The sequence below is a fragment of the Urocitellus parryii genome, chromosome 15 (genome assembly GCF_045843805.1).
Source record: "Urocitellus parryii isolate mUroPar1 chromosome 15, mUroPar1.hap1, whole genome shotgun sequence".
Classification (NCBI taxonomy): Eukaryota; Metazoa; Chordata; class Mammalia; order Rodentia; family Sciuridae; genus Urocitellus; species Urocitellus parryii.
In genome coordinates, this window is record NC_135545.1 from 9,143,925 (window position 1) to 9,198,662 (window position 54,738).

Below are 54,738 nucleotides of genomic sequence, written 5' to 3' on the forward strand. Positions count from 1 at the left end.
ATGCCTCTAAAATATTGTCATTTCAACATTTATTATCTATAAAAACCTACTCAATTTACATTGTTTTTGTGTTCAGTCTTACCAGTTCAAGTTGTATTTTACCCTCATAGCATGTCTCCATTGAGGCCAGTCACATTCAGGTGCCTCCTGGCCTCATAGGATTAGTGGCTGTTATAGTAGACAGTGCAGCTCCGGGCTTCCTACCTGGGTCTGAGTTCTCCTTGGGCTAACCTCTGGCTTCGAGTTTTCTTCTTGTTGGCATTGGGTTTTTACTTAACTGTCTTTTGAGCTTGGCTATGCCTTTAAAATTGTCTTTTATCAATTTCTATGGGCTTATAGCTGGAGGAAGAGGTCCATTCAGTTCACCTTGTAGTAGAAACCTTTTCTTTGCCTCATTTACACATAAGGAAACAGAAGCTCCCAGAGCTCCGGTGACTTGCCTAAGGTCAGGTGGCTATTAGGTGACTGAAAACAGACTTGTTTCGCCTGTTCCTGTTTAAATTCCAAGTTTGTGCTCTACCCACCATGCTGTATTGCCACCTCTTAATTTTGGTTCTTCCTTCTTCATTTTCAGGATTATCATTATCATTATCAAGGGCTCTGTCCTTTCTCTTTACACGGCCTTGCTCCTCTGGAGAGTGATTCTTGGCCAAGAACTGGGAGCGAAGAACCATGGACCAGTACAGCCTTGGGGATGAGGGTGCCCTTCCATCAGAAATGCACCTGTCTTCATTTTCAGAGAGCCAAGGGCTCAACTGCAGTGATACCCTCAACCGGGATCTAGGACCCAGCACACGAGACCTGCTCTATGCTGGCCTGAGTGGTTTAGACCTGGACCCCAGTCTCCCAGCATCCGACATGCCCAGTGAGGTGCTGGAGGACAACTTAGATGCCCTGTCCCTGTACTCAGGGAAGGACAGTGATTCTGTGAAGCTTCTGGAGGAATATGCAGATCCGGAATCTCAGACTTCCTTACAAGGTGAGGCTGTCCACTTGGGCGGAAGGGCCTGGCGGGATAGTTGACAGTTCCTGCAACCAGCTAGGGATTGAATCTGCATGGATTGGTCGAGAAAAATTTCCTCTTTACAAGTGACTTAGGGAAAGGTTTCTTTATTTCCCCTATTTTGGAATTGTTACCAACTTCCTAGTAAAGGAAACAGAACACTAATCCAAAGGAATAATATTGAGAACACGGATGTTTGGAGATACCCTAATCTTTTGCTGGTATGTGGGAAGACCTTAAGGTTTACAACTTTCCTATCATCACCATATCTCAAGGGCTCTTTTCATTTTTCCAGATTGAACTTGGGTCCTGTCCATTCTGCTTCTTGGTTGTCTAACTTTCTTAGGCTTCACTGACTTCATCCATAAAATAGGGGGACAGTAATATTCCCCCTGCTTCCCTGCAGAATAAGAACAGTAAGAAGCAAAAGAAGAAACAGTTGTAAAAAGCACTTTTTTCACCATATAGCACTAGACAGAGATTGTTTTTTTGTTTGCTTGTTCATTTATTTTGGTTTTTTAAAAATATTTTTTAGTTGTAGTTAGACATAGCATGTGCTAGGCGAGCACTCTATTGCTGAGCCGCAGCCCCAGCCCCCATTTGCTTTGTTTTTTAAGGGAGTCTTTTTAAAATTACTTTTAGCTGTAGATGGACATAATATCTTTTTTTTTTTTTTTTTAATGTGGTGCTGAGAATTGAAGCCAGTGCCTCACACATGCTAGGTAAGCGCTCTACCATTGAGCCATAACCCCAGCCCCAAAATAAAGAGTCTTGCTGTGTTGCCCAACGCTCCCAGACTCAAGCAATACTCCTGCCCCAGCCTCCTGAGTAGCTGAGACTCTTCCTGTGTCACCAAGCCTGGAGATGCATACCTGTGTATACACATGTCCACATGTACATACGTATACGTACACACCAATACAGTGATATTTAATTGTAAATAGACCCTTGATTTAGTTCTAAACCTTTCTCTTCAGTAATGGAGGAACAAAAGGAGGGCTAATGGAATAATTAAATAACTTGGTTTGCCTTTAGGCTTCCCTTACAAGATAAATTCATTTTGTTTTTTTGTTTTTGTCTCTCTTCATCATTTCCTGGGTAAGTTGTTTAAATGAGTTGACTGAGCTAGAGTTTTGGGACATTTATAATTACACCTTGTGTATCTGAAATGTCCTGCAAAGCAAATGTTAATCTTAACTGGGATAAATAGCTCAAGAAGTGCTCTTGCGAAATGAAAGCTTCTGAGGGCTCTGCCTCCACAGAAGATGTAGTAGACAGATGATACCCTTGCCACTTTGTGGGCACAGTGACAGAGTCATGAGGAATCATACAGGACAGGGCAGCTGCAGAACTGCAGGCACTGGGCCTGGCAGGAGCCAGTGGTTAGGATTCTCAGCCTGGGTCACCTGGATATTACGTGAAAAATGCTGGAGCATAGCATATGTTTGTATTTTGCTGGGAAGACATACTAACGTTTGTCAGATATTCACAAGGTCTATATAAATGATTAATCTAATTCAACCTTCCCTGAATTTTCTTTTTTTTTTTTTTTAAATATTTATTTATTTATTTATTTTTAGTTCTGGGCAGACACAACATCTTTGTTTGTATGTGGTGCTGAGGATCGAACCCGGGCCGCACGCATGCCAGGCGAGCGCGCTACCGCTTGAGCCACATCCCCAGCCCCCTGAATTTTCTTTACATGTGAACTTTTTTTTAACTTTATAGAAAAGGAATCCACTGAATATTAAACTTCAAGTATTTTTTTTAAACTATTTTTATTTTTATTTTTTTTTAGAGAGAGAGAGAGAATTTTTTAATATTTATTTTTTAGTTTGCAGCATCTTTGTTTGTGGTGCTGAGGATCGAACCCAGGCCGCACGCATGCCAGGCGAGCACGCTACCACTTGAGCCACATCCCCAGCCCCTACTTCAAGTCCTTATACTTCTCTTCCATAAATTCAGGTTCCTATAAATGCATAGGCTTATTTTAATTTCTTCTCGCTCTCTCACACTCTCTTTTGGTACCAGGGATTGAATGCACTTTACCCACTAAACCACATCCCCAGCCTTTTTTTGTGTTTTATTTAGCAGAGGGTCTCACTGAGTTGCTTAGCACCTTGGGTGTGGAGGCTGACTTTGAACTTGTGATCCTCCTGCCTCAGCTTCCTGAGTCACTGGGATTACAGGTGTGCACCACCGTTATGGGCCCCTCTCTTTCTTTTTTGAGATGGGATTTCACTATGTTTGTTGCCCAGGCTGGCCTTAAACTCCTGTCTCAGCCTCCTAGGCATTAACCAGAATATATTAATTGAGACCAGAATACAATAATTATTTTAATTAGAAAAATAATATGTATTTATTAGAGAAGACTTAGAAAACAAAGAAAAGAAGTGAGCAAGAAATCTCCACCCTGGCTCCCATACATACCCCTTTAAGTTTCTCGGGTGAAATTGCTCAGCCATACATCGATTTTTGGTTTGGGTTGTTGTTGGTGGTGGTGGGGGTGGTGGTGGTGGTGGTGGTTTATCTGATTTTTGCAGTACTGGGGATGGAATCCAGGGCCTCACACGCGTTAGGCAAGCACTCTACCACTAAGCCACACCCCAACCCTATATACATAGTTTTATAGTGTTAATATTAAGTTCCTAGAGGGAAGAGGATTAAGCTCAGTAGGAGAGTGCTTAGTCCCTGGTTTCCATTCCCAGTGCTGAAAAAACATGTAGTTTTGTTTGAAGCTTTAAAACAAACTTAAGGGCTGGGGCTGTAGCCCAGTGGTAGAGTATTTGGCCTAGCACAAGTGAAGGTTTAATCTTCAGCACCACATAAAAATATAAGTAAATAAATTTATTTAAAAAGTTGTTAATAGATGATTAAAAATATTTCTAAAAATATTTTTTAGTTGTAGTTAGACATAAAAAAAAACTCAAGCGTATTTGTTTTCATATGTGAAAGTAGACAGTACAACTTATTGTAACTATTCCATTGAATTATTAGACCACATTCTTGTTACACTGTTAAAGTCTTTGAACAACTTTGTACATATTGGATTTTCTGTTGGATTAGTTCTTTGAACATTTTTCTCAGATAGAGCATATGAATGATTTTGAGCTTTATAACACTGCTTTCTAGAAAGTTCAAGTGGCTTCTCAGGCCAGTGACTCTGTTTGCCTAATTTTCAACATCCTTCCAATTTTTTACAACATTTTGTTTTTTTGTTTAACATTTGCTTTAAGGAGCATTTAAACTAACTCACCAAGGCTGAATGAAGACTATATCCAAAGGGAGTCTGATTTGTCCTTATTTAAACTGGTGGAATTATTCAGCTACTCAGCACAGTATTCCTTTATTTCTTTTATTTAATGTCAGGAAATGAAGGTAACTGAATACAATTTTGTTTCTTTTTCTTTATTTCTTTGTTCTTGATACTGGCAATTGAACTCAGGGGTGTTTAGCCACTGAACCACATCCCCAGCCTTTATTTTATTCTGAGATAGGGTCTCGCTAAGTTGCCAAAACTGGTCTCAAATTTGCAACCCTTCTATCTCGGCCTCCCCAGTTGTTGGGATTACAGGTGTGTGCCACTGTGCCTGACTTCACACAGTATTTTCTCATATGAAGAAGATGAAGGCCAGGCAAATTAAGAGACAGATGTTCTAAGGCCACAAGCAGAGCTGGAACAAGAGTCCAGTTTCCTTTCTGTATGTCTGCCAGCCACAGACATTCTGCATTTTGGATTCTTTAGTGCAACTCTCTTCCTTCACCAATCACTGTGCTGAAGTCGCTGAGATTCTTGGATCTCGTCTCTGTAACCTCCCAAATAAATGGATGTTTCTAAACTTTCCATCTTGTAGGATGGTGTAATCAATCCATTTTGTAGGACAATCTAATGGATAGAAACATCTTCCATTATCTATTCATCTAACATTTATTGAGTGTTTGCTAGTGCTAGGATGCTAATTCCAGGATCTGGGAACAAAGCAATGAGCTGGACAGTCCTTGTATCCATGGCCCATTGTTTGTACTGGTCTATAATCATCTTACTTTTAATTTTCATTCACTAAGCCTAGTTCTGTCCCTCAGAACAAGACAGAAGCTCCCTCCTTCCCTCCTCCATAAACTGGCCTTTCCTATACTTGACACCTCTCCTACTTGAGTATTCCCAGTTCCTTCAGCTTTTCTTTAGGTGACATGATTAATAAAAGTACCTTCTTTCATTTTACTCCAAAGATACAGAAAACATGGGAAATCCAGGCACACAAACAGAGGAAATAGAACTGACCCATCCTGGGCTGGGTCAGTTGGTAGGGTGCTTTCGCTGCATGCATAAGGCCCTGGTTTCAATCCCTAGCACCACAACAAACAAACAAAAAACCCTGACCCATCCCAACAGTCTATTCTCTCAGTCTTATTTCTCTTCAAATTTATTTTTGTTTTAATAGCCAGGGCAATTTTGTTTTGCAGTAGGATGCTTTTTTTTTTTTTTTTTTTTTTAGTAGTGTAGCACAAACAACCTTGCCATCAGATTTTTCTAAATTTTATTGGAAAAGCTTTTTTCACACAGCATTAAAACCATAAAACAGTCATCTACGTACCCTCTTGTCAATTATCGTTTTTTTTTTTTTTAAACAGTTTTCCAGGAAAAGCAGTGGTTCAGTTAATTCCCTTACAGCTAGATCTTTGCAGAAAGCTATGTTTAAAGTTAAAAACCCAGCTGTGTATGGTGGCACCACACCTGTAATTCCAGAGATTTGGGAGGCTGAGGTGGGAGTTCCCAGCTAGCATCAGCAACTTAGTGAGACCCTGTCTCCCCCCAAAAAGGGGCGTAGTTCTGGGGATGTAGTTCACTGGTAGAGTACCTTTGAGTTCAATCCCCAGTCCTTCCAAAGAGAAAATTAAAAACCCAGAAGCAGAATTGGCTGAGTGCAAAATTTTGTACTTTCCCAAGATTTTGGATCGAATGTTTCTAGGTTGCCCTTCTGTGAATACCAGGTGATGATATAATCCTCAAGCCAGGCTTTCATGGTCACACTGTCCCTGAGGGTTTCATCCTGTCACTATCCCTGTCCCTCCACATGTGCACCAAAACTGGGCAAGTCCTGCAAGTGTGGCCTGACCAGGGGCCCTGCTCCCCTCACCTGATCCTGAGCCTTGTTTTCTGCACACACAAAGCTGATGACATTGGAGTGAGCATCTTAGGGGACTTTCGAGGCCAGCAAGGCTGAGTGTTAGAGTGCTTTAGTGGTGCTCTCTGATTTCCCCAGCTGTGTATAACCTGTGCTTTCTCCCTCTGTCTAGACCTGGGGCTAGGCGCACTTAAGGTGCCCAGAGAGGCTGACGAAGGAGGCAGGGCCACCTCGGGGAGTGCAAGGAAAGGAAAGCGACAGCACAGTTCCCCTCAAAATCCGCTTCTGGACTGCAGCCTCTGTGGGAAGGTGTTCAGCAGCGCCAGTTCTCTTAGCAAGCACTACCTGACGCACAGCCAGGAAAGGAAACACGTTTGCAAAATCTGCAGCAAGGCCTTTAAGCGTCAGGACCACCTGTATGTAGGAGTCTGGTCAGGAAATGCTGTTCAGGGGTGCGGGGGTGGGCTTGCTCCTGCCTTTTTTCCTTCCCTCCCAGATCAACCTACCAGTCCTCTATTGGGTTTTCCCACTTCCTGATTCTCCAGATGTGTATCACCTGTGCTGTGGTGGGCATGGACTCGTCCTCCTCACACTTCCAGTGTCCCAGGGCAGGCCTGGCTCTGCCCCAGACAGGTTGCTTTTCTGAGCTTTCAGATTACACCAGTGAGGAAATCATTGCCTTGAGTTGTAGATGGGACCCTAATGGTTTAAAAATGCTCCCTCCCAAAGCAATTGTCTTGGAAGAGTTTGGCTAACTTACTAGAGAAATGTCCTGGCTCCCTGGTAGGTGTCTGAGGACAGTGTTCAATTCTGAAGATGATAAAGGAGCATTAACCTCTGTTTTTCTTACTTTTAAAAACTCTTGATTTGAAAAAAAAATGTTTTAAAAAAGAAAACCCAACTTAAGAGTTAGATGCAGAATTCACTGTTTTTAACATTATAGGAATAATAAACTTTTCTTGCCTATAAGGAAGGAAAAGAGACTGTTTTCAAACTAAGAGGATTGCAAGTGGGAGAGGACAACACATTGCATTTTTACAGTGCAGAGGGCTTCGGTGAATCTAACTTCCATTTTGTCCTCTGGCCCAGCCCCGCCCAAGGGAATGGAAGTAATTTGATCATACCACAAGTTGGTTACAGGGCTACAACTTAGGTTTTCTGATTACTTCTCTGTTGCTTTCCTCAGAAGGCTAACTAACCTCTGGGGAAGAAGTTTAGTCACTGGACATACCCCGTGTTCATGTGCACTAGGGCTGTTTAGAGCAGCACTATCTGGACCCCAGAGGGTGATCTACTCATTTGTTTGTAAAATATTAATAGAGATGTACGTATGAGGTAAATATAATACATATTTGTATGCATTCACACTTGGAGACATAGGCACATTTGGTTGGTTTGCGCTAGAGAATTTTTATTGATTGGGTATCTGCAAATTGATTTCTTTGCTGTGGGGTATTCTAAGTATCTGTCTCTACAGATAATCTTATGGTAAGGAGCAGACTCCTTTGTTGCAGTAAGGATAATCCCTTGGCATCTCCTCAAAAGTATTCTGTGGAATTCTGCTGCTCAGGAGTGTTAATAGGCTATTTGAATAACAAAGTTTCTGTGGGCAAATAAGAGATGCTGAAAGTTAAACAGTGCCTCCCTTTAAATTTGGCCCTGTGCCTATGAACCTTCAAAGAATGAATAGTTGTTCTCCTACCCCCAAATTGCCAAATGTGTCCAAGCCCTCAGGGGTCATTTCTGAAGGACTAATGTTCCTTGAGAACCCCCTTTGGGGATGTCTGATCTGGCTCCAAAGAACTTTTTTTCTCAGATAAGGGACTTCCTTAAAGGTGAGGGTGAGGTGAGCCCTTTCCAGATTGCTTTGACAGAGCAGGGAGGCTTTGTGGTCTTTCCTCAAGTGCCAAGTACCTTTTCTGAGTTGTGGTGCAGATGCACCAAGGACACTCAGGGCTGCTGGGGTCCTGCAGAGGTAGGCTGGATCCCAGGCACCCACTGACCTCCCTTTTTATGTCTGACTCCAGGACTGGGCACATGCTCACTCATCAGAAGACCAAGCCCTTTGTGTGCATCGAACAGGGCTGTAGCAAGAGCTACTGTGACTATCGCTCCCTGCGTCGACACTATGAGGTCCAGCATGGCCTGTGCATCCTGAAGGAGGCCCCCCCAGAAGAGGAAGCCTATGGGGACTCCCCACATGCCCATGACACGGCCAGCCAGCCTCCTCCCAGTGGCCTGCGGTCCCTGGGGCCCCCAGAAGCCAGATCCCCTGGCTCTGTCTTGCCTAACCGAGACCTCCTACGCTGTATTGTGAGCAGCATTGTCCACCAGAAGATCCCTTCTCCTGGCCCAGCCCCAGCGGGACCTTTGGATGGTGAAGGGAGGCACTCGGCTTGTCCCTGCCCCACCTCATCCGGGTCCTCCTGTACCCCAGCCAGCACCTCAGCAGCCTCAGGGACTCTGGGCACCGAGGTTCCCGAGGAACCTCATCCCCCACAAAAGGAGTCAGCTCCTGAAATATTCACAGCCATCCATTCAAGAGCTACAGAAAATGGTGCCCCTGATCCACCGGAGTTGGAGTCACCCCTGCTTCAGCTCCCATCTTCCCTGGAGGGCTGGCCTGAGGGCGGCTCCCTGCCTGCCTGCCTGCCTCTCTTCAGAGGCCAGCCTGTCCCTGCCAGTTCCCAGTCATCAAGCCACAACTTCCAGTGGCTCCGGAACCTACCTGGCTGCCCTAAGAGCAAAAACAACAATGTGTTTGTGGTCCACAAGCCCCCTGCAGCACCATCCCGAGAAGGTTCTGAGTCTGGCCCCAGACCTGGTAGCACCTCTACCCCAGTGGAACCCGCCCCCAGCATGGGCACCAGCCAAGAGGACACACCACCCTTTGCTCCTGCACTCCTGAAGGCACCCAGCGAGGCCCCAGGTGACCCCAGGTTTGGAGGTGGAGAAGAGGACAACTGGGCTTCGAAGAAGAGCAAGATTGACTGTGAGTCCTTCTCATGGCAAAGCCCCGGGGAGCCTACTCTCCAGGATGTGCAGAACCCAGGTGGGCTCCCGTCAGATGCCACACCACTCTTCCGGCAGCTGTTCCTGAAGTCACAGGAGTCTCTGGTAAGCCATGAGCAGATGCAGGTGTTCCAGATGATCACCAAGTCCCAGCGGATCTTCTCCCATGCCCAGGTAGCAGCAGCCTCCTCCCAGCACCCAGGACCTGAGGGCAAGCAGGCTGCCCTGAAGTCACTGCAGGGGCCATGGCCACAGCAGCCCCCGCTACCAGCACCCACTGTGGACTCTCTCCAGGTGGGCCTTGGAAACCTGGAGCCAGAAGGATCCCCAGCCCGCAGGCGAAAGACCATGCCCTCAGTACCCAGAGAGGCCTCCCCTGGCAGCACAAGACGAGACACAAAGGGAGGACCAAAAATGGTCTCAGCTCCACCATCCCTCACAGCACAGTCTCTGGATCCTTCCCGGAATCCAGACATCTCTTCCAAGCAATTACGATCTTCCAAAGGGACCTTGGACCTGGGGGACATCTTTCCCACCACAGGCCCTCGGCAGACCCCTTTAGGTGGGGAGGAGCTGTCTGGAGTCCAGCTGTCTGGGAAGCAGGCCCATGCTGAGAATGGCGTGGCTTCAGGGGCTGTGAGAGGTGAGAAGGGCCCAGCCTGCTCCCGGGGCGGAGGCTACAGGCTCTTCTCAGGCAACCCCAGGGCCCAGCGCTTCTCAGGCTTCCGAAAGGAGAAGGTGAAGATGGATGTGTGCTGTGCAGCTTCCCCAAGCCAGGTGGCCATGGCCTCCTTCTCGTCAACTGGGCCTCCTGTGGATCCCACCAGGGATGCAAAGTCCAAGCTGACAATATTCAACAGAATCCAGGTACACGATGCCTCTTTTGGGTAGGGGTACTGATCACAGTACAGGCAGAGTTTTGTTGAGTGCTTTAGCATTTGCTAGTTTCCAGCCATTTTTTTTCATTTCAGTGAATCCTTAGATGTGATTTTACAGTAAATTCTTAGATGTGAGGAAGTTAAGGTTCAGAGAAATTGTGCTCACCCACAAAAGAAGACCAGGACGAGGAAAGTGCAGAATTTGTCCAAGGTCCTTTTTGTCATTTTGTGATTTCACTAAGCCTTTTTTGCTTCCTTTCTTCTGCCTCACATTTTCTTTTGGATTTGCCTCCTTAAATTCTTCAGAGAGATAAAGGTAGAGACCCCTTGCCTTAAATACTTCGCATGGGATGCTAGGGTGGCCCAGTGCTGGAACCCTTGCCCAGCATGCGTGAGGCCCTGGGTCCATCCCCAGCACCAATAAAATAAAATAAAATAAAATAAAATAAAACAAAATAAAACAAAACCCCCAAAAAAGAAACCACAAAAATTATTCTGGAATGGATGTATATTTTCTGACTGTGAATCATGGTTCCATCAAATACAAGCAGAATAAACCTAGCTCCTCTGTGCATGGCAACAAGGAGATCCTGCTCTGAGGCACTCAGCCACTTCTCTTAGTGACACCAGCATCCATCCCATCATCCTACAGCTGCGCCTTGTTTTTTACATCTTTATTTATCTAACTACCATACAATTTCCATTTTAAAGCATGCGTTTTGTAGTTTTTAGTACATTTGTAAGGTTATGCAACCATCACCACTATTTGAAAAGAAATCATGACCCCCCCCAAAAGAAATCCTGCAGTCCTTAATCATCACCCCTCATCTTTCCAGCCCCCAGGCCCCAACAACCACAAATCTACTTTCTGTCTCTATGGACTTACATATTCTGGACATTTCCTATAAGTGGAGTCATGCACTGTTAAGTATGGCCCTTTGTAACTGTCTTCTTTGTGTTTCAAGGCTGTTCAGTTGTGTTTTCAAGGCTCATCCATGTTGTAGCATGTTGTAGTGCTTCATTCCTTTTTATGACTAAGCAATATCCCATTATCTAGACTGACTAGATTTTGTGTAGTTATTCCTGAGTAGGTTGTTTGCACTTTTTGACTTTTGTGAATAAGCTGCTATGTAAAATTTTGTGTGTGGATACATGTTCTCATTTCTCTTGGGTAAACACCTACTGGTGGAATTGCCAGGTCATATGGCAACTCCATGTTTAATGTTTGACTATTTTCCAAAGCAGCTATACATTTTACGCCCAATGGGGGCGTAATGCTTCCTTGCAGTCCATGAGAATTGCAGTTTTTCCATGTGCTCACCAACACTTGCTTTTGTCCTTTATGATGATGATCATCAACATCGTTGTGAGTGTGAAGTGGTATATTATGGTTTTGATTTGCATTTCCCCGATGGCTAATGGTGTTGAGTATTGCCTGCTTGTATATATTCTTAGAAGAAATATCTACTCAGATTCTTTGCTCATTCAAAATTGAATTACTATCTTATTATTAAATCCTAAGAGTTATTTATGTATTCTGGATGTAAGCCCTTTATCAGATACATGAGTTGCAAATATTTGCCCCCATTTTGCAAATTAACTTTTTTTTTGTGACATTGTTTGAAGGACAGAAGTTTTCAGTTTTAGTGAAGTCCAGTTTGTATGTTTGGTCTTTTGTTTTACTTTGGTATCATACCTAAAATCATTGCATAATCCAGTGTCACAGAGACTCACACCAGCATTGTCCTCTGAGGGTCTCACAGTTTCCACTCTTTTATTCCTGCTTATCTCTGCTGTGTTGGCTCATACGCATTTTCATTCTCAGGGTGGAAACATCTATAGGCTCCCCCAGCCCATGAAGGAAGAGAGCGCAGCAGGTGGATGGTAAGTTGCCAAGCCTCCAGCCCTGCCTGGCGCTGCCCCTTGGGGGAGTCCCCTGTGGTTTTCTGTACTGGCTCTGTTGAATGAGCTGGATGCCTTTGTCCTGAGAAGGATGCTTCAGCCCATGGAGAATACGAATATCACCTCCTTTTTAGGGTTTATCGAGTGTTGTCAGTGGATTAGTTAAAAACAAAACAAAACAAACAAAAAAATCTGTGACCAAGAATGGAGTCCCATTCCCCTGTTCTTCCTTCCTGCCTTGTCTACCCACAGTAACCAGCAAAATGGAGGTCCCACAGACTGGACAGAGCCAAGGAGCACTTACATCTGCAAGAACTGCAGCCAGATGTTTTATACCGAGAAAGGGCTGAGCAGCCACATGTGTTTCCACAGTGATCAGTGGCCTTCACCTCGGGGGAAGCAGGAGCAGCAGGTGAAGAGGCATGATCAGCGGCACCTGTGATTTCAGGGTCTGACAGGCTTCAGGGTGTGTTTTTCTCAGGTTGAAGGCTGCCCCTGGGAAACGTGGGTCAGGTCCAGCCATTCTGGACACACCGTCACAGTAGGACAGCACGTCTCCTCAGCCTGGTCCTTACCCCTAGCCTCACTGCCTGGAATTCTGCGGCAGCATTCTAGCTGTCCTCAGGAGCAGCTCTCAGTCTCCTGCTTGCTCTTTCTCTTAAAGAGCCATCATCTCTCCATGTTCAGGTGTTTGGCACAGAGTTTTGCAAGCCTCCAAGACAGGCGCTGAGGCCAGACAGGAACGGGCAGAGTTCCCCAGGAGCCAAGAAGCCCTTGGACCACACGGCCACAGCCCCTTTGGTGATCCCCGTGTCGGTCCCTGTGGCTCCAGCACCCTGCCCCCTGGGGAGCATGGCCAAGGTGGGTGCTTATCTGTCTGCTTCTTCCCACTGCTTTTCCCACCTGTTGGTGGGAGCTGTGGGAAAAACACAAACCAAATGCTCCAAGGAGTCCTGACATTAGAAGTACTTGGTTTGCACATTCATTCAGTCATTGAGCATTCACTGAGCCCCTATGTCAGTCCTAGTGCTGGGCCGTTCTGGGTACCTAGCAATGACCACAACAACATAGGCCCTGTTTCATGGGGCTCCCAGTCCAGACAGGAATAGGTGTCCCAGAGTTTGCAGGGCTGGGGGACTAAGAGGAGGCCCCTAACCCAGCCTGGGGAGATCAGGGAAGGTTTCCTGGAAAGGAGATGTTGGAGCTAGGACCTGGAGGAGGCGGAGGAGTGGGGCTGGCAGGGAAGAGGGCATTTCCCGAAGGTGAGGGTAAACACTGTGAGTTGGAGCAGTGGGTCTTGAGCCTGTACTGTAGACCTGGAGAGGATCAAGTGGGACTCAGGTATAGGGTGACTGGACCCAAGGTCCCTTCAATCAGTGACAATCCCATTGTTGGTGTCATAGGAGCTGCTGTTATTTGAGTGGAATAATTTTTCATTATTGTCACACCGTCATTGCATCTCTGGCCACTTTATTATTTTATTTTTTTGTGGTACTGGGGATGGAACCCAAGGTCTTACCCATGCTAGGCAAGCGCTCTTAACCTTGAGCTACATCGCTAGCCCGTGGCCTCCATTCTCTCAAGTGCTAGGCATTTGAACCATTGACACTCTCTAAATGGGTATGTGAAGCTGCAGCCTTGGGGTGTCACCAGGCCTGGCCTCTCGGCTCTGGCTCAGGCATGTCTGGGCAGTGCTTCAGTTTCCAGTGCTGTGGGGTTGGGTGTGGCTGTTCTGAGCATGGAAATTCTATTGCCCTCTGTCTCCATGGACAGTTCCCTTTCCCACTCTTGTGTCACCCTGAATATTCCAACAGGTGGCCTCAAGTGACCTCTCGTGGTTCTGAATTCTCTTCTCCAGGGACAAGAGAAAGATGGGGAAGAGAGAGACAGTAAGGAAAGCAGCCAACATAGAAAGCGGAAGAAGCGCCCCCAGCCCAAGGCATTGTTCATCCCTCCTCCACCCTCTGTGTTTGGGGAGCTGGGCCCTGGAGGATGCCACCAGAGCTGTCTGCGGTCTCCTGTGTTCCTGGTGGACCACCTCCTGAAGGGCTTATTCCAGTGCTCCCCCTACACACCACCTCCAATGCTCAGCCCCATCCGGGAGGGCTCGGGACTTTACTTCAACACTCTCTGTTCCACGTCACAGGCTGGTCCCCACCAGCTCATCAGCTCTGTGCTTGGTGAGTGAGGCCAGAGTCCCTGCTTGCAGGGCACCACCTTTCTGCCTGCCTGCCTTTGTCTTTTGTTAAATAGTTTTATTGAGATATAATTCATTTACCATTCAGATCACCCATTTCAAACATGCAGTGTTTCTGAGGGCAGTCACAAGGTTGTGTACTCATTATACATTTCACATTAGGGCATATTAATTATCCAGAGAATAAGCCTGTGCCCACTAGCGGTCATATCCTCTTCCCAACTCACACCCTGGTAAGCCTATGCCCTTCCCCTAGCCCTGGGCAACTACTCATCTCTTTCCTGTCTCTATAGATTTACCTGTTGTGGATATTTCATATACAAGTATTCAGATGTCATGTGACCTTTGTGACTAGTTTATTTTACTTAGTATGATGCTTCCAGGGTTCATCCATGTTGTTAGTGCTTCATTCCTTTTTATGGTTGATCGATAGAATATTGAATGAATGGACCACATTTTGCTTATCCATCAGTTGATTGGATTTTGACTTGTTTTTACTTTTTGGCTATTGTGAATAATGCTGCTATGAATTTTGTGTACAGCCTTTTATGTGTACGTATGTTTCTGTTTTTCTTGGGTAGATACCTAGAGTACAATGCTGGATCACATGGTAGCTATTTAACTGTTTAAGGAACTACGAGACTATTTTCTGAAATGTTTGCACCACTTTGGATTCCCACCAGCAGTGTTTGAGTTCTGATATCTCCACTTCCTTACAAACACTTGTTAAGGACTCTACCACTGAGCTACATCTACAGCCCTTTTTTATTTTATTTTTTGAGACAGGGACTTCCTAATTTGCTGAACTTGCAATCCTCCTTTCTTGAACTTGCAATTCTCCTGTCTCAACCTCCCAAGAAAGTGTGTGTCACTGTACCCAGGTTGGCCTGATTTTTTTTTTAATTGTAACCATCCTAGTGGGCATAAAGTGGTATCTCATTGTTGTGGGGTTTTGGGGGATTTTTTGGATTGGATGCAGGAGCGCTTCACCAGTAAGGTATATCCCAAGCCTTTTTTTAGATTAGTAATTTGACATTTTCCTTTTTAAAAATATAGACATAGCATAAATTTCCCTTTCCACACTGCTTTTAGCCAAATTTCTTAAGTTTTAAAATGTTGTATATTTGTTTTCTTTCCTATCAATATTTTCTAATTTTAAAAAAATATTTAATTTTTAGCTGTAGTTGGACTCAATATCTTTATTTATTTATTTTTATGTGGTGCTGGGGATCAAACCCAGGGCCTTGCATGTGCTAGGCGAGTACTCTATGCTGAGCCACAACCCCAGCCCAATATTTTCTAATTTATCTTGAGATTTCTTTGGTGCATTGATTATTAGAGTGTGCTATTAAATTTCTATTTGTGAATATTTCTATATTTCTGGATTTTCTAAATTACCTTTTTCTATGACTTCTTAATTAATTCTGTTGTTGTCATAACAGATACTTGGTATGAATTCAAATTTATTGGTGTATATTTTATGGGCTGGGATGTGCACTATCCTGGAGAAGAATGTTCCATGTACATTTGAGAAGATGTCAATGGAATGCTGTGGTCTAGGGTTTATGTTGGTGCCCAAGTCTGTTAATCTTCTCCCTAGTTATCCTGTCCATTGTCAAAAGTATTGAAATCTACAGCTTTTTTTTTTTTTTCAATAGAGAATTGAGCTCAGGTACCTTACATATGCTAAGCAAGTAAGGTACTGTGCTGCATCAACAACTCTTTGAGTTCTACATTTTTGTTTTTTCTTATTTTTGTTTTGGGAATTGAACCCAGGGGTGCTTTACCACCAAGCTACATCACTAGCCCTTTTTTAATTTTTTTATTTTGAAACAGAGTATCACTAAGTCACTGAAGGTTTAGAAAAGTTGCTGAGGCTGGTTTGAATTTATGTAGTTGATCTTTAAGTTAATTTAAAAAAATGCAATCTTCCTGCCTCACCCCTGAGTCACTGGGATTACAGGCATGTGGCACTGTGCCCTCTGAATTCTTTATTTAATCCTTTGATACTGTCAGTTTTTGCTTCCTGTACTTTGGGGCTCTCTTTAGAGGTGTATATATGTTTGTTTATATATTTAATCTGCAATACTGGGGATTGAACCCAGAGTCTCTATTTTATTTATCTGTCCATCTATTTATTTATTTATGAAGTGCTGAGTATTAAACCCAGGGCCTCATGTGTGCTAAGCAAGTGCTCTACCACTGAGAGAACAGGTGCTATTTCTTTACTCCACTACAGTTCTGCTCCTTTGTACTGTTATTGCAACATAGATTAACATGTCTAGATGTTATTATTAGGTCCATAATACCTTTTTTGTTTTTTCAATACTGTGGATTGAACCCAGGGTTCACACATGCTAGGCAAGCACTCTACCAGTGAGCCACATCCCAGACCTTTTTTAAAATATTATATTTTGAGACAGGGTCTCAGTAAATTGCCTAAGCTGACCTCAAACTTGTAGTCCTCCTGCCTCAGTTCTCCTGGAGTAACTGGAATTACAGGGATGTGCCACTGTGCCCAGCTATCATATGTATTTTTAAAAAATATTTTTAGTTGTAGATGGACAATTTTGTTTATTTAGTTTTTTTATGTGGTGCTGGGGATCAAACCCAGTGCCTCATGCATGCTAGGCAAGTGCTCCACCACTGAGCCACAACCTCAGCCCTCATATGTATTTTTTATGTAGTTGATCTTTAAGTTAATTGTTAAAAATGCAGTTATACTACCTTTGTAATTTCCTACATGATTGCCTTTTCCAATTACTTTCTGATGTCACCTACTTTCAGCCTGAAGATTTATCTTTAGTATTTATTTTTTAAAACAATAACTTCAGTGAGATATAATTCACATATGATTCATCCCTTTAAAGCACATACTTCAGTTAGTGTTTGCTTAAGAGTGGAATATAGATTTCTTTGAAGTTGTTAAATCCATCAGGTCTTTTACCTAATGGACAAATCAAGTTTAAAAATTCCTTTGTTTATCTTAGCTTGTTTTCTGGTGCTGTTGACCTGCAAGAGAACATACTTTTGCATATACAGGTGAATGTTTTGCAATTTATGTATGTAAAAAATTGTAGGCATTAAAAATATTTTATTGAAAAAAAGCACATACTTCAGTAGTTCTTAGCATATATATTGAGGTGTGCCACCTCGCCATAATCAATTTTCAGACACATTTATCATAATCAGTTTTCAGACACACATTTCTAGAGAGAAACTGCATTCTTTAGCAGTCACTTCTTTCCTGGCCTCTTGCCTATCCTGGGCCAGTACTTATCCACCTTCTGCCTCTATAAATCTTTTATTCTGGATAACTCATAGAGGTGGAGTCATGCAATATGTGGTTCTTTGTGTCTAGCTGCTTTCGCTCAGTAAACTTTTAAGCTAAGTTTGCTAGCAACAGATTTTCTTAATTTTTAAAATCTAGAAATGTTTTTGTTTTTTCCTTCAATTTTAAAAGTTAACTTGCTGGACACAGGACTCTTGGTTGACAATCATCTTTAGCACATTGAGCATGTTTTTCCACTGCCTTCTCGCCACCCTTGTTTCTGGGAGAAGTCAGTTGTTGGTCTTGCCAGTGTTCCTTTGAATGCCATGGGATTTTTTTTTTCTCATTTCACTTGCAATATTTTATCTTGACTTGCAACATTTTGCCTGAATGTAGACCTCTCTGTTCATCTATTTTGAGTTCATAGAGATTCTTCAACATGTGTATTGTTTTTCATCAACACTGGGAGGTTTTTGGCCATTGTTGCTGCACTAAATTGTGTCTCTTATTTCTCTGAGGCTCTTTTCACTTTTTCTTTTCTTTTTTTTTTAGAGAGAGAGAGAGAGAATTTTAATATTTATTTTTCAGTTTTCGGCAGACCAACATCTTTTTTTTTTTTTTTTTAATATTTATTTTTTGGTTCTCGGCGGACACAACATCTTTGTTGGTATGTGGTGCTGAGGATCGAATCCGGGCCGCACGCATGCCAGGCGAGTCCGCTACTGCTTGAGCCACATCTCCAACCCTTCTTTTCACTTTTTCTTGTTGTTTCTTCTCTATTCTTAAGTTGCATGAGGATCTGTGTTCAAGTTTGCTGATTACATCCTTCAACCACTTAAGACCTGTTGAGGCCTATTTTGGCTATTGTGCCTTTCAACCTCAGCATTTACATTATTAAAAAAATCTATCTCTTAGTGGTATTCTTTGGTGAGAAATTGTCATTCTACCTTCCTCTACTTTTTTTAAGTGTGGGAGCTGGGGAGAGAGGTGGCCCCCATCTTGGCTACAGCTGCCTGGTGTGTAGCCCCTTTAGAGGAGCACTTCTCCACACGTGGCACTGGCTGTGGCTCAGATGCCACAGACTTTCATTCTTACCCATATTTAGTCAGTCATGAGTATTTCTGCAGACACTATATGTCCTTAGGACAATTTCCAGAGACTTTAACTTACTGTCTTAGTATCTTTTGTGATTTTCATCTATTAGTTTGTTGTTTGCTAAGTTCCCTCCTCTCTTTTGAAATCCTCCCACTCCTGTGGAATCTCTTTTTTTAAGTTGTTTTTTTTTTTAGTTGTAGATAGACACAATACCTCCATTTTATTTATTTTTATGTGGTACTGGGGATCGAACCCAGTGCCTCACATGTGCTAGGCGAGTGCTCTACCACTGAGCCACAGCCACAGCCCTCCTGTGGGATTTTAAAGGCCCATTCTCATCTGTATCCAAAAATGCTGGTCGAGGGCCCTGTGGGTCACATCTGGTCAGTCGTCTCGAGGCTTTTTTCTATGTGTTTTCTAGATCAAGTGGATGGCTCTTTTGGCATCTGTGTGGTGAAGGATGATACTAAGATCAGCATTGAACCGTGAGTTACAACACACTTAGAACCTAAGGGTCCTTCCCACCAAGGGTACTTTTATCCCCATCACATTTTTGCAGAACTCCTTCTTCACAGAGAGGTCAGGTCTAACTCCCTGAGAAGTGGGGTTTCTCCAGATTATGTAGCAGTTTTCCCAATACAGTTGAGCACACAGAGGCAAATGTCTGGGACCTTGGGGTTCAGGCAGAATTCCTAATGGCCCAGTGCCAGGCTGGAGAGTATCTGTGGGGTATAGCTAGACAAATGTGGCCAGGTATCAGCAAGTAACTTCCATGTCATAGAGAGGCACCCCATACCAGAAATCTGGCCATAAAGGAGCACAGAGGAACAAGGCAGCATCCCTGGAGAGCCTGCACTTGTCTGTCACAGTGATGAAAGGCCACGTGTCTAAGAGATGGCAACAGGTTTCCATACAGCAGGCTGTGGCTGAGAGGGCACCCAAAGCATTTCTATTCTATTTCCTGTCTTAGTCTCCTTTATGTCCATGCATCTGTACATGTGGCCTCGTTTCAGACACATCAACATAGGAAGCCGGTTTCAGGCTGAGATCCCGGAGCTGCAGGAGAGGTTGCTGGCTGGAGTTGATGAGCATGTAGCCTCTCTAGTCTGGAAGCCATGGGGAGATGTGATGACAAATCCAGAGACACAGGACAGAGGTGGCTAATGCTTTGGGGTCATATTCTCAAAGCCCTTCCCCCCAACTCTAGGGAGTTTCCCCCTGAGTTCTCCCTGATCAGGAAGTGTGTCTCCTGGGGTGGGGAGGTGAGGACTGGCCTTCAGCGTATATTGCTTCTCTCAGGCAGCATTCTCCCACTTCTGTCACACAAAGTTCCAGGCAGGGCTTCTGCCCTCCTCCCTTGTCACCCTTTTCTCATTCTGTACGTGGTGGAGATGTGTGAGGAAGGGAAGGTGACAGGGAGCCCCTCTCGCTGTCCAGGAAGGTGTCCTCCCTGGCACCTGCTGACTCCCTCTTGTCTCCTCTCTCCTGTATTCGTTCCTTTCTCACTTGGAACCACAGTGACTGAGCTCTGCAATGTGGCCTGCTCCAGCGTGATGCCAGGAGGGGGCACCAACCTGGAGCTTGCTCTGCACTGCCTGCATGAAGCTCAGGGAAGCGTTCAGGTGAGTGGGCCAGGGGTCTGGGGGCTCACAGCTAACAAGGCTGAGAGTGTGCAACAGCCCATCCTCTGCAGGGGCCTTATGTGGTCCTGTGAACTGACCCAGGAGAATGCTTAGCCATGGGCTGAATCCATCAGTTAGTTATTCTCTGAGACAAATCAGGGACCTGGGGAGGGAGAGCCCAGTGAACTGTATTAATCTGAATTATTTACTGAGCTTACCTTTGCATGGTGTATAAAAGCCTTTGATGCAACATGAGCACCTCATTCCATGCACCCTCTCCCAACCCTGAGGGTTAGAGAATAAATTAAAAGCATAATAGAAGAGTCGTACTGCCTGTGTTGGAGATGCAGGCAACGAGTGTGCCACAATCTTGCTTTCTGTCAAGCGGAGAGCCATGCCTGACTCCTGATGGATCCTCAGCAGAGTGATTCGTACATACTTATTGAGTATCCTCTGGGTGCCTGCAGTGTCGTGGGCATGGGGTCAGTACAGCCCTGGGCTCTGTCCATGTTTTAGTGCTCTGCGATTGTCATCACTGAATTGGAATTCTTCACACTTTTGGAAAAAAAGTTCCTGCTTTTATTTTGCACTGAACCCCAAAAACTATGGATCTGGTCCTGACTTGTGTTACACAGGTGGTTGAGACAAAAATCCTTGCCCTCATGGGCTTTTAAGAGTCAAAATGGGAAATGTTTTAAAATTTTATTTCGCTAACAGTAAGTACTAGGAGAAAGTACAATGGAGGCAGTGTGCCAGGGTAGTGCTCTTTCAAACACCAATCATTGATGGGAGTAAGTCTGCACTGTGTCCTTCACTGTGGAAGCCACAGTGGTATGGAAAAAACAGTGACGCCAGCTACACTCAGATTGATGTCATCATGTGCCCACAGATTCTCCACCAATCCAAGCACTGACTGCTTTGAGTGGCCCTGGGATTGGGAGAGACTTTAAGGATGGCTGTGTTTTCAAATGAATGAAAGAATGGGAGTGGTCCTCCCATATGTCCCTCACCTCCCTGTCCTGTGTGGCCTGCACCTCCTCTCATTCCAGATTGCCCTGGAGACTCTCCTACTCAGAGGACCACAGAAGCCTCGGACTCACCCACTGGCCGACTATCGCTACACAGGTGATTGGAGCAAGGCTGCTGGGATGCTGGGGCCTGGCTGAGAGCCCTGCCAGCAAGTGAGCTCTGAGAGCACCTCGGCCTCTGCCTCTTGGCCTTCTCCCCAGGCCTCCGCCTGCCTGTCTGGCAGGGCCTGTCCTTCTGGAGTACCTTTGATAGCACTTCTTTCTGCTTGTTCATCCTTTCCAGTGGTTCCCTGAGGACCCTGCCCACCTGAGGTGGTGATGGTGCTCTTGCAGGGAGATGAGCTTGGGTTCAGTGGTTGAGTACACACAGTCCTGGTGTCAGGCAGCCTTGGTCGCCACATGCTCTTGGCAAACCTCTGAAGCCTCGTTGCCACATCTGTAAAGGTCACCACATGCTCTTGGCAAACCTCTGAAGCCTCGTTGCCACATCTGTAAACCAGGGAGAGTAATGGAACCATCTTGTATGGTTTTTGTGAAGATGATATGAGACTGGTACATAATTGGTACATGGTAATGGATTTAAAGAGAAGTATGGTCTGCATTTCAGCCATGGAGTAACACGGAGAAATGTCTTCCCCTCTTGGTTGTCTTCTATGACAGGTTCAGACATCTGGACCCCCATGGAGAAGAGGCTCTTTAAGAAGGCATTCTGTGCCCACAAGAAGGACTTTAACCTGATACATAAGATGGTAAGGCAAGTGAGGGCTGGGCAGACCAGGCCTATGCATGCAGCCCAGCAGGCTAGGGCCGTGCCCCTCAGCTGCCTTGGTGACGCTGCTCTCAGACTGTAAAAGGTTGTCATCTCAGAAAGCCAAGCAGTACAGAAATCTGTTCTGTCCTTAAAACAAATCTCCACGCCCCTGACCACTGCCCCACTTCTGATTGCTAAGTTTGTTAGCTGCACATACTCAAGTACAAGATTTGTAAGTTTTGACATATTTATATGCCTGTGAAACTATCACCATAATCAAGATAATGAACATATCCATGACCCCCAAGAGTTTCCTCCTCTCCCTGGCAGTCCATCCCCCATGTCACTCGCTGCCTTTGATAGCCCCTGCTCTGCTTTCTATTACTATAAATATGCTTGTACTTTCTAGAGTTTTATATTAGTGGAATACTCATTTAGTATGTGCTCGGCTTTGTTTAGCTTCTTATACTCAGCATAATTTTTTTTAGTTTCTTCTTTGTTGCATATATTAATAGTTTACCCCTCTTTATTTCTGAATAGTATTCCATTGTATGAAACATTTGTGTGGTTTCCCATTTGGGGCAGTTATAAATAAAGCAGTTGAAGCTACGTGTGGTGACACACACCTGTAATCCCAGCAGCTTGGGAGGCTGAGGCAGGAGGATCACAAGTTCAAAGCCAGCCTCAGCAACTTAGGGAGGTTCTCAGCAACTTAGGGAGACCCTGTCTCAAAATAAAATACAAAAAGGGCTGGGATGTGGCTCAGTGGTTAAGTGTTTCTGGGTTTAGGGTACAAAAACCTGTGGTGAATATTCATGTACAAATTTACTCTCAGATCTCATTGACATTTTTTTAAAAAAAATTTATTTTTTAGTTTTAGGTGGATATAATATCTTTAGTTATTTTTATGTGGTGCTGAGGATCAAACCCAGTGCCTCACATGTGCTAGGTGAGCGTTCTGCCACTGAGCCCCAGTCCCAGCCCTGAGCTGATCTTTGTTGACTAGTACCAGGTGTCTTGCCCATGTTGTTTGTATATTTTCACTGGTTTCATTGTTTTGGGTGGGAGAGTAAATCTGGTTCCTGTTTTTCTATCTTGTTCAGAAGCAGAAATCCAACTTCTGTTTTTGTAACTTGGTGATGTTTCTTAGGCAGAGGATATACTATTTGACTCCTCTTTTGTGAACACACACAAAGTTGAAACAAATTCTCGTGGAGAAAGTATTTTCTGGAGAGATCTCACTAGCCAGTTCAATTTCATGAGACAATTCTCTTTCTAGAGCAATTACATTTTTCTTTCTTTTTTTTTTTTTTTTTGTGCTAGGGACTGAACCCAGGGCCTCACACATGCTAAGCAACACTATGTCACTGAAATACACCCAGTTCTCCATTCTGCTTTTACAAGTTTTTAAAATTGTTTTTAAATATTTTTTAGTTGTAAATGGACACAATATCTTGATTTATTCTTATATGGTGCTGAGGATGAAACCCAGTGCCGCACATGTGCGAGGCAAGCACTCTACCACTGGGCCACAACCCAGCCCCAGTTTTTAAAAAATTTTTTCCACATCAGAGTTATTTTTAATGGAATCTCTTTTAATAGAGGGAGGATCAAGTGATGAAATTAATTGAATGTCCTCCACTCAAGCTATGAACTGAAGACTTGGGCCTCCTGTTCTGTGGACCACATTTATGACGAGGTTTCTAAGGCTGTATCTGGCCAGAATGTCTGTGAGGTATTCCACAGAACCAGGGCACTGGTTGAAACTGGTGCCAGTGGTGAACACATGACTGTGGGCATGACATCACAGTGAGCGTCCTCACCTGGGGGGTCTTTGTGGGCTGCCTCCTACAGGGAGGGATTCCTGGGCTGGCATTGCTGATTCATGTGTGCCGAACTTAGATATTGGTAACTATTATGTGGCTTCACCTTGGACTGCTTCATCACCCTGGGAGGGCGCTGTGGCCCTCTATCTTGCAGTGAAGGGGCACGTCAAACCAAGGGGGAGAGCTGGTGTGGAAAGTGTCTGCCAGTGCCAGCTGACAGGGCAGGATCATGCCTGGGTCTGTGGGGTGCTCCCACTGCCTATTTCTGTTCTGTTCCACTAGGTCCAGACAAAGACTGTAGCACAGTGTGTTGAATATTATTACATATGGAAAAAAATGATCAAGTTTGACTGCGGCCGAGCCTCAGGGCTAGAAAAGAGGGTCAAGAGAGAGCTGGAGGAGGTAGAAAGGACAGAAGAAAAGGTAGAGGACCCAGGAGGGAGAGGTCTGGTTTGCAGGCGTACTCCCTCTGCAGCCTGAGCCTGGGGGAGGGACTCCTAGGGAGGGATCTCCCTGCAGAGAACATGTTTGCCTGCCAATCTGTGTCTCCCTTACAGGGGGACAAGGTTAGTGCCTTACATTGTTTTTAACCCCTTTACAGGTCACTTGCAGCCCTCGGGAGAGACCCAGCCACCGACCAACTCCTGAGTTAAAGATAAAGACCAAGAGCTACAGGAGGGAGTCCATCCTCAATTCCAGCCCAAGTGCAGGCCCCAAACGGACCCCCGAACCACCAGGGAGCGTGGAGAATCAGGGTGTTTTTCCATGCAGAGAGTGTGAGAGGTACCTGGCCTTTTCCTGGAGATTCTCACAGACGGTCCCTTCCTTGAGTCACCAGCCTCCCTCCCTCCTCTGACTCCTTGCCCTCTGGTAACTCCTCAGGGTGTTCGACAAGATCAAGAGTCGGAATGCCCACATGAAGCGGCACCGCCTTCAGGAGCATGTGGAGCCTGTTGTCAGAGTGAAGTGGCCTGTGAAGCCATTCCCACTAAAGGAGGAAGAAGAGGAAGAGGAGGAGGAGCTGGGGACAGACATTGGCCCCCTGCAGTGGTGACTTCCTGCTGGCAGCTAGTCTGCATGGGGTCTTCAGCCCTGTTCACCTTCCTGGCCTCTCTGGGGTGTTTGGGGCACCCCTCTGCCTCCTCCCACCCTTTCTGCCTCCCATTGGCCAGCTTCGCTAGCAAACTTGGTGGGCATCTGACCATAAACAGGCAGAGAAGCCACGATTGGACAGCTCTGAAGTCTCATCGACGGGACAGGGGCTCTGTTCTCTTTAGGTTGATCATCTCCCCTTCTTTCAGTCCCAGATTGCCTAGAGAGCAGGGAGGCTTGTAGGGGCAAAAGGTCAGATCTGGATAGCTCTTAAATCTTAGCCTCAGTGTTGGGGTTTGTTATATGCTTAGATAAGGCCAAGGTGGAGAAAATCAGTGGGGAAACACCTTAAGATCTCCAACGTTTTGGGTCCCCCTCCGGAGCAGGGCCTTTCCGCATTCCAGAGTCCCTTGTCTCGTGATGACTTGTACATTGTTTAGTGTGTTTTTGTACGTGTCTACTTGTAAATCTTATTAAATTGGGTTCTTGAGCAGCTGTCTTCTGACTTCCAGCCATGGATCCCACAGAGGCTTCTGGGCCACAGCCACCTGTTCGGGCGGAGAGAGGCGAGGCTGAGGCACCTTCCGGGAGGGCCTGGTGAAGTTGGACGTGTCCATATGTGTGTCAGTCCAGTATGCATTTATTAAGACTTTGCAGTAGGACATGCCAGACAGTTCCCAGTCCTTGCATGGGGATGTGGTGAACAAGAGTGACAAAGCCCTTTTCTTCAGGGAGATTCCATTTTAGGAGCAGGAAGGTAGAAGCAATAAATAAGCAAACAAGGTGATTTTAGATAAGACAGGAGGGGACATGCTTTGTCCGTAGTAACAGAATGATTTAAGCATCAGGACACTGGTGGCTCTAGTGGCTCAGCTGTGAAATGAAGGACCCCTGGCGGCAGGCGGTGGCAGTACCTCACCTGTAGCAGAGGCCAGAGGGGCAGGAAAGAGCAGGGCCTCCTTCCCTGTGTTTCCCAAGGGAAACCTGAAGTGCTTTCCAGCAGACTACCCCTTACACCTCATTGGTCAGGACTTCAGCCTGTGCTGAGTTCTAAACTGGTCCCTGACAGAGGGAAGGAAAATGACCACAGTCGTCTTGAACATTCAAGATCTGTCTCCAGGACAGGGGAAAACTGTTCCCTGAAGCTTGTTGCCACCTGAACAAAACTTGAATCCTGTTAGCCAAGAAAAGAAGACAAAACAAGTGGCCACTGGGCAGAGCAGACCACTGTGTCAGCTACAAAATAACATGAAGAAAATGATGATGCAGAGGACACGGCAGATGTTAAGTGGGCACATGGGGAGGTTGAGATCTGGATCCCAGGCCACAGCATAGACGGGAGACCAAGCTAGACTCTGCCATGGGAAACTAGCCGAGGGTGTTAGGCCAGGAAATGGCATCTCAGGTGCCACTACAAACAACTGCATAGCTGAGCATGGTGGCACATTGTAATACCAGTGACCTGGGAGGCTGACACCAAAGGATTGCAAATTTGAGGCCAGTTTGAGTAACTTAGAGGGACCTTGTCTCAAAAAATAAGTAACTGGGGTGTAGCTCAATGGTAAAGCACCCCAGTACAATCCCAGAAACAAAAAATAGAAAAAAGAACACCAACAACAAAGTTGTTTTTGTGTGGTGATTGAAGAGGGTGAGACCGGAAGCTCCCAGAGTAGATGGAAGGCTCAAAGGTAAGATGATGATGGCCTGGGCTGGCAAAGAGGGCCAGAGGCTTGGGGATGAGGCATATATTTTAGAAGTGGAGTCCATGGGCTTGTTAGTTTGTCACACAACAGGGGGAAGGGTAAGGAAAAGATCAAGGTCAGCATGGTAGGTTTGGGGTGAGCAGCTGAGGCAATGCAGTTAACTCCAATGGGAAAGAGTAAGGGGAGAGGATTGATTGAATCCTGGCAGGAAGATGTTTGCACTAGTGTCTTCTGTGTCCTGAGTAATGGCAGGGCAAGAACAGTAGGAGTAGTGTCAGACGGTCTCACAGAGGGGCCTTTTTGAAGCAGTTGGAATACTTTTGTTAAAGGAAAGGGTTCAGGCCTCCAATGAACCTGAATTTGCACCCTGGCTCCTCTTCTGTCATTGTGACCTAGGGCAAGTCACTTTCCTGCTTTAGCCTCAGTTTTCTCTATTTGTAAAATGGGAGGAAGAGGCACCATGGTGCAGGCCTGTAATCCCAGCAACTCAGTAAGTTGAGGCAGGAGGATTATAAATTCAAGGCCAGCCTCTCTGACCTAGCAAGAGCCTCCAAACTTAAGTGAGGCCCTGTCTCAAAAAAAAAAGTGACTAGGGATATAACTTAGTGGTAAAGTGCCCTTAGTTCAATCCCCAGTATTACAATAATAATGATGATGATGATGGGTGTGGAGAGTGCCTCCCACCATGTATCAGTTAAGTGAGAAAATATAAATTAAGTCCCTGGCAGATGCACCTATGACCTCTATCTACTACTATTTAATGTGCATTCTATTCTGATAATGTTTGGGTCCAACAAATGACTAAATTCAATGACTCTGGAAAAGAAAGACTGGCTTAAAGGGTTAGAATGAGTTCATTATCTTTTGCTGCTGAACAAATTACCCTGAAATTTAGCAGTTTAAAGCAAATGGAAGCTTTGATGTTAGTGTTGCCTTGACAGGGGAAGAACTGAAACTGCGCATGATAATCCAGACTGGCCCTGCCCGCTCTGTGGTCAGAACACAGTGGTGACCATACAAGGGAGTGGTTCAGGGGAGCCTAAGGAGGAAGGGAGCTTAGGTAGCTTTTGGTACCCTACCCAGCCAACACCCCACCCAAATAACAGTGTTTGCTTAAATTTTGGGCCCTGAATTATCTGCCTCCTAATCTGCTGGGGTTCTATAAAGGGGAAAAAATACAGATTCCTGTGCTCTGCACTTTCAGAACTGGAATTGAGGGTAGGTGCTTGGAACCTACCCTTTTAGAGGGGGCTATTGTTTCCATGGTACAACACTTGCCTAGCATGTGCAAGACCCTGGGTTCAATCCCCAGCACTACAAAAAAAAAAAAAATTTAGAATAGTTTAAAATGAAAAATTGGCAAATATAGTACCAAAGAAAATCTCCTATATACCACACCTGGTTTCTCCTATTTTTAACATCTTAAATTAGTATGGTTCACTTATTACAATCAATGAACCAATATCAATCCAATATTATTAACAACAGTCCATTATTTTAATTTTCTTTGTTTTTACCAATGTCCTTCTAGGCGAAGATTTCACTCAGTTTACCATGTTACATTTAACAGTCATGTCCTTAGGCTCCTATTGGCTGTAACAGTTTCTCAGATTTCCCTTGTTTTGATGACTTGACAGTTTGGAGGAGTAGGGATCAAGAGTTTCTGGAAAATGCCTCGATTGGTATTTACGTGTTTTTCCTCATGATTGGACCTGGAGGAAGACCACAGAAATGGTGTTTTAATCACGTTACTAAGGGTCCATATTATCAATACGACATCATCGTTAATGTTAATCTCAACTGCCCAGTGGACAATGTCAGGTTTCTCCATTGTAAACTTAAGCCTTCCTGCTCGCACCCACTTCCCATGCTGTTTTGTCTGGAAAGACGTCATAGGCACGTCCACATTCCAAGGTTGGGGAATCATGCTCCAACTTCTTGAGGGCAGGGTATCTACAAAAAATATTTGGAATTCTTCTGAACAGGCTGCCTGTCTCTTCTCCCCATTTATTTTCACAGTATATAGTTGTTCATTTATATTAGCATGGGCTCATGAATATTTTATGCTTTTGAGTTATAATCCAATACTACTTTGTTACTCAGATTGTTCCAGGTTGAACACTGGCATCTCTTTTCATGACTCCTGGTTCTCCTAGACAAACACATTATTTGGTGTGTTTGTGTACTTCCTTTCTGGCATTGTGAAATGTACTTGGTTCATCCTGTAAAATTTCCTGCTCAGACCTAGAACCAGCCATTTCTCCTAGGTACCCTGGTTTCTTTTATGGAGAGTTTTAAAAACCTAAAATCTGGGCACTATGTGTGCTGGAACTGAATTCTTAACACGCTCTCTTCAGCTGTTTTGTATGAAACTAGGGTTTGAGAACCTCTGTGTTTTTGTTGTTTTTTTCTTTCCTGTTAAGCACTTCTCTGGTGCCAGTTACAGCACCGGTCGACAGAGGGCGCAAGAAGTAAAACAGTTTCCTTTTTATGACAAAAGGCCTCTCCAAGTAAAGAATGACGTGATATAAAAAGCGCGGAGAAATGACTAGACTGCGCAAAGGAACTGTCAAGCCGGGTGTGGGCCAAAATGCATCACGTGGGCTTTAGCAGTCAGCTGACTAGCGCACAGGTTCCGCAGGGAGGGGAGCGTCGCACTGAGGGCTGCCACTGATTGGTGGAGGAGGATGAACACTAGTACCTTGGGGGCGGGTCTTAAGCAGTGGGGACTACGATTGGCTTTTGGAAAGTCACGTGTAGGTGTCCGACCAAGCTCTGGGAAGCTAGCCCTATGCGGGTATATGCGCTTGCTTTGAGGTCTCAGGGCGCCGATTGGATGTCGTGAGTCACGGGAAGTCGTGCGGCTCCTGGCGGGGGCGTGGCCGGTGGGGCTCGCGCTGCTCTGCGAGAGTGCTGATTGGCGGGCGCGAGTCACATGGGTCCGGGCCTCAGGCGGCGGGCGCTGGTGCGACGTCAACGCAGCCCGCTAAGCTCCCTCGGCCGGTGTACCGGGGCTCAGCTGTGGCAGAGTCCTCCCAGGTCCCGGGTCCGGAGGTTTGCTGAGAACCTTTGTGGCTGTCATGGATAACTCCGGGAAGGAAGCGGAGGCCATGGCGCTGTTGGCCGAGGCGGAGCGCAAAGTGAAGAACTCGCAGTCCTTCTTCTCCGGTCTCTTTGGGTAAGAACCCAGAGGGTGAGGGGTGGGCCTGGACCTAGGCTGAGAAGCCGAAGGGTCGTGGTCTGAGGTGGCGGGGTAGATCCCAAGGGTCAGAGGGGATTCCGCGTGGTGACGTGGTCCGAAGTTACAGGGGACACGGACTGAGGGATCCGGGTTCTAGGAGAAAAAGTCTGAGATGGTGGAAGAGACCTGGAATGAGGTCGCACAGGCCGAGGCGACGTCATCTTGAGTTGGGGAAGGGGACTCGGGCTGAAGACTGGCCGAGGGCCGGAGGAGAACTGGGCAAGGGAAATACGGCTTGAGGCCTTGGGGGGCACCTGCTAGAGAGCCCGAGAGAAGCCGGCTTCCGCAGCCTTTAGAGCTCCTGGGGAGTCTGTCTGAAGGGTCCTGGGACCCGGGACACCTGCCTGAGGGACCCACCTTTCCGCAGCCGGTGGCAGTGGGTTTGTGTGGGTCCTGGGTGATGGGCGTGAGGGCTCCAGATATCTGACACCCGGCAGAGGGGTCAGGAGTAGGTTATCCTGGGAGTGAAATGGGTGTGCCCGGGAGGCTGGGTGAGTTTGGCCCTGGTAAAAAGTGACTAAAGGAGACCTGAGCAGAGGACCCAGATGGTGGAGTTAAGAATGAGGCGGCCTGGGATGAGAGCTGGGGACTGCAGCTGGGGGAGATGACAGCCACCTGGGGGAGGAGTAGAGGGGGACAGGGAGAAGGGGGGCCGGGGGTCAGAGGCCTGCTGTATGGGTCCTAAGCCTGGGGAGTCAGGAGGGGTGACCGTGGCATGCCTTCCAATAAGGCCTGTAGGTCTGGGAGCAGAGCTAAGGCCGGGAGGTGGCAGAGGGGTACATAAGGTTCCTGTCAGCTCATAAAAGCCAACCACCCTTTGAGGATTCTTGGTAGCTTAGGAGCATCAAAAGCCCAGGTGTGAAATGTGGCTCTGCCGTTTCCTTCATGGCCTTGGATGAGCTGATTTCCCCGATAAAGGGATAGCTGGTAAAATCAATTCCAGAAGTTTGTTATAAGTATCAAATTTGTGTGAAGTGTTTAGAACTGAACCTGGCGTGTGGTGAAAGCCCTGTAAATGTCACTAGCCAGATGGCAACAGGTTTGGAGCACGTGAGGGGCTGAAGGGGACCAAGGTGGGAGAGGCCTGGAAGGGGTGAGAGGAGGGAAGGCCTGGGAAGTAGAGAGAGGACCTGGAGAGGAATGGGGAGAGGGCGCTGAGCCCCGAGGCCTTCCCTGGGGAGGCCTCAGGAGGGTTGGGAGAAGAAGCTGAGGCTCTGGCAGAGGAGATTGAGGGGAGCTGGGAGGAGAGGGGAGGAGCAGGCTGGGGGTCCTGAACAGGGCTGTGGGAGTTGTTGAGATGGAGGAGGATTGGGAAAGGTGCCGGGTGGGCTGGTGAGAAGGAGGACTGTGGTGGGGTGGGACACAAGAGTCAGGAACCCCAGAGAGGCAGAGCCTGGGTAAGGCCACAGGCTGCCAGAAGCCTGGGGAAAGGGCTCAGCAGGAGGGCCTGGGGGTTGGAAAAGACTGTGTTAGGAGCCTGGCCATGGCTGCTAAGAAAGGAAAGGGAGGGATCTTTCCAGGAGAGGAGATGGAGCTAGTCCTCATTATTTGAGGTTGAATAATGTTTAGCAAAAGAACTTGAAGAATGTGGATGAATTGCCTGAGAAACATCCGGGTCAGATGGGTTGTGTTGATGAAGTGAGGAATGTTGTATTTTAGAGGCTGCAACTGAGAGGGTGTGTGTGTCTTCCTTCTCGAGAATGGAGGAGTTCAGTGTTTGGGGTAGGCCCCGATTTCAGTTTTCAGCGGTAGTTTTCCTGGTAGTTTTTAATGTCTGGTCCTTTTGGCCCAAAGATTAGTGTACCATTGATCCATGTTTGTGGAGAGCCCCTGAACCCCTCAGACACTTGCCATATGGTGGGCAAGGCAAGGTTAATACTAGCCAAGTATTAGTAAAGCCAAATTGTCATATGTAAGGAAGGACCAGGTTATGACCTTTATGTGAAGTTCCTGAACTGAGAGGATGCTGTGTGAATTGGAGGGTGTCCCTCAGGAGTGAGCTGGGTTCTAAGGAACTGTGACATGCAAGGGAGCAGGTACCTGGAGGGTGTTATAGGTGGCAGAGATAGTGCAGTTTAGCTGGGTGCAGTGACACCCACCTGTAATCCCAGTTACTCAAGAGGAGGAGGCTCACAAGTTTGAGGCCAGCCTTAGCAACTCCACAGGGATAATGTAAGCAAAGGTCTAGTGTGAGGGGATGATCTACCCAGAATGACAGTGGGTACCAAGATCCAGAGGGACCAGGAAGGGCTTCCTAGAGGAGAGGTCTCCATCTGGGTGGGGCTGAACAGTTCTGGGAGTGCACTCTGAGAGAGAGCAGCACTCCAGGTAGTGGAGACAGCTTGAGGAAAGGCCCAGAGGAGCAAGGCTTGTGTTACGAAGGATTAGTACGGGGAGAGCCATGTGAGACATCATGTTAGAATGGGCAGGTGGGGGAAGTGAGGCAAGACTGGACAGATGCGACCTGTAAGCAAGGACTTGGGTGTGAGGAGGTGCTGGGGAGCACAGAAATTTAGTGGGGCCAGTTCTGGAAGCTTCCCATTTGCCTTTCAAAGGGGCTGCAGCTGGTGTGGGGGAGAATGACGGCTGGAGGCTGTAGCAGTGACAGTGGAACTAGAAGATACTATTTGTGAAGTGCTCCCTCTGCCTCTGAGTCAGGCCTGGACCTGGCACTTACCCTTATTTAGTCCTCACAGAATCCCTGTGGAGGTGGATAAAGGGAGCTTAGAGAAGTCGATTTATTTGCACAGAGCGACAATAAGTGGGAGAGGCAGCGCTCAGACCCAGGCCTGGCTGATTCCACAGCCCTCTTGCTTAGCCACTTTGCTGTGCTACAAACATAGTTTCTCCTGGAGGCTCACATCCATTTTTGGGGCACACATTTAGGAAGGATGCTTACAAAGTCCGTGGTTTGGTTTTCTGCCACCCTCTGATTAACTCCCCATGGCAGTTTTCTCCAAATATTTGAAAGAAAGCAGGTGGGTTCCTCTGGTCCCTTGCAACTCCATGAGGAGTTGAGGATGTGCTGACCAGGGAGTGAGCAAGGCCCACCTGGAGCCCGAGTCTGGGAGCTGGGAGCGTGTCCAGAGGTCAGTTCAAGAGAACCTACTTTAGGGGCGGGATCCACTCCTAGTGCCTCCTCCCCTGGAGCTAGGCTCGCCCTGGTTAAACATTTCCCAGCTGGCCTTCACTCAAGGCTTTGAGAAGGGTGTGCTGGGGCTCAGCTCCTCTCTGGTGCTTCTCCCACCCCTTTTGGGAACCTCTTTGATGATAACTTCCCTGATGAAGAAGCCTCTGCTCAATGTCAAGCAGGCCAGGTACAGTAGCCCTCCCCTGGGATGCTTGTGGGTTGCTTTTGGTGCCTTTGCTCTTCCTTATTTTCAGGCTGCCAGACTCTAGGGGCTTTGATGTACCAGCAGCCATTGAGGGCCACAGCAGTAGCAGTTAGAGATGTTTCTGTACCTTCCCTGGGCAGTAGGGGGCAATAGGGGGTGAAGGGGTAGCAAACACCTGTGCTCTGGAAGCACAGTAAGATGGTGGAAAAGGGCAAGGGAGAAGCAAGTTTTCCTTCCCTTCCTCCTGCTCTGGTCTCCCAGTGGGTCCAGGGACTTCCCTGCGGAGCCCCTGTGGGATTATACAGGTTCTGAACAGTAGTTCTGTACCCTGTTGCTCCTCCTCAGCCCTAAGGTCTCCCCATCCCAAATCTCAAATAAAGACTCCTTTCCTCTTGAACATTGACATGTACAGGAGTTTTCTCACCTGTGAAGTGAAAACCAGAACCATGCCTACTTCCTGGGGTTGTCCCAAGGAGCACATCGACACCCTGCTGGGCCCCCACAGTGCTTCAGGAGGGCTGTTCTTACTAGTCAATGTCGTGGAAGTTGAACTGGAGGTGCTGGAGAAATAGAATTGAAAGAGAGGTGTCAGAGTGTTCTGTAAACAAACAGCATGTTCCTAAAGCTCAGATGTTGACAAGTCAGTTCCTGTTTGTATCTCCTGTGGACATCAAAAGCCCTGGAGGGCCTGCTTTTGTGAGCGAAAAATTACTGCCAGGGTCAGGGTGGGTGTCCCTGAGCAGGGCCTGCAGGGGTCTCCGCTGAGCTGGTCTAGGCATGAGTCTCCAGCTTTGCTTCCTGATCCCCTACAACCTGGAGTAGCCCCTGCTGTCCTTTCCAGTGGGTGCCATGGTGAATCATTGTGCTGGCTGCCAAGATCCACATCTGAAAAGTTGGCTTTTCTTGTCCAGTCCCAGCATGGCGTCTTTCCTGAGGGCAGGTGGGGTTTCTGGGGAATCTGAGCGTTCCTGGCTTTCTCAGCAGATGGGATTTTGCTGCTTGGTTATACAGAGGTTTTCGTGCTCCTCCTGCTTGGAACTGGGCTGCCGAGAGTTGAGGAGCTTTCTGCATATCCTTTGAAGAAATGAAACATTCACCCTGGGGCTGTGGTGCAGGGTGGCCCTGCTGGGAGCAGAGGGCAGCACTTTAAGAAACGTGGGCCTCTTGCCAGGTCAGGCGGCAGCCACAGTCTTTGCCTCTGAGCCAACTAGAGGGCTATGGGCCCTCAGATAGGCACAGTGATCCCTTAGCATCCCAGGGGATTGGTTCTAAGAACACTCCCCATCCCCCAGCAGATACCGAAGTCTGCCCAGGCTCCAGTCCCTCGTGTAGAATGTCTGATATTTGTGACCTACAGGTTGCTTAGGATACCTGATACAATGCAAGTCCTGCAGAAGTACTTGTTATACCATGTGCTTTGGGAATAATGACAAAGGACAAGTCTTTATATGTTCAGTACGATGCAGTTTTTTAAAAAATATTGATCCACTGATAGTTGAATCAGTGGGTGCAGGGCTAACCATGTCAGCATCATGAGGCAGGGGCAGGCTGGTGAGAGACCCAGGACTCTGGAAACAGAAGGGGGGCAACACTTAGCTGCCCAGAGTGGAGGAGATGCAGCCCACGCTGAGTCGGTAACTTCACTGCTCTCAGTGGCCCCTGTGGCATGGTGGACACTCAGCTGGTGCTCTGTGAGATTGCTCATGCTTCTAGCAGCCTGCGGGGCGTTAGACCCATCCCAGTGACAAATGAGGAAACCAAGGCTGCAAGCGGTGAGCTGGCATTTGAGCCCAGACCTGTCTGACTGCCCTCAGCACTTCTTCCAGCACCACAGGTGACTCCGGAGTTCCCACTGGAACCGGCACCCCTTGGAGTGCCTCTCCTCCTCCAGTGGCAGCCACTCAGGCCCCTGCTTCCTGCTGCACACTCCTTAGAGACTCCTCCCAGGTCAGGTTCATTGTCTCCACTTTACAGCTAAAGAGACAGAGGCTCCAGGGCCACACACTTAGTAAAAGTACCTGAAACATTCCTGCCCAGGTCACTATGCTCCAGAGTCATTCTCTCTGCCCCTTGCCCTTGCCTTGTAGGCATACTATGAGAGGGTCAGCACATGGGGCCTTAGTCTGCCATCACTGCTCCCCCTGCCTGGCCAAGCAGTGGGGAGGGTAGAAGGCAGAGCTGCTGGAGCTCAGAGCCATCTGGGAGGGCGCTGCAGAGCCTGGAGGCAGTGGCTGGTCAATATAGGTGGGGGAGGCAGAGGCCTGAGGGCAGCCAGCGGAGGAGCAGAACCCGTGGGAGCGCCTGTGCCTCTTTTGCTCACATCCCCTCTCCTGTTGGACTATGCTGGGGGGCTCTAGGGGGGTCTGGCTTCATTGATCCTCCTAGCCTAGCGGAGGCTGGGTGCAACTCCAGAGAGAGCAGGGTCCACGTGTCAGAAGAGGGAAGCTGGGGTGGTGAGGCTGCCTCATCTAGGAGGCAGCAAGGCCCTGGTCCACCCTCCTCGTTTTCTCGAGGACTCTTCTATGTAAGTGAGGGCAAGCTGAGGGCAGGACAGGATCCCCAGGGCCCCAAGGCCCCTCTCCCAGCCCTGCCAGTCCCTACAGTGTCCGCTTGGTTGGGTCCCTTACCCTCCTCTATGAAGCAGGGCTCACAGCTTTGGATGCACCCCTTCAGGTGGTGGCCTCAGGAGATTAGTGCCCACTGATAGTCACTGTGAAAACAAGCAGCAAATTGAGAGCCAGGCTATGAGGCATGTAAGGGTGGTGGCAGGTCCTCAGGTCCCTTCTTCCTGGGGGTACTGACTTGATAACCAAGGCAGCGGGCAGGGGTCTGTGGTGCTGCAGAGGGGAGGAGGAATTCATCCATCTGCCCAGCATTTCAAGGTCCTTGGGGAACTGGAGGTGGGGGTAGGGGTGGCCTGTTTCAGGGAGCCAGGAAGTGCCTGGGGATGGAAGAAGGAGGGAGGGAGACTGAAATCACCCTGCAGAACCCCCTGGCCAGGGTCCTGCCAGGCATCTGTGCTTTCCTGGCAGTGCTCACCCCTCCATATGGCAGTTGCTGGAGGTTGGTGGCTGTGCCTGGGAGACCTGAGACTGCTTCCTCCGCTTTCGGGAGGGTGGGGAGAGAGGCTGAGTGGTAATTATAGACAGCCTTGCACCAGGCCGGCCCAAACCAGTTCCCTGTATTCCCAGTGGCTCAGAGCCGTGGGATGGGAGAGTGCAGCAGAGGCAGCTTGGAGGAGGCCAGTGGGAGAGGGGCTGTCAGCTGTCACTTGTGCTGCCACCTAGACCCTTCAGGAGGAGGCCCAGTGAGCTTTTCTGGATCTCGTGCAAGAGGCAGAGGAGCTTGTAGTTTCAGTCAAGAGGCCACCCTTAGACAGGTGACATGAGCCCTCCCGACATGGAGTAGAAAGCCTGGAGTGAGCCATGCAGAGGGACACCTTGCATGAGCTTGGGACCAAGACTCCTGCCTTGTCAGTCTTTCTCTGCCCTGTTAGAACAGGGCTGGAATCTTGCCCTGGCCTCCAGCACAAAGTCCCCTGCCTGCCTCACCTGGCTCCTTCCTGCCACTCCCTGTGCCACAGCCATCCTGGCCCCGCTTCTCTTCCTCTAGCTTGCCTGTGTCTCTGCCTCAGGGCTTTTGCACGTGCCCTGAGTGCTTGTCCCTTCCCATGGATGGCTCCTGAATCCCTGAGGTCCCAGCTCCTGGAGTGCACAGTCACTTTGAGGCGGCTTGAGGGTCCCTGCTATCAAGGGCCAGGCCCTTCTTTGTTGCTTTCATCTTCGGTGCCTGGCACATAACAAAGTGCCAGATATTTGTCCCCCATGTAGAGAAATTTCTACATGAATGGCTTCTTCGGAATTTACCAGTTAAACTATGCAAATCACTTTCCTGCTTTGGGGACTTGCCTCCAAACTCCAGAAGAAGAGGATGAGACTCCAGCAATCCATTGTCACCCACTGCAGCAGTGGCCAGGCCCAGGGTGTTCAAGAGAAGGAGAGGGCAGACCTGGGGCCTGTGTGGGCATTAATCCCTGTGCGGGCTCCTCCACCCCACGGTCAGAGTTGCCACGGTCAGCACAGGGGTGGCTCGGCTTAGTCTGGGGTCAGAGAGGTTCAGTCCAGGCAGCTGACGGCTTTGTGCCTGGGATCCGATCTGTCCCATTGAGCCGAGCAAGGCCAGCTGGGATGACTCTGCTTATTGTTGCTCACCAGCATAGGGCCTCCCAGGAGAATGGCCCCTTTCTGCTCTGCCAGGAGGCCAAGGTCTTTTGACAGTATCTGGAGCTGCCTAGGTCTTGGTTGTACCCACAAAGAAGGAAGGATGAGCTGGGGGTCTGTGGGGTGGCAGACTCTGATTAAAATTTGTGAACATGTAAGAAAACATTGGGGGGGGGGTGTTCCTCAAAAGTAAGAGCACTTAACTAGCATGTGCAAGGCACTGGGCCATCCCCAGCGTAAAAAAGGCCATTCCAGAGAAGGTCCTCTGGTGTTTTGCAGCCAGGTCTGAGGGACCCTCTGAATTCTCTACTGCTGGAAGCTTGGGAAAGCTCACTCTGCACAGCCACTAGTGGGCTCTAAAGAAATCCACTGGCCTGCCAAGGTGCGGCTTGGGGGACGCAGAGAGACCTGGTGTCATTTGTGCATGTGGGAGGAGCCTAGAGCTTCAGGCTGCCTCCTGGGGACAGCTGAGGGTAGACTTTACCTGAGGAGGAACCTTTCCTGGTGTGTTTTGGATTCAGGGGGCCTGGTCCCTGCCAGCCCATTCCCTCTCGGGAGTTGTAGGCTGGCGCAGGAGTCAGCCTCACTTTTCCCTTCCAGACCTGCCCAGTCATCTGAACACCGGAATTCCGGAATCCAGGGGTTCCGGATCCCACTGCAGGCCCTGGACCTGCTGCATAAGGCCTAGGAGTGTGGCTGTGGGTCTGACCTCAGCAGTTCAGAGCTGCAAGCAGGTTGCATCCTGCGCCTGCACTACAGCTTGAAGCTGGGGGGACAGTATTGGGCTGCTGGGCACCGGTAGAGGGTGGGATGGGGAGGGTGACTTGTGTGGCTTTTAAACACTCCTGTGTCAAGTGTGGGAAGAGTTTGAAATCTGTTTGGTGGAACTCCTATGGGCGCAGGGTTTATTCTGGTTCTGTTGGCGATTGGAGTCTGAACAGTTAGGAGACCACAGCCCTCATGGGCTAGTCCTGGTTGGATATGGGGGGTAGAAGAAGGGAGAACAAAGGTAGGGACTTAGGGTTTGAGCTACTGGTGAAGGACCCCAAGCTCAGGAAAATTCATGTGTGCCACATGAAGGTCAAGAAGCCAGAGTAAAGCTGCCCAAAGAAGCCCTTTGTTTTATTTACACACACACACATATTTAGTTGTAGTTGGACACAATACCTTTATTTTATTATTTATTTTTATATGGTTCTGAGGATCAAACCCAGGGCTCGCTCATGCTAAGCGAGTGCTCTACTGCTGAGCCACAACCCCAGCCTCTGTTTTTATTTTTTAAAAACCTAAACCTGGGGCTAGAGTGTAACTCAGTGATGAAGCACTTGCCTGGTGTGTGCAAGGCCCTGGGTCCATCCCCAGCACCACCAAAAAAGAAAAGAAAGAACCCTCTATATCTCCCAGGCCTGTTCTATTGCACAGTTTAGTTTTTGAGGATTGTTTTGTATTTTAAATAACTCTATGCTGAATATTCTTGTAACTTTTCTAATTCCTTTCTTGGGGAAAATTGCTAGAAATGTAAGAAGTTTCTGGACTACAGGGTCAAATTAAATCCTAATATTAAATATCTTTTTTTATGAATAGATAAAATGTGCAGATGGTTAAAACAGTTAGTATAAATGAGGGTGCGTGGTGAAGAAGCTGCCCCACAGCTGGCCGTGCTGCGACTGCAGTAGAGATGCTGTCACTAGGCCTTGTGTATTTGTCTAGAGATATTGTTTGTATAAACATGTATGTTTCTATTCTTCACCCTGTTGTTTTTTCCCCAATTGGGAACATTTTATGTTTATTCTTAAAATAATGTGTGCTCTGTGTGCTGCATCCAGCCAGTTCTGAATTGGCGTGACACACCCCTAGGGTGGCAAGGTCTTGATGGAAGAGTGGTCGTGTGCTAGGCACAGGATCAAGGCACCCAGGAAGCAGTGGGCACCTCCAGTGGGGTAGTCCCCCAGAATGCTTTGCAGTCTCTGGGGAAAAGGCATCTGCAGATGCTTGTGACCCATTGATCACCCCCCACACCCAGGCGGGAAGTGAAAGAGGCTGTCAGGCTGGGTGCATGGGGAGGTCAGGAAGCCCCACTCTCCCCGAGAGCACCCACCCAGTCCCTTCCAGGAAGCATGCCAGTAGTCATTCTGCCTGTGCAGATTGTGCCTTTGTGTGCAGGGGTGGGAACCACAGACTCAGGAGGACAGGGGGAGGTGGCTTAACAGGGAAATCGGACTGAGGGTGGGAACACATGTCCACTGTCGCTGAGGCAGAATGTCTGCTTTCTTTTTGATAACAGACTAGACGGTCTTCTTATCTTTTTTCCTTTTTCTTCTTCCCCAGAGGCTCATCCAAAATAGAGGAAGCGTGTGAAATCTACGCCAGAGCAGCAAACTTGTTCAAAATGGCCAAAAACTGGAGTGGTACGTGCTCTTTGCCGAGCTCAGCTCCCAGTCCTGCTGTCCTGGGTGGGAGGTCGACTTGCGGCTCCCTCTCCAGTGTCAGGAGCCCACTGGCCCGAGTCCAGTGAGATATTTTGCACCTCAGGTCAAGGTGGGAGGACAGAGATAGAGAAGGATGGAAAGCGTGGAGATGAATAGATGGTCGAATCTGGTAGACCAACTTGGATGAGTTCTTTGAAGGATTTCTCCCAGAACTTCAGGTTTCCTGGAAACTATTCCCTTTTGCATCTATCAGACTCATGATTCTGGGCTGAGGGTGTGTCCTGGTGACTCCAGGATAACATTAATCACAGCTACCATTTATTGAGAGTGCTGTGAAGTAGCCATCGCACACAGCTTAAGAAAATCATCCCAGTGACCCACGAGGGTTCCATTAATATCCTCGTTTTAGAGATTCAGACTAAGGCTTGGCTCACCCCTCATCATGGTGCCATGACTGCTAACTAGCAGGACCAGGGTCCCGAAGCCAGGGCTCCTGAGGGTGCAGCCCAGGTGCTTCACCCACTGGTGCAGAGCTTTCCTGGGGAGAAAAGGCAGGCAGGGGCCAGGGGTGGTCCTTGAGGGCACTGAGGTGAGGGTGTATTTGGGGGTTGCGTGTCCCTGGAGGAGAGGCCCGGAGACCTTGGTACTTCTAGTAGATCAGATCAAGGAGATCAAGCCAGAGATAGTTTTGGAACCCAGAGAGGAATTTTCTAGACAAGGAGGAAGTCAACCCATGGATGAGCCATGGAGGTAGGTTGCCAGGGTGCAGGGCGGAGTTGATTGTCACCAGGTCCTGAGAATGCCATTCCCTGGTTTCCCAAAAATTAGAAGAGTGTTTTTCTGAACTTTCACAAGATGCCTTGTTTATAAAGCTGGTGCTGCGTGTGTTTATCCTCCCAGACTCATAAAGGGCCCTAAGAGAAGGAAGGCCTATTTTTTACTCACATACATGTTACTTTTCTCCCAAAATTGGTTACCACCTCCCCAGTGATTCAAACAGAAGTCCCAGTCCATTCTCCCTGCTGTTAGCCCTTTCATATTGAAATTTAGGACTCAGATTTGGAGCTCTTAAAAATAATAATGAAGGGGCTGGGGCTGGGGCCAGCAGTAGAGCGCTCACCTAGCACATGCATGGCTCTAGGTTTGATCCTCAGCACCAAGATATTGTGTCCAACTACAACTAAGAAAATTTTAAAAATAATAATGATAATAATAGTGAAGAAAGACATGGTGGCATATTCCTGTAATCCCAGCACCTTGGGGAGGCTGAGGCAGGAGGATCGTAAGTTCAGAGCCAGCCTTAGCAACTTAGCAAGGACCTAAGCAAGTCAATGAGACTCTGTCTTTAAAAAAAAAAAAAAAAAAACATAAAGGGCTGGGAATGTGGCTCAGTGGTTAATTACCCCCAAGTTCCATCTCAGTTACCCAAAATGAAAATAATAAACTAGCGGGGCACAGTGAGACACACCTATAATCCCAGTCATCAGGAGGTCAAAGCAGGAGGATTACAAGTTAAAGGCTAGCCTCAGCAATTTAGCGTGGCCCTAAGCAACTTAGTGAGATCCTGTCCAAATAAAATATGAAAAGGGCTAGAGACGTGGCTCAGCGGTGAAGTGCCCCTGGGTTCAACCCCTGGTACTGGGAAGAAAAACAGTGATAACAGTAAACAAAACCACAGAGTGAAGCTCACAAAGGCTATGTGTCCCATTTGGAGGCTGGGCCTGGCCACCTCGGCCTCAGGAATTCCGAGATTCTGGAGCCCGCTGAGCCAGGAACCCTCGAGCAGTGGGAGAGACCATGATGCCTCCCAAGTCAGTCAGGAGCCATGTGAACTGTGGCTCAGGCCCTGGGGGACGAGGTCTTGGGAATGGGCACTTTTCTATTGTATTTGAGCCCTTGCCACCCATGTTCCATCTCCCTTTCTGTATGTGGAGCCCCTGGAGTGGGTGGACCCTGGGTCCCCTTCCACTTGCCTTGCAGCGAGTATGGTACCTTGTCCACAGGAGCTTGCAGCCGCTGCATGAGGCCAGAGAGTGTGGGCAGAGACCCAGGCCGCAGGAACTAGAAGGAGCTTCAGGGAGCTGGGGGTCAAGGAGCAGGATGGGAAAGGGGAGCAAGTGGGAGGGTCACTTATCCTAATTGCACTTGCCTCCTGTTCCCGGAACTGCCCCTCCAGGCTGCTCTGCCATTCAGCTCCACGGTGCCTTCCAGGGCCTGTTGCGGCTTGGAACTTTAGAAGTGGTGGCCCTGGAGATGTCACAGAGACTAGGATGAGGAACATGGGATTTGAGCTGGGCTAACCCTGGTCCTCTTGCAAAGTGTCTGGGACTCAGTGTTGTCCCTTGAAGCAGCTTCCTGTCTCCCTCAGAGACTATAGAGGGACCACCAGGAGCCTCAGCCCAGAGCTCAGGAGACCTGCAGCCTGGGCCTCAGCTGGGATTGCTCCAGCCAGTCCTGGCCCACGTGGGACTCTCTGTGCCTTCTAGCGTCCCCGACCTTCTAGGGTAGTGTCTGTGCGGCCACTGAGGCCGGTGCCCTTCCTGTCTGTTGTAGCTGCTGGGAGCGCCTTCTGCCAGGCCGCCCGGCTGCACCTGCAGCTCCAGAGCAAGCATGACGCGGCCACCTGCTTTGTGGACGCTGGCAACGCCTTCAAGAAAGCCGACCCCCAAGGTGAGGGCCTCTGTGGGCCACACGGCCGGCCACACGGCCGGCCACCCTCCTCCATGTCCTCAGGTGTCCCAGCCGCCCTCTTTTTTCCAGTGACTGACATGTGATAGGCTGAGGCGAAGCCAGCCTTAACTTCAGAATTGGCCGTGCTTCCACTGGCACGGGTCCTGCTCCAGGTCCCCGCCTCCCCCTACCCTGTGATGTGCCGCCTGTCACTCCCCTCCCCTAGCCTGTGAGCATTTGGGAGTGGGAGTTAGATTTCAGACCCTCCGCCTGCCAGGGAGAGAAGCAAAGCTGTTCTGTTGTCAGAATTAACATGCAGAAGGGAGCGGGGGCGCCAAGACCAGCCAGGTAGGAGTCACTGCTGAAAAGGAGCGGAAATTCTCCTACCTGGCTTCCCTGCACCTGGGGAAAGTCGGAGAGAACAGAGCCTCACATCCGGTTGCCAGAGAACAGGCTCCTCCACAGGAGAGCGAGTGGGGACGAAGCCTTGCGTGGGGCTGACTCGGAGAGGACAGTTATTATCCCACTGGGTTTGTGGTGAAGCCTAGGCACAGCCCATGCCCAGGCTTTGGGGTTTTGTGGGGCTGGGATATTGCTGTTTTGGGTGTGTGTGTGTGTGTGTGTGTGTGTGTACACACACAGGATTCAGCCAGAGCTCGCACATGGTGAGCATGTGCTCCACCACGGAGCCCTGTCTGCCCACTCCCAGGAGTTTTGTTTTCCTCTTAACCTTTGTGCCAGACAGAGGTTGCTGACTAATTTTAGCAAGCAAAGAAATTTTTTTAAAAAATGACCATCTAGTGTCAAGATCTTCTCAGGAGAATGGAAAATAGGTGAACTTGTAATTTTGGCATGAAGGCCTGCCCTTGGCAGGAGAGGTTGGTGCTCGGCAGGGCTCGTTGGTGTCACCAGGGCCCCTCAAATGCTGCATAACACACCACCGCTGGGGGTTGCTGCCACACCTGGAAGCATTGTGGGGCACAGTTCCCGTGAACTCTCTCTCCTTGGTCATGCAGGCAGGAAGCATTTCTGTTCCCATACTGACCAGTCACTCCTGTCTAGGTGGTGTCTTACAGAGGTTGGCCCAAGTGGTTACATATGGGGTTTCTGCTTGACAAGAACAGGAGAGGGGTTCCTGGCTGGGAGCACCGGGCCACAGCAGAACTTGTGGGTGACTCAGTGACCCAGGGTGACCCTGGGTTTGTTTTCAGCTTGAATCAGCCTGGGAGTCTCAGCATCCTCTGCAGAGCACTCCCCCAGCTGGCCCTCCTGCTCCCTGGGGAACTGGTTGGCCTGGAGATGCTACCTTAGCATCTGTGACGCTCAGCTGCTGCCCCATCTGGAGTAACTGGAAGGACTTGTTTCTGGGGTGGCCGCTGCCAGGCTGCCTGATGTGTGCATGTGCCTCATGCTGTTCCCGCAGCCTGGGCTGGCTGGAGTGTGGTCACAGCCTTCCCTGTTTCTGATCTGAGCATGCAGGCTGTGGGCTTTGCCCAGATGTGGCGCATCCTTGGCCACAGAAAGCACAGAAGGTGGCTGCTGAGGAGGCCAGACCAGTGGGAAGGCATGCTGAGGGTGCAGCTGGAGAGTGGGGTGGGGACACAGGTTTGGAGGGGACCCTTTACGGAGGAAGGAGGGCGCTGCTGCAAGAGGGTTTGTGCTGGCAGGGATGGCGGCAGCAGACCCCACCTCCAGATGCCCTCCCTAGTCACAGCTCCAGTCGGGGCTGTGGCCAGCCGGAAGCAAGGGGAAAGGGGCACATTTGCATGGGGGTGACAGCTGCTTTGCGTCTGGGCAGTCGGCCCATAGGGACATGGGTTCGGCAGCTGTATATGGCTCTGCAGGGGAGGAGATACATGATCTCCGGGAGGATCCAGTGACCTCAGGCAAGTCACTGACTCTTCGGAGCCTCCATTTGCTCCTGTGTTAAAGCACAGGTCTCCTGTGAGATGATGTGCAGGCAGGGCCCCGGGCCCTGAACCACACACAACCCCAAAAGGGCAGCCCTTGGTGCCCATCAGCCTGGTGTTCCTGCCTGGCCTGCGCTCTGAGTTCGGCTAGTTCTTTGTGAAACAGCTGGGGGTGCATTTGAGGTCCTGCCTGCCCAGGTTCCCCCAGCAAGGGCCTTCCCTCACCCCAAGTCCTCCCCTGCCTGGCCAGTGTCTCTGCGGGAGGCTCCCTGAGCCTGAGGCTGCACTTGGGATTTGTGCTTTCCCTCCGCAGAGGGGGGCAGCTGCTGTCCGTGGTTCCTCAGAGCCTCCAGACCACTGGCTGCTGCTTTGTGTGGACTAGGGCCCGGAAGTCCGCTTCCTTGGCCTGCTCAATGCCAAGCAGAGTGTACACAGTGCATGTGTCCCCAGGGCAGGGAAGTGCCCCAGCCCTCATTTGTCTTCCCCTTCCTCCACATCTGCTGCCATTTAGTGGGTGCCTACTGTATACCAGACCCCTGGCATCTTTTAACCCATCCACTTCCTTGTTCGCTTTGGAACTTGTGCCTGTTCTGTTGAGGAGGGGAGGTGGGCTGAGGCCTAGATGTGGTCAGGAAGGGAGAGGCAGAGTGTGCTGGCTCTAGTCCAGGGGGAGCAGCTGCAGCGGGAGTGGGGTGGGTTGGCCTGGGCCTCGCTCTCCCTATTAGGCTGAATCTCCTGAAGCCCCTTGCCAGTCCCTGCGAGTGGGCAGAGGGGTGGGGCTGGCCAGGGAACCGGGCCTGCTCTGTCCAGGGACATGCAGAGGCCTGATGACCTGAGATAAGCCCAGTGTTGGAAGGCATGTCAGAAGCTCCTCCAGGAGGAGGCAGGTGTCATCTGGCAGCCTGCCACTTTCCAGGATAGCTGTTCCCAGATCAAGGAGTTGGCACAAAGGGGACTTAGCTCCATGAGTCCATGTTCTTCCTCTGCTGCCACTGCAGGGGCCACTGTCTGCTGACTAGAGCCCATGCCAGCAGGCTGGGGGGACAGCTGCTGTTCTCACTGAGGAGCATCCTTTGCCTGCAGGAGGCCAGGTAGAGCTCTTGGCCTTTGACCAGCAGAGGGAGCCAGCTCGTAGCCCGGCCAGGGTGGAGGCCCTGGCCTCTCGGCCAGCTGCTAGCTCAGCTGTTGCTTCCAGACCTGCTGTGTTACAAAATTGTGAGTGGATGTGAATTAACACTTTTCAAGCCACTGATTTGTTGTCAGTTCTCGTTTCCATCTCCTCTGCCCCCTTTCTCTCCTCTCTCTACTGCCTCCCTCTTCCAGCATCAGTCTCCAAACCTTACTGAATGGTCCACATTCTCTGAATCTTTTTTGGGTCCCCTGAGGCCTTTCAGAGTTGGACAGAACTTACAGACTCCCAGAGTAGTACACAGATGCCCTTTTTCCCGTATGTACATGTAGAAGGGGTTGTAGACCTCTGAGAGCTCAGCTCTGTTCAGGTGGTTCCCTGAGGAAGTTGGTGTCCTGGCCAGGCCAGGAGCCCCACAGAAGCAGGCATCAGGCCTGCTGCATTCCTGTAGCATCCTTATCCCAGGTGAGCTCAGGCCACTTGCCCAGTCAACTGGGTGGGGACCAGGACCTGTGATTGGCCTGTGGTCTGCCCAGGCCCTCTGCCTCCACCGACCTCCCTCCCCCAGCATCCGCTCCTGAGATGCATTAAACTGATGTTTAAAAAAATACCCACCGAGAGCTCATTTCTATCTGCTAGAAGATGCCTCCCACTCATGCTTCTCTCTTCTCCAAATAACTTTTCAAAAAGAAGAAGAAAAAGCCTTTCCCAAATTTAAAATCTTGCAAGAGATAGTACAACAAAGGTGGCTGAGTTCCTCCTCAGTGCCACTTTGCTGTGCTTGGTTTTTTTTTTTTTTTGGTGAAACCTGCAGCTTGAGGAGCCTGTGGTGATGGGCCAGGATCAGAGGGCTGTGCCGACTGCTTCCCAGGGTGTGGGGAAGAAGGGTGTTGGCAAGTCCATGTTGAGGGGTCCTGATATTCCCAGCATCTGGCCTCCTGTGCCAGAGATCCAGGAGAGACTGGTATAGGGGACAAATTCTGCTTAGGCTCCTACAGAACCCAGGGCTGGCAGAACCCAGGTGGGATCCAGGTTTCCCTGCTACTTCCAGTTGACCTCAGATGTTGGGCTCAGCACCTCCAGCCCTGCCCCGCCTGCCGCAAGCAGCTCTGTCTCTGAGAGCAGGGCCTTGGCATGTGTAGCTTAGCACACCCCTGGGAGTCTGGTTGTCTTTTCCAGCTGTGCCCTGTCCTAGAGCTGCCAGGAAGCTGGTAGACTCAGCAGCCCAAGGGAGAAGGTCTCCCTGTGAAGATGCCTAGCCGCCACAGTGTGCAGAGACCATCAGCTCCTTCCACTTTCCTCCCAGCCCTGAGCGCCTGCTGCTCTCACCAGCCGTCATGCTCTCCTTGGGATATGCTGTCCTGACTTCAGCTCTCATTTCTTCTCTCCACTTCCTCTTTCTTTCCCAGAGGCCATTAACTGTTTGATGAGAGCCATCGAGATCTACACAGACATGGTAAGGCCACTGGTTGTCATGCTTCCTCCCAGCCTCCCAGCCTCGCCTCCCCTGCCTTAACACCCAGCAGTGTTTCTTGCTCCACTGCCAAGACCAGCGGGGAAGCAGGAGCCCTGGAGAATCTGGTCACCTGAGCTGGACTGGACTGACGGGATCCTCGCCCAGCTTGCCAGGAGCCCGGCAGCCCCTCCTTATTTCCTGCCTCCACCCTCTAGGTGGTCTGGGTTTGGTGTCAGGAGTTCTGGTTATTGGCATCTGTGGATCCAGCACCTTCCCCTTGCCTGGTGTTGCCCAGGGTCCCATGTGAGGAGCAACTCTTGGCATCCCAGAGGGAGAGGCAGAGCCCAGAGAAGACCTAGCCCCTGCCCTACCCCAGGGATGCAGCCAGAGAGGCAGCTGGCAGGCCATGGCAAGGAGCCAGGTGATGGACACAGATTTTCCCTGGCTCCTGTAAGCTGCTTACCCCGTCACAGGCCACCCCTGTCTGATCAGACTCTCCCCCAGGCAGGAACGCAGTTGCTGGGCAAGGCTGCAGCAATCCTTGTAGTTAAACGGTCACAGCAGTGGCCATTTGTTGACATAGACACTGCAGGTGGTCAGCAGCAGCCCTGGAGGTTGGCTGTCCCTGATTTCCATTTGATAGTCGAGGAATGTGGGAAGGCAAGAGTGGCACCTTGCCCAGGGACATGGGGGTACTTAGTGTCTTGGAACCTGGGGCTCCTTTGAGGAGCTCTGAGCATGCCCAGAGGAGGTGGAAGGGCAAGGTACCTGCCTGTGGGAAGGGCTGGCTCCATGGCCACACGGGAAAGGGCCCCTGGGCAGTAGGACTCTACAGCCATTGGTGCTGGTTTCTCCAAAGCATTCCACCTGGTGATTCTTTATCTTTCTTCCCCTCTGGACCAGGTTCTGCCCACTCACATCTCCTTTGGGGCATCGCCATCCACCTGTACCTTGCAGACAGGATGGATACAGGCCAGGACACAGGGGCACTTGCCCAGGCCACTGGCAGCACAGCATTTCCCCTGGGCCACTAGGCGTTGGCCTTCTCTGCCCTCTTATGTGCTTCATGGTGGCATGGCCAAGGGACAGGAGCTGAGGGACCATGGCTGACGGTGGGGTGGGTCACATACGAAGTCTCAGTCACAGTGGCCCTTTCCCTTGTCCTTGCAGGGCCGATTCACAATCGCAGCCAAGCACCACATTTCCATTGCTGAGATCTATGAGACAGAGCTGGTGGACATTGAGAAGGTGAGTGGCTGCCAAGGCCTTGCTGGGCCGCCTGCCAGGACCACAGCTTCTCCCTCCGCCCAGGAGAATCCTAGTGCTGCCAGAGCTTGGGTAAAGGGTGCGACCCCAGGCCTGCCCTCCCTCCAGCCCGTGCCCACTCGTGTCTCCTCAGGCCATCGCCCACTACGAGCAGTCTGCAGACTACTACAAAGGCGAGGAGTCTAACAGGTATTCCTCCCACCTGCCCATGTCTCGGTGATGCAGGACTCGCCACCACCTTTGCTCATCCCTCTCCTCCCCACAGCTCAGCCAACAAGTGTCTGCTAAAGGTGGCTGGCTACGCCGCCCAGCTGGAGCAATATCAGAAGGCAATTGACATCTATGAACAGGTAGGGACGGGACGGGCCTTACCGTCTGCTTAGAAGTGCCAAAGCCGTGTCCTGCTCTCATCTGTCCTCTTCCCTGCTTCTCCCCGTCTCCATCTGCCTGCCTCTGTGGCCTTCACCTAGCACTCACCCCGGCTAATGGCTTTCCCCACCCACACGGGCCCTCATGTGGTGTCACCACCCTCCCTGGGGTGTGCTCTGCCACCCCCACACAGGAGCTGCCTGCAGGCTCCAGAGAAAGGCAGCCTCCACACAACCAGTGAGCGGGAGGGGAATGGCCATGGGTGGCAGATCAGGGTCCCTTCTCTGCAGTGGGAGGCAGGGAATGTCACATGGTCCCCCTCTGCTATATGGGGAGGGCTGGGCTGTGGCCAAGAGGAAGGCAAGCAGCTGGCCTCTGGGGAGAGGGGCAGGCACTGCCTCTCTTGCTCGAGCAGCTGCCACCCCTCTGCCCACTGAGTGCCAGTCTGCTGTGGGCCTAACGGCAGTGTGTCACCTCCACGCTGTCCTGGGCCCCTGGGAGGCCCACAGACACCTGGTTTCCGCCTGTCCCAAGCCCTGCCCTATCACATCAGGAGGTCCTGGTCACTGAGTTCCAGTTCCTGACTACCCTGGGCCAGTCCCTGGCTCGCTAGCCTTGGGGTCCTCAGGTCACAGGGCCTTACCCAGGGCTGGACCTGGCTCTCAGCCTGGCCATGAGTCTGCCCTCCAGTTGCCCATGCTGAGCTCACTGGGCTCCTCCACATGACCACAGGTAGGAACCAACGCCATGGATAGCCCCCTTCTCAAGTACAGCGCCAAGGACTACTTCTTCAAGGCGGCTCTCTGCCACTTCTGCATCGACATGCTGAATGCCAAGGTAAGCCAGACGTGGGCCTGCTGGGAGTTCCTCCTTCCAGCCAGGCCGTGGCCGCAGGACCCCAGTGTCGTCACCAGGTCGCCCCTTGCTGCCAGAGGGAGAGGGGTGTGCTCTTGCTCTATCTGTCCCTGCCCGTTGGCCTTTGCATGGGAGACACTAGCTGTACTGAGGCCAACCCATCCTGCTGTCACCTGCCTGGCCCTAGAGGCTTTGAGCTCCTACCTTCTGGCTCACCCAGTACTGGGTCCTTTCTTTTGTGGGTGTACTTCCCAGATCCTCACTGCACCCCTTAAAGGCCGTGCTGTCACCCCCTTTTGCTGAGGAAGGAGCTGGGCTGAGAGTTCCTCATCGAGACCTCGAGGCTAGTGAGCTACGGCCCTGCTCTGCCGAGCACGCGCTTCCCGATGGCGTGACTGTAGCCGCAGCCCCTGTCTTCCTTGCTGTTTTCAAGGCTTCTTGGCAAGAGGAGTCAGTGCTGGGGGAGAGGGGCTGGCCATGGGAAGGAGCTGGGAGTGGGCACTCGGTTCTGGTCAGCTGGAGCCCAGGCAGACCCTGGGACCTCTGCCAGGTCTGGGGCGTCCTGCTGTCTCTGGCTGTGGTGCTTGTGTTCGGCCACCTCCCTGTGAGCCCTGCTCTTCTGTGGGCCCAGCAAGGTGGCTGTCAGCTCAGGATTCTTTTGTGGTGCTGGGGTTGGAACCCAGGGCCTTGTGCCTGTGCAGCAGGCATTCCACCACTGAGCCCGCTCCAGCCTGTGAGCTGGGGTCCTGTTGGCCTGTGGTCACAGCCCCGCCCCACTCCCCTGTGCCATCTCTGGGTGTTTTCCCATTTTTAAAATGGGGTTGCCGTCTTTGGCCTTCCTGGGGTCCTCATGAAGGTCAGCGTGGGGAGCAGCCAGCCCCAGGCCTACCACATAGGTCTACCATACAGGTCATTTGCCCCTTACCAGGCACAGTAAGGAGGGTCCTGGGCACCTGTCCAGGAAGCCCACCCCATCCCTGCTACCGTCTCTGCAACCAGGCTGGCACTCCGCCAACATAATGTTAGGTGACACTGGAGGCTGGGGGAGAAGGGCAGAGAGCCGGCTCAGGGCTGCTAGCAGCAGCCAGGTCCCTCTCCCACCAGACCAGTGTCCAGCGGACCCTCCCTTCATTGGCTTGCCCTGTTCTTCCCTCTCCCTCCCTCCCCCACTGCCCAGCTCGCTGTCCAGAGGTACGAGGAGCTGTTCCCGGCCTTCTCAGATTCCCGGGAGTGCAAGCTGATGAAGGTGAGTGCTGGGCTCAGTGGAGCAAGGCGGTTGGGTTGTCAGGGCGAGGGGCTCCTGAGGACAGGACCTGGCTGCTTGGGCTCCAGGTAGGATAACTACCAATGCTTTTCAATGCCCAGTGCTTTTCAAAGGGTTTGTTTTGTTTTCTTCCTTCTACCAGTTGGCTCTCCAGTCTCTAGATGAGAAGAGCCAGGGACAGGCCAGGGGCAGGGCTGGGTGCTGGACGTTGACACAGGCACACATACATACCCTGTGGTATTCTGCCAGGAGGTGCCCTGGGAGGGAGTCATTTCTGAGTAGGTGGGCAAGATTGAGACACGTTCCTTTCTCCCTCTTGGTGGTGCGGGAGACCACCTCCTCGCCTTCAGACCCCTTCCCAGCCTGTGCTTGGATCTGGTCCAGGCCAGGCCCCAGCTAGCCTCCTCCCTGACCCCGGCTTGCCATTTGTTTGCAGAAGTTGTTAGAAGCTCATGAGGAACAGAATGTGGACAGCTACACAGAGTCGGTAAGTGGCCAGTGTGGGTGGCCAGATCCCCTCCAAGGGGGTGACCCCCAGAGCAGACTGCCTTCTCCAACACGCTGTCCCACAAAATCTCACCTATTTTGGTCTCTGGTCCCTAGGCCCTTTCCTCAGTCAGTCGCCCCAAAATCCTTACAAGTAACTCCCAGGGTGTGGGTAGCTTTGTAAGGGGCAGCCCTGAGGCTGAGGAAGGAAGGGGACTTGGCCTTGGACCCTTAGGGTGCAAACCCCCATGAGCAGTGGAAGCTGTCTCACATCAGGCACTTTGGGTGACCCAGGAGGAGGAGCCTCTAGGGAGGGAAGAGGAGAGTGGGAAGGGACCCGAGGGGGCCAGCTTCCCCTTCCCCAGTGGACCTGCCCACGGGGGTCTCCTGCCCTTCCCTCACTCTGCCATGGATATTCTGGAACTCAGTTGTATCCAGACTTGGCCTGCTTTGGTTTCTGGGTGGTGTCACCACCCAACTTTTCCCTGGTGCTCCCAGGAATTTAATCCAACCCTAGCCGATCCCATCTGCCCCCGGGGGAAGTGAGAGGGCAGGCAGGGCTAGTCCCCTGTGCTCTTTCTCGGGGACCAAAGTGACAAAAGCACATCTTGAAAAGCTTGGGCCTGGAGCTCGGCTGCCCTGCTGGGGTGGGGGCAGCGGTTGTCTCACCTGCGGCCCCTGCAGGTGAAGGAGTACGACTCCATCTCACGGCTGGACCAGTGGCTCACCACGATGCTGCTGCGCATCAAGAAGACCATCCAGGGCGATGAGGAGGACCTGCGCTAGGCCCTGTCTCCCGCCTGTCTTCTGTCTGCTCAGAGAGGCGGGGCCTGAGACTAGCTCGCCTTGAGACCTTCCCTCCCCTTCCCCACCTGGGGAGTCTTGCAGGCCACGTGGGTGGCAGTGTGGGCTTAGCACCACTTCAGGGTGCCAGAGGCCAGGGCCTGCTGGCTGGACAGTCACCCTCTGTTCTCGCTACATCCCTCACCCCTGCCCATTTATTTAAGCCCTTGAAGGTGTCCTCCACCCAAGAAACCAGGTGTACAGAATCTTTAATAGAGACCTGTTTGCTCTGGGTCCTGCCGGAGTCTGGGATCAGCGTCTGGTCCTGGCTCCTGAGCAGCTGAGCCGCAAGGTCGGCGGCTTCTCACCCACCTTGTCCCTAGATGAGTCCTAAGTACACACAGCCACTGAGATTTGCTCTCACTGCTCGGGGTGCGTTTTGCCCCAACATTCTGCAGCCCCTACCTCTCAGGTCAGCTCTGGGCCCTGGAGCCCAGAGGGTGTCCCCCACACCCACCCTTGCGCCTGCTCCTTCCCTAGTGCTTCAAGGTTTTGTCGGTTGGTTGGAAGCTGCGGCTGCCCGAGAAGGAAAATAAAAATCGCCACTTTTGCATGAGTCTCTTCCTCCTCACCTCTGCTGCCCTCCTCAGCCCACAGCATCCCTGCCTGGCCATGGTGCGTCCTGTGGGTAGTGGGACATGCTCCCCCAAGCAGCTTGACAGGGACTTGGGCTGGGCAGGTCCTGTGGTGGAGGCCCGGGATGTGGGCTCAGAGGAGCCGCAGGGCTTGGCCCCATGTTCCTGGGCTTTGGGGTCTGTGGGCCTTGGTTTCAGCCACTGGGGAGCCTCAGAGCTGGCTGGAGGGCGGAGCGGAAGGGAACCTGAACTGTCCACCCTCACCCACATCCAGGTTCCCCTGGGAGGCAGGCTGGATGCCCAGTGACAGTTGTTCCATCTGTCACAGGATGGAGAAGAACTGACTTTGGTGGGCAGAGTGTGAGTCCTGTGTGGGTCTGGGGGTGGGACAGGTGACAGGTCCCTTTGCCTGACAGAGGTGGGTAGGAACTGACCAGCTTTGCCACACTCCAGAGTGGGGTCCCCTGTAAGCCAGACAGATTACCTGGTCCGCCTATGCTTCCCCAGGGAGGCAGAGTGTCACAGCATGTGGGATGGTCACGAAGCAGCAGGGACAGTGATGAGGAGGGGCTGCCTGCGAGAGGCTCCAGCACTGGCCCGGCAGGAAGTTCTGGTGAGGCTCCAGAGTTGAAGGAGTGGCCAGGCCCACACCAGCCCTGCCCGCCGCCCTGCAGCTCCCCACAGCTCTACAGTGGACTGCTGGCACCTGGGCAGGTGGCCGGATCTGCTCCAGGCGCTGCTGACCAGGAAGGGTGGGAAGCTGTTTCTGCACCCATGACCTAGGTCTAACTCTCAAGCCATTGAACGTCTTCCACCTCTGGCCACAGCCTATGCTAAGTCGTGGTTTGAGTGAGGCTCCTGCTCTGGGTTGGTCTTAGGGAAGCTCCACAGGTGGTTCAAATGAGCAGCAGGGGGAAACCTGAAGGGGACAGCTCTTGACTTGCTATCATAACTTCATGTGTTTTTCATTCACTCAACAACTACTGAGTGAACGAGGTTCACAGGCTGCCACATGGGAAGGGGACACTGGCCCCTGTGTCCCATTCACTCAGGCTTCTCATCTCTGTGCCAGGCTGCAGGCACACTCTGGGCACACCCAGTGCTGCGCCTAGGAGCTCTTACCAACTCCAGATCTCTGGAGTTACCCGCCCGCTTTCTTTTCCCCACTTTCCATGTCCACCTGCCTTGAGGGCTTGCACGTGCAGACCTTCAGGTACTAATCGCCCAGGGCTTGGTGAAGGGCCTGGCATGCGCTCTGTGGTTCTGAATAGGTACTGCTGCCTGCTCAGTCAGGCCTAGTGTTCCAGGTGCTGGCGATTTGGCTGAGCCTAGGGAGACACAATCTCCACCTTCCTGGAGCTTTTCCACAGGGAGGAGAATGACAGGTCACTCAAAGTGGCCAGGACAGCTGACCAACCCATGTCTCCTGGAAATGACACATGGATGCACACAGGGTCCCCAAACCTTGTCCTAGGGACAAGGAAGTGTGAACAAGAACCCCTGGAGGCCTCAAACACCTATTTTAAATCCTGTCGCCACCAATCCCTGGCCATCAGCCAACGACTTACTGTCCCCAAGCCTCAATTCATTATTTGTAAATTGGGATATAAATCTTGTAGGGTTCTTGCAAGGATTTTCTGGGTAAAATCTGTAAAGGGTATCCTGGCACAGGGGGAAAGCTCAGTGAATGAACGGGGGAAGGTACCCTCTGGCCCCACTGAATAGTTGTGTGGCACCCATAAGAATGGCCAACTGGACTGTCAGCAGGATGGCATTCAAGAAAGGAGGTGGTTATGTGCCACCCTGATAGATCTGTTTTAGGGTAAGAACATGATAATTAAAATAATGAATTAAAGCACCAACTTGTTTGGGCTCCAGTGCTGCTGCTGCTTTTGGGGGAGATATATACTGGGGATCCAACCCAGGGGCGCTTTACCACTGAGTTGTTTCCCTAACCCTTTTCAGTTTCTACTTTGAGACAGGGCCTCAATAAATTGCCCAGGCTGACCTTGAACTTCTTGCCTTGCGATTCTCCTGAGTCCCTGGGATTACAGGCGCTCACCACTGCATTCGGCCTAACTGGTTCTTTATAGCTGTGTGGTCATAAGCAAGTTACTTGACCTCTTTGTACCTCAACTCCATCTGTAAAATAGATATGAGTGGATGTATCTATCTCGGCCTGCT

The 54,738-nt window shown here is 50.1% G+C and overlaps 2 protein-coding genes across 3 annotated transcripts; both read left to right on the forward strand.

Moving 5' to 3' along the window:
• Nucleotides 1-672: 672 nt before the first annotated feature.
• On the forward strand, nt 673-24,765 carry Znf541 (zinc finger protein 541). 2 transcript variants are annotated; one of them, XM_026410480.1, is made up of 15 exons: nt 673-979; nt 6,302-6,545; nt 8,157-10,008; nt 11,845-11,903; nt 12,174-12,333; nt 12,609-12,782; nt 13,780-14,101; nt 18,906-18,969; nt 19,498-19,640; nt 20,003-20,106; nt 21,156-21,231; nt 21,795-21,883; nt 23,994-24,134; nt 24,313-24,494; nt 24,594-24,765. In XM_026410480.1, exons 1-15 carry the CDS (start codon nt 673-675, stop codon nt 24,763-24,765), a joined length of 4,089 nt encoding a protein of 1,362 aa, XP_026266265.1. The 2 variants fall into 2 exon arrangements, with proteins under 2 accessions (XP_026266265.1, XP_026266266.1); XM_026410481.1 differs by lacking the exon at nt 12,609-12,782.
• A 4,667-nt stretch (nt 24,766-29,432) lies between these two features.
• Napa (NSF attachment protein alpha) lies at nt 29,433-52,535 on the forward strand. The gene is made up of 11 exons (XM_026410465.1): nt 29,433-29,684; nt 39,631-39,710; nt 42,285-42,401; nt 46,850-46,896; nt 48,067-48,144; nt 48,296-48,351; nt 48,428-48,512; nt 49,264-49,368; nt 50,564-50,632; nt 51,087-51,137; nt 51,821-52,535. The coding sequence occupies exons 1-11, from the start codon at nt 29,587-29,589 to the stop codon at nt 51,920-51,922; spliced, it is 888 nt and encodes a 295-aa protein (XP_026266250.1). The 5' UTR covers nt 29,433-29,586; the 3' UTR covers nt 51,923-52,535.
• Nucleotides 52,536-54,738: the final 2,203 nt, after the last annotated feature.

Bases quoted from the DNA above. Each gene is read 5' to 3' on its own strand.
- Znf541 (XM_026410480.1), top strand. From the start codon at position 673: ATGGACCAGTACAGCCTTGGGGATGAGGGTGCCCTTCCATCAGAAATG. The intron at 24,135-24,312 runs GTAGAGGACCCA...ACCCCTTTACAG, and splicing joins TAGAAAGGACAGAAGAAAAG to GTCACTTGCAGCCCTCGGGA. The intron at 24,495-24,593 runs GTACCTGGCCTT...GTAACTCCTCAG, and splicing joins CCATGCAGAGAGTGTGAGAG to GGTGTTCGACAAGATCAAGA.
- Napa (XM_026410465.1), top strand. From the start codon at position 29,587: ATGGATAACTCCGGGAAGGAAGCGGAGGCCATGGCGCTGTTGGCCGAG. The intron at 29,685-39,630 runs GTAAGAACCCAG...CTTCTTCCCCAG, and splicing joins TTCTTCTCCGGTCTCTTTGG to AGGCTCATCCAAAATAGAGG. The intron at 49,369-50,563 runs GTAAGCCAGACG...CCCACTGCCCAG, and splicing joins TCGACATGCTGAATGCCAAG to CTCGCTGTCCAGAGGTACGA.